At 46.7% G+C, this 58614-nt stretch overlaps 1 protein-coding gene across 3 annotated transcripts; it reads left to right on the top strand.

Annotated features, from left to right (window-relative positions):
- Nucleotides 1-4122: 4122 nt before the first annotated feature.
- On the top strand, nucleotides 4123-50119 carry LOC121271614 (BTB/POZ domain-containing protein KCTD5-like). Of its 3 annotated transcripts, none has more exons than XM_041177652.1 (6): nucleotides 4123-4336; nucleotides 18676-18784; nucleotides 25537-25628; nucleotides 27359-27454; nucleotides 28138-28263; nucleotides 32439-32683. In XM_041177652.1, the coding sequence occupies exons 1-6, from the start codon at nucleotides 4187-4189 to the stop codon at nucleotides 32481-32483; spliced, it is 618 nt and encodes a 205-aa protein (XP_041033586.1). In that variant the 5' UTR covers nucleotides 4123-4186; the 3' UTR covers nucleotides 32484-32683. The 3 variants fall into 3 exon arrangements, with proteins under 3 accessions (XP_041033586.1, XP_041033588.1, XP_041033587.1); XM_041177654.1 differs by lacking the exon at nucleotides 32439-32683 and adding an exon at nucleotides 49831-50119 and having other exon boundaries at nucleotides 4124-4336; XM_041177653.1 differs by lacking the exon at nucleotides 32439-32683 and adding an exon at nucleotides 33250-37343 and having other exon boundaries at nucleotides 4125-4336.
- Nucleotides 50120-58614: the final 8495 nt, after the last annotated feature.

The following is a 58614-nucleotide window of genomic DNA, read 5'->3' on the forward strand; positions in this document are numbered from 1 at the left end:
TCAGTCACCCTATTTAGACACATTCTTTGAGCACCAAGCTATTCGAGTGACATCAACAGTGGAACCGCTGGCAACATGACCCGTGTCTCCACAGCTATGATCCTCGGTGTCCCAGTCAAGAGTTCATTCCAATCTGTACAACAGGCTGGTTTTTTGCTGCTACATGTAGTTGATGAAGCATGCTTCTCTCCGTCCAGAGACGACCATAATCTTGCCTTCAAAGGCTTGCTCATGGAGAAACTTGATGTTGAGGTACTTGTAGGCACCCTGTCCATGGGAGCCAATGATGTGTCAACTCGACCAGCCAAACGCCTCTAGCTATTTGCTGACTCCACCACCAGTGCTTATGGATCCCATCCTTCATCTAGTCATGCAGAGTGAAACGAGCCCATGTACTTCACCTTCCCTGAAGGTCAACAACAATTTGGCAAGAGGATTTCATCGAGATGATCCTTACCTGATGATCTTGCGGACCTCCCAAGATCACCGAAGACACAGCATTGATCTGTCCTCTCTTCCTTCAGGACCAAAGTGTACCAAACCACCCAACACTTGGCCTCCGCCGCATACTTTGATGAGTATTGCTGACGAGACTCACATCGCGAAACTCTCCCTTCAACCATAAGTCCTGTCTGGCATGAACATTTTGCTCGGATGTGACCTGTCTTCACCCACAGCAACCAAGGTTCTCGGCTGTCTCAGGGCACCAAGGCACAGCCACATACCAAGCAATGCAAATGCAAGCATCATCGACTCTTTTCTGAATCTGTTCCTGTGGATCCGGATCACACCCTGCCTCAGCACATACATTCTTGGTTCCACACGCTCCTTCAGGAGTGTGATGACATCTTTGATCCAGCATTCTCAGGTTACAATTGGTAAGGCCAGTATCAACATGGGGACCTGCACAACCTCCACAATGAAATGGCCACCTCTCCCAATACGCCAGAGACAAACTTGCTGAGTTGCAATGAAAATTTGACGACCTTGAAAGCCTTGGAGTCTTTGCTCAGCCTGAAAATGTGGGGATCACTGTGGAGTACCTTAACCCATCATTTCTTGTGAAGAAGTCAAACAGGGTGTTTGGATTTGTCATAGCATTCGCCCATGTTGGGCACCACAGTAAGCTGCAAGCTTCACTCATGCCAAGTGTTGACTCAACCTTATGCAACATTGCCCATTGGAGGCACATAATTACAACTGATCTAACCAACGCCTGTTACCAGATTCCATTCGCATGATCTTCCATGAAGTATTGTGGAGGAGTCACACCTTACAAAGCTTTCGTGTATACAGTCGATCTGCCGTGGACATGCCTGGATCCGAAAATGCCCTTGAGAAATTGACATGCTGTGCCCTCGTGACTTTCTAGTTAAGGGTATAGTTGTTAAACTTGCAGATGATCTCCGCTGTGGTGATAACTGTTATGAAGAACTTCTTCACGGTTGGCAACATTTACTACATGTTCCATCCCAATGTGACCTATGCTCATTTGTCCCTAAAGCTGTAATCTTTCCCAAAGGCTGAGACTATTCTGGGATGAATTTGGTCCCAGGGCACCTCGCGAGCTAGCCCTCACCCCGGTGCCACCCTCTCTACCTGCTCTCCACCAGGGCAGGGTTCTGGCATGAGATCTTCCATTGGAGCCTACGAGACACTTTGAAGTGTCCTCCCTTGGTGTGACTCATACATTCCCCTCTTGGGGAATGGTCATCAGTCCAATGAAAGGCTTAAGTGGACAGATGATCTCCAATAAAGCTTTCAGTTGGCACAGTCTGTTCTTTCGTCCACTAAAACCATTACCCTTCCCCGCCTAGACAATCAGCTCTGGTTTGTCACAGATGGCACTGTTAAGAAACATGGCATTGTATCCACTCTGTATGTGACCCATGGCAACAGACTCCAACTTGCTGGGTTTTATCATGACCAAAATCGTGTGTGCTGGTCAAATCACCTGGTTGCCTTGCAAATTTGAAGCTCTGTCCATCACGGCTTCGATCAAACACCTCAGCCTGTAGATTGTGCAGTTCAAGTGCCATCCTTGTGTACTCACAGACAGCAAAGCTTGTGTGCAGGCCTCTGAGAAACTGTGTAGGGGAGAATTTTCTGCCAGTCCCTGTGTCACTACTTCCTTCTCTACAGTCAGTTGCTGCATTGCCCCTGTCAAATACCTAGCTGAACCTGTCGACGTCCCTTTGGATTTTGCTAGCTGCAGTGCGCCTGGCTGAGGACCCCACATGTCAAGACTGTTCCTTCATGCACCAGACATCAAATTCCACCATTCACCAGGTGACCTTTTGTCAGCCTCCGTAGCCTCCCTTTCACCAGCAGGCCAGCATGTGTGGCTACCAAGTGTGAACGCCCTCTCTTTTGTCTCACGCGTGCCCACCCGTTGCAAGGCACCTGCCCTTCAAAGACGCTTACCAACATTCACGATGTCAAACGCTACCTTTGGGTCATTACTATTGCATGAGATGGTTTGCCTGTTGTTTGGCGCGGTGTGCCCTTTGGCCCCTCCAGGGAATGCGTTATCATTCCATATGATGTTCTAGAAGTATTTGTCAGCGCTCTCCACCAACATCTTGGTCATCCATTATCAGCTCAAGTTGGTCACCCACCAATAAGTTTATGCTCTCGAGATGGATGTCTCCATTATATATGCTGCCGCCCAGACCATCCCTCATACTGTCATCCCCCAGTCTCCCAGTGACCCTGGTGCCACTTGCATCATTGCCATTGAGCAACATGAAACCTTGAGGGATATTCTCCTCCAGTTGTGCATTGGGCTTCGTCAACTGGCTGGTTCCCCAGCTGTCAGATGGACTGATACCGCCAGCGGGTTTTCTGCCCTGTAAGGAGCCAAGCTGCTTCAGGATCACTGCATTGCCATCCAGTTCGGGAGATCGAAGATCCAGGTAGCTGAGAAGGCAGTACGGAATGGGAGCATGAGCTCCTATGCCACGAACCACATCTTTGGCCCTATCCATTGCCACTGCCCCACTCAACTCATGTCTTTGCTCTCAAGGCCTTTCTGCTGGAGAATTATGGACGCAGAGAGACATCTCACCAATGTGCAAATTCCTTGTCTAATGACAGAATTATTGAGGCTCAGCAGCAATGGTCCTACCACACATGGTGAATTTTCCCTGCCCATCTGGCTTGTTCCTGCAACCCCTGACATACCGGCTGAGCTTTCTGCACTGGCCACAGCTCCAGTGATGTCAAGCGTCAGCTATTGGGTCAACCACCATTTGTTGTGATTCTAGTACATGTGCTTAGACTCTGCCTTTTGCAAGGATGTTTTTTGTTTCTCACGTTTATGATGTTGTATTCTTTAGCCGCATATGTTCACTTCTGAGTGCATTTTGATGTGAGGATGTTGTTTACACGTAGTCATCTTGTTTGTATTTTTGGGGGACATTGTACAACTTGGTTTTGTGATATACAGATGAGATAAAAGAAAGATGTCATGCCACGATAGGTTCTTGCCTTCTTGGAGCTGGGAATCCCCTTATGGGTGCGGCCATCTCGTCTCATTGTATTATCTTTATCTTTACCAGACCAGAAGGAAAAAAAACAATTCAGAATTGTGAAATCCCAGGAAAAATCGGTGATACTGGAGTTCCATTTTAAGGTATACAAGACGAGTTCAGACAGGTTTTACTGGTTTTTCTTTGTGGCTGCAATAAAGTTTGACATTTTTACCTCAACATTGTTGGTATTGTGATCCTGTGTGTGTGTGACTCTGAAAGTAAACAGGCACAGCTGGACGTACATTTTCACAACAATATAACAGAGAAGCTAGATTATTGCATGAGAGGGGAAAGGAATTGAAGGACCTGCTGATAAAGGTGAGTGTAGAGAATGGGAGGAGGCTTATGTGCAGACATGGCCTCCTTCTGCACCATGACAATTCTGTGATTCCAATGTGGCTTACTAATGTTGCTGTTGGGGCTTGGCTGGGAGGAAAGCCAAGGCCTGGTGCTAGCAGGAGACTAGCCTTCTTTAACTACAACCCCCAGCCTGCCTTTCGGGCGGACGACTACAACCCCCAGGGAGCAGCGCGGCGGGACGCCATGAGCGTGTCGAGGGAGGGGGCGGAGCCTATTGGTGCGTGCGTGATGCGGTAGGGGCCCGGTTTGCGCCTGCGCCGTTGCGGAGGTGGGGCGGCAGATGGCAACTGAAGATGGCGGAGGGGAAGGAGCCGAATAACAAGTGGGTTCGGCTCAATGTCGGGGGCACTCACTTTCTGACCACCCGCCAGACCCTGTGCCGCGATGAGAAGTCGTTCCTGTACCGCCTGTGCCAGGAGGAGGGGGAGCTGCTGTCGGACCGGGTGAGTGAGCGAGCGGGCTCAGAGGCTGGGTGTGTGGCCGCGGGGGGGAGGGTTAGGCCGGTAGGTGGGTTTGGGCTGTGTGGGGGCTTTCGGGCGTGTGTATAGGGGGTTTCGGGGTGGTTTGTGGGGGGGGTGTGGGTGTGTGAGGGGGGTTTGCGGGGGGTGTGGGTGTGTGAGGGGGGTTTGCGGGGGGTGTGGGTGTGTGAGGGGGGTGTGGGTGTGTGAGGGGGGTTTGCGGGGGGTGTGGGTGTGTGAGGGGGGTTTGCGGGGGGTGTGGGTGTGTGAGGGGGGGTTTGCGGGGGGTGTGGGTGTGTGAGGGGGGTTTGCGGGGGGTGTGGGGGTGTGAGGGGGGTTTGCGGGGGGTGTGGGTGTGTGAGGGGGGTTTGCGGGGGGTGTGGGTGTGTGAGGGGGGTTTGCGGGGGGTGTGGGTGTGTGAGGGGGGTTTGCGGGGGTGTGGGTGTGTGAGGGGGGGTGTGGGTGTGTGAGGGGGGTTTGCGGAGGGTGTGGGTGTGTGAGGGGGGTTTGCGGGGGGTGTGGGTGTGTGAGGGGGGTTTGCGGGGGGTGTGGGTGTGTGAGGGGGGTTTGCGGGGGGGTGTGGGTGTGTGAGGGGGGTTTGCGGGGGGGTGTGGGTGTGTGAGGGGGGTTTGCGGGGGCTGTGGGTGTGTGAGGGGGGTTTGCGGGGGGGTGTGGGTGTGTGAGGGGGGGTTTGCGGGGGGTGTGGGGGTGTGAGGGGGGTTTGTGGGGGGTGTGGGGGTGTGAGGGGGGTTTGCGGGGGGTGTGGGTGTGTGAGGGGGGTTTGCGGGGGGGTGTGGGTGTGTGAGGGGGGTTTGCGGGGGGTGTGGGTGTGTGAGGGGGGTTTGCGGGGGGTGTGGGTGTGTGAGGGGGGTTTGCGGGGGGTGTGGGTGTGTGAGGGGGGTTTGCGGAGGGTGTGGGTGTGTGAGGGGGGGTGTGGGTGTGTGAGGGGGGTTTGCGGGGGGTGTGGGTGTGTGAGGGGGGTTTGCGGGGGGTGTGGGTGTGTGAGGGGGGTTTGCGGGGGGTGTGGGTGTGTGAGGGGGGTTTGCGGGGGGTGTGGGTGTGTGAGGGGGGTTTGCGGGGGGTGTGGGTGTGTGAGGGGGGTTTGCGGGGGGTGTGGGTGTGTGAGGGGGGGTGTGGGTGTGTGAGGGGGGTTTGCGGGGGGTGTGGGTGTGTGAGGGGGGTTTGCGGGGGGTGTGGGTGTGTGAGGGGGGTTTGCGGGGGGGTGTGGGTGTGTGAGGGGGGTTTGCGGGGGGTGTGGGTGTGTGAGGGGGGTTTGCGGGGGGTGTGGGTGTGTGAGGGGGGTTTGCGGGGGGGTGTGGGTGTGTGAGGGGGTTTGCGGGGGGTGTGGGTGTGTGAGGGGGGTTTGCGGGGGGTGTGGGTGTGTGAAGGGGGTTTGCGGGGGGTGTGGGTGTGTGAGGGGGGTTTGCGGGGGGTGTGGGTGTGTGAAGGGGGTTTGCGGGGGGTGTGGGTGTGTGAGGGGGGTTTGCGGGGGGTGTGGGTGTGTGAGGGGGGTTTGCGGGGGGTGTGGGTGTGTGAGGGGGGTTTGCGGGGGGTGTGGGTGTGTGAGGGGGGTTTGCGGGGGGTGTGGGTGTGTGAGGGGGGTTTGCGGGGGGTGTGGGTGTGTAAGGGGGGTTTGCGGGGGGTGTGTGAGGGGTTTGCGGGGGGGGGTTGTGTGAGGGGTTTGCGGGGGGGGGGGGGTTGTGTGAGGGGTTTGCGGGGGGGGGTTGTGTAAGGGGGGTTTGCGGGGGGTGTGTGAGGGGTTTGCGGGGGGGGGTGTTGTGTGAGGGGGGTTTGCGGGGGGTGTGGGTGTGTGAGGGGGGTTTGCGGAGGGTGTGGGTGTGTGAGGGGGGGTGTGGGTGTGTGAGGGGGGTGTGGGTGTTTGCGGGGGGGTGTGGGTGTGTGAGGGGGGTTTGCGGGGGGTGTGGGTGTGTGAGGGGGGTTTGCGGGGGGTGTGGGTGTGTGAGGGGGGTTTGCGGGGGGTGTGGGTGTGTGAGGGGGGTTTGCGGGGGGTGTGGGTGTGTGAGGGGGGTTTGCGGGGGGTGTGGGTGTGTGAGGGGGGTTTGCGGGGGTGTGGGTGCGTGAGGGGGGTTTGCGGGGGGTGTGGGTGTGTGAGGGGGGTTTGCGGGGGGTGTGGGTGTGTGAGGGGGGTTTGCGGGGGGGTGTGGGTGTGTGAGGGGGGGTTTGCGGGGGGTGTGGGTGTGTGAGGGGGGTTTGCGGAGGGTGTGGGTGTGTGAGGGGGGGTGTGCGGAGGGTGTGGGTGTGTGAGGGGGGGTGTGGGTGTGTGAGGGGGGTGTGGGTGTTTGCGGGGGGGTGTGGGTGTGTGAGGGGGGTTTGCGGGGGGGGTGTGGGTGTGTGAGGGGGGTTTGCGGGGGGTGTGGGTGTGTGAGGGGGGTTTGCGGGGGTGTGGGTGTGTGAGGGGGGTTTGCGGGGGGTGTGGGTGTGTGAGGGGGGTTTGCGGGGGGTGTGGGTGTGTGAGGGGGGTTTGCGGGGGGTGTGGGTGTGTGAGGGGGGTTTGCGGGGGTGTGGGTGTGTGAGGGGGGTTTGCGGGGGGTGTGGGTGTGTGAGGGGGGTTTGCGGGGGGCGTGGGTGTGTGAGGGGGGTTTGCAGGGGGTGTGGGTGTGTGAGGGGGGTTTGCGGGGGGTGTGGGTGTGTGAGGGGGGTTTGAGGGGGTGTGGGTGTGTGGGGGGTTTGCGGGGGGTGTGGGTGTGAGAGGGGGGTTTGCGGGGGGGGTGGGTGTGTGAGGGGGGTTTGCGGGGGGTGTGGGTGTGTGAGGGGGGGTTTGTGGGGGGTGTGGGTGTGTGAGGGGGGTTTGCGGGGGGTGTGGGTGTGTGAGGGGGGTTTGCGGGGGGGTGTGAGCGGGGTTTGCGGGGGGTGTGGGTGTGTGCAGGGGGTTTGCGGGGGGTGTGGGTGTGTGAGGGGGGGTGTGGGTGTGTGAGGGGGGTTTGCGGAGGGTGTGGGTGTGTGAGGGGGGTTTGCGGGGGGTGTGGGTGTGTGAGGGGGGTTTGAGGGGGGTTTGCGGGGGGTGTGGGTGTGTGAGGGGGGTTTGCGGGGGGTGTGGGTGTGTGAAGGGGGTTTGCGGGGGGTGTGGGTGTGTGAGGGGGGTTTGCGGTGGGTGTGGGTGTGTGAGGGGTGGTGTGGGTGTGTGAGGGGGGTTTGCGGAGGGTGTGGGTGTGTGAGGGGGGGTGTGGGTGTGTGAGGGGGGTTTGCGGAGGGTGTGGGTGTGTGAGGGGGGTGTGGGTGTGTGAGGGGGGTTTGCGGGGGGTGTGGGTGTGTGAGGGGGGTTTGCGGGGGGGTGTGGGTGTGTGAGGGGGTTTGCGGGGGGTGTGGGTGTGTGAGGGGGGTTTGCGGGGGGTGTGGGTGTGTGAAGGGGGTTTGCGGGGGGTGTGGGTGTGTGAGGGGGTTTGCGGAGGGTGTGGGTGTGTGAAGGGGGTTTGCGGAGGGTGTGGGTGTGTGAGGGGGGTTTGCGGGGGGTGTGGGTGTGTGAGGGGGGTTTGCGGGGGGTGTGGGTGTGTGAGGGGGGTTTGCGGGGGGTGTGGGTGTGTGAGGGGGGTTTGCGGGGGTGTGGGTGTGTGAGGGGGGTTTGCGGGGGGTGTGGGGGTGTGAGGGGGGTTTGCGGGGGGTGTGGGTGTGTGAGGGGGGTTTGCGGGGGGTGTGTGAGGGGTTTGCGGGGGGGGGTTGTGTGAGGGGTTTGGGGGGGGGGGTGTTGTGTGTGGGGTTTGCGGGGGGGGATTGTGTAAGGGGGGTTTGCGGGGGGTGTGTGAGGGGTTTGCGGGGGGTGTGTGAGGGGTTTGCGGGGGGGGGGTGTTGTGTGAGGGGGGTTTGCGGGGGGTGTGGGTGTGTGAGGGGGGTTTGCGGAGGGTGTGGGTGTGTGAGGGGGGGTGTGGGTGTGTGAGGGGGGTGTGGGTGTTTGCGGGGGGGTGTGGGTGTGTGAGGGGGGTTTGCGGGGGGTGTGGGTGTGTGAGGGGGGTTTGCGGGGGGTGTGGGTGTGTGAGGGGGGTTTGCGGGGGGTGTGGGTGTGTGAGGGGGGTTTGCGGGGGGTGTGGGTGTGTGAGGGGGGTTTGCGGGGGGTGTGGGTGTGTGAGGGGGGTTTGCGGGGGTGTGGGTGCGTGAGGGGGGTTTGCGGGGGGTGTGGGTGTGTGAGGGGGGTTTGCGGGGGGTGTGGGTGTGTGAGGGGGGTTTGCGGGGGGGTGTGGGTGTGTGAGGGGGGGTTTGCGGGGGGTGTGGGTGTGTGAGGGGGGTTTGCGGAGGGTGTGGGTGTGTGAGGGGGGGTGTGCGGAGGGTGTGGGTGTGTGAGGGGGGGTGTGGGTGTGTGAGGGGGGTGTGGGTGTTTGCGGGGGGGGGTGTGGGTGTGTGAGGGGGGTTTGCGGGGGGTGTGGGTGTGTGAGGGGGGTTTGCGGGGGGTGTGGGTGTGTGAGGGGGGTTTGCGGGGGGTGTGGGTGTGTGAGGGGGGTTTGCGGGGGGTGTGGGTGTGTGAGGGGGGTTTGCGGGGGGTGTGGGTGTGTGAGGGGGGTTTGCGGGGGGTGTGGGTGTGTGAGGGGGGTTTGCGGGGGTGTGGGTGTGTGAGGGGGGTTTGCGGGGGGTGTGGGTGTGTGAGGGGGGTTTGCGGGGGGCGTGGGTGTGTGAGGGGGGTTTGCAGGGGGTGTGGGTGTGTGAGGGGGGTTTGCGGGGGGTGTGGGTGTGTGAGGGGGGTTTGGGGGGGTGTGGGTGTGTGGGGGGTTTGCGGGGGGTGTGGGTGTGAGAGGGGGGTTTGCGGGGGGGGTGGGTGTGTGAGGGGGGTTTGCGGGGGGTGTGGGTGTGTGAGGGGGGTTTGTGGGGGGTGTGGGTGTGTGAGGGGGGTTTGCGGGGGGTGTGGGTGTGTGAGGGGGGTTTGCGGGGGGTGTGAGCGGGGTTTGCGGGGGGTGTGGGTGTGTGCAGGGGGTTTGCGGGGGGTGTGGGTGTGTGAGGGGGGGTGTGGGTGTGTGAGGGGGGTTTGCGGAGGGTGTGGGTGTGTGAGGGGGGTTTGCGGGGGGTGTGGGTGTGTGAGGGGGGTTTGAGGGGGGTTTGCGGGGGGTGTGGGTGTGTGAGGGGGGTTTGCGGGGGGTGTGGGTGTGTGAAGGGGGTTTGCGGGGGGTGTGGGTGTGTGAGGGGGGTTTGCGGGGGGTGTGGGTGTGTGAAGGGGGTTTGCGGGGGGTGTGGGTGTGTGAGGGGGGTTTGCGGGGGGTGTGGGTGTGTGAAGGGGGTTTGCGGGGGGTGTGGGTGTGTGAGGGGGGTTTGCGGGGGGTGTGGGTGTGTGAGGGGGGTTTGCGGGGGGTGTGGGTGTGTGAGGGGGGTTTGCGGGGGGTGTGGGGGTGTGAGGGGGGTTTGCGGGGGGTGTGGGTGTGTGAGGGGGGTTTGCGGGGGGCGTGGGGGTGTGAGGGGGGTTTGCGGGGGGTGTGGGTGTGTGAGGGGGGGTTTGCGGGGGGGGGGTTGTGTGAGGGGTTTGCGGGGGGGGGGGGGGTTGTGTGAGGGGTTTGCGGGGGGGGTTGTGTAAGGGGGGTTTGCGGGGGGGTGTGTGAGGGGTTTGCGGGGGGGGTGTTGTGTGAGGGGTTTGCGGGGGGTGTGGGTGTGCGGGGGGTGTGGGTGTGTGAGGGGGGGTGTGGGTGTGTGAGGGGGGTTTGCGGAGGGTGTGGGTGTGTGAGGGGGGTGTGGGTGTTTGAGGGGGGTTTGCGGAGGGTGTGGGTGTGTGAGGGGGGTTTGCGGCGGGTGTGAAGGGGGTTTGCGGAGGGTGTGGGTGTGTGAGGGGGGTTTGCCGGGGGTGTGGGTGTGTGAGGGGGGTTTGCGGAGGGTGTGGGTGTGTGAGGGGGGTTTGCGGGGGGTGTGGGTGTGTGAGGGGGGTTTGCGGGGGGTGTGGGTGTGTGAGGGGGGTTTGCGGGGGGTGTGGGTGTGTGAGGCGGGTTTGCGGGGGGTGTGGGTGTGTGAGGGGGGTTTGCGGGGGGTGTGGGTGTGTGAGGGGTGTTTGCGGGGGGTGTGAGGGGGGTTTGCGGGGGGGTGTGAGGGGGGTTTGCGGGGGTGTGTGAGGGGGGTTTGCGGGGGGGGGGTGTGTGAGGGGGGTTTGCGGGGGGTGTGAGTGTGTGAGGGGGGTTTGCGGGGGGTGTGAGGGGGGTTTGCGGGGGGTGTGGGTGTGTGAGGGAGGGTGTGGGTGTGTGAGGGGGGTTTGCGGGGGGTGTGGGTGTGTGAGGGGGGTTTGCGGGGGGTGTGGGTGTGTGAGGGGGGTTTGCGGGGGGTGTGGGTGTGTGAGGGGGGTTTGCGGGGGGTGTGGGTGTGTGAGGGGGGTTTGCGGGGGGTGTGGGTGTGTGAGGGGGATTTGCGGGGGGTGTGGGTGTGTGAGGGGGGTTTGCGGGGGGTGTGGGTGTGTGAGGGGGGTTTGCGGGGGGTGTGGGTGTGTGAGGGGGGTTTGCGGGGGGTGTTGGGGGTTTGCGGGGGGTGTGGGTGTGTGAGGGGGGTTTGCGGGGGGTGTGGGGGGTTTGCGGGGGGTGTGGGTGTGTGGGGGGTTTGCGGGGGGTGTGGGTGTGTGAGGGGGGTTTGCGGGGGGTGTGGGTGTGTGAGGGGGGTTTGCGGGGTGTGTGGGTGTGTGAGGGGGGTTTGCGGGGGGTGTGGGGGGTTTGCGGGGGGTGTGGGTGTGTGAGGGGGGTTTGCGGGGGGTGTGGGTGTGTGAGGGGGGTTTGCGGGGGGTGTGGGTGTGTGAGGGGGGTTTGCGGGGGGTGTGGGGGGTTTGCGGGGGGTGTGGGTGTGTGAGGGGGGTTTGCAGGGGGTGTGGGTGTGTGAGGGGGGTTTGCGGGGGGTGTGGGTGTGTGGGGGGTTTGCGGGGGGTGTGGGTGTGTGAGGGGGGTTTGCGGTGGGTGTGGGTTTGTGAGGGGGGTTTGCGGGGGGTGTGGGTGTGTGAGGGGGGTTTGCGGGGGGTGTGGGTGTGTGGGGGGTTTGCAGGGGGTGTGGGTGTGTGAGGGGGGTTTGCGGGGGGTGTGGGTGTGTGAGGGGGGTTTGCGGGGGGTGTGGGTGTGTGAGGGGGGTTTGCGGGGGGTGTGGGTGTGTGAGGGGGGTTTGCGGGGGGTGTGGGTGTGTGAGGGGGGTTTGCGGGGGGTGTGGGTGTGTGAGGGGGGTTTGCGGGGGGGTGTGGGTGTGTGAGGGGGGTTTGCGGGGGGTGTGGGTGTGTGAGGGGGGTTTGCGGGGGGTGTGGGTGTGTGAGGGGGGTTTGCGGGGGGTGTGGGTGTGTGAGGGGGGTTTGCGGGGGGTGTGGGTGTGTGGGGGGTTTGCGGGGGGTGTGGGTGTGTGAGGGGGGTTTGCGGGGGGTGTGGGTGTGTGGGGGGTTTGCGGGGGGTGTGGGTGTGTGAGGGGGGTTTGCGGGGGGTGTGGGTGTGTGAGGGGGGTTTGCGGGGGGTGTGGGTGTGTGAGGGGGGTTTGCGGGGGGTGTGGGTGTGTGGGGGGTTTTGCGGGGGGTGTGGGTGTGTGAGGGGGGTTTGCGGGGGGTGTGGGTGTGTGAGGGGGGTTTGCGGGGGGTGTGGGTGTGTGAGGGGGGTTTGCGGGGGGTGTGGGTGTGTGAGGGGTGTTTGCGGGGGCGTGTGGGGGTGTGAGGGGGGTTTGGGGTGGGGGGGGGTGGTAGGGGGTAGGGGCGTGGTGGGTTGGGCTTGGGGAGCCTAAGGAGTAGGGGAAGCCCTCACAGACTCTGGGCCTGGAAACTATCGGTTACCGTTATCAACCACGGGAGAAATCCTGACACCGGTTCACCATTGAAACAGGGAGATTGGTGTGTTAAAAAAAACTTGCATTTATATAGCACCTATCTTGATCAAAAGAGATCCCAAAGCGTTTCATACTCAGTGAAATACTTGCTGGAACTTTAGTCACCCTCATAACGTAGGCAACGCAGTCGTCAATTTGTGCATGACAAACTCCCACGAACAGGAATGAGGTAACGAACAGATGATCTGTTTTTGTGTTGTTGGTTGTTGGCCAGGACACCGGGGAGAGTTCCTCCGCTCTTCTATATAGTGCCAGGGGATATTTTATGTCACCTGCGAAGGCATCAGGGGTCCCAGTATAAAGTCTTATCCAACAGATTACAACTCCAAGCGTCAGTGCAGCATTTCCTCCATGTAGAGGGTCAACTTTGAGATTTGTGCTCAAGTCTAGGAGTGGTACTTGAACCCACAACTTTCTGATGCCGATCCGAGAGCTTAATTTAATACTGTTGGTGTAGAGAATGTTAGGAGAAGTGCGAACACAAAATACTGTGGATGCCGGATTCTGAAAATAAAACACTCAGCAGGCTAGGCAGCACTTTTGGCGACAGCATCAGATTTAAAGACTCAGGTTGATATCTTCCAATTCTGACAAAAGTTGCTAGATATTTAATCATTCTTAAGCACAAATAGAGATGGGGGGGAAAGGGGCGGAAAGAGGACAATGGTCTGTGATGGAATGGAAGGCAGGAGAGATTAAGTGACAAAAGAGAGGATAGCACCAGGTGAAATAGATGGTAATGGGACAAATAAAGAAACAACAGTCGGGTCCAGAGGAAGTGTGACTGGTTACAGCAGAATTTTGGGATGGTGGGGGAAAGGGGTTGCATGGGGAACAATGGAAAATCAGGTGAAGAGGAAAAGACCCTCATTCCTGGGAGCGTGGTGGTGAAAGGTGGGGACACCCCAGGGTATGAGCTGTTGGTACAGTCAGTGCAAGAAGAATTGCTCACGCTCAGGAGGGGTACCCCCAGGGCAGCAGTGAGTGTGTCGCAGATCGGGTATAACAACGAAGGAACTTTGGAGAGGTTGACTGCTTCAATAACTTTGACTCTAGTAGCAATGAACAAAAGAGTCTGTATGAAATGTGGATCAGTTCTCATCTAGGCTGTTCGGAGAGGCTGTACAAAGAGTGACTGTCAGTAAGCAGTGTGATTCTGAAACCTTGGGAGGCTGCAGTTAGGTACAGTAGAAGTTAGTAATCAGATCCAGTCAGTGTAAACTGAAAATGAAAACAAACTGCTGAAAATATACAGCAGGTGTGTCAGCATTTTTAAAGAGAAAAAAGCATTTTTAATGTGCACCCTTCATCAGAACCGATGTAGGACTGAAGTTTAAAGGCCCATTTGGACACCTTAGCATGGGCATTGCAATATTCCTTAAAACGGCCACCAAGATTATGGTCTCAAACTTTGGTATGAATCTTGAACGTCCAACTTTAGTCTTAATAGGAACCTTAATCTAGCCCAGTTTAGACTAGGCAACTAGTGGAGATAATCACTAGTGCCAGCTTGATGGCCCGGGCTACTTTTCTGAACCATTCTGCAATTTGTTATTTGGCTGATTTGAAGGTGTCCAGCAATCTCAGAATTTTGTTACAGTGCAGAAGAGGCCATTCAGCCCATCATGTCTGCACCAACTCTCTGAATGACCGAATTATTAGTGCCATTCTCTCACCGTTTCCCGTAACTCTGAGTGTTCTTCCTTTTTGGATAACGGTCCAATTCTGTTTTGAATGCTTTGATTGAACCTGCCTCCATCTTTGGCAATGAGTGCATCCCAGACCTTAACCTTTTGCTGTGTGAAGAAGTATTTTTCTCATGTCGCTTTTGCTTCTGTAGCCTATCACTTCAAATCTGTGCTGTCTCGTTCTTGATCGTTTCATGAGTGGGAACAGTTTCTCCCTATCTCTTCTGTCCAAACCCCTCATGATTTTGAATAACTCTCCCTCATATAATTTAAGAGAACCAGGAGTTGGCTGCATTGGCTTTTGTGGGCAATGAAAAGTAGTGCACTAATATAAAAGCAAAATACTGCAGATGCTGGAAATCAAAATGGAAAATGCTGGAAATTCTCAGCAGATCTGGCAGCACCTGAGGAGTGAGAAACAGAATTAACTTTTCCGGTCTGTGTCCTTCCAGAAGCCAGATGATTATTTCTGCTTTGGCATGGGACGATAACTGTGATTTGTACAGTTCCTGTGAAGCTGAGGATTTGGGTTTATGTGGCACACTTGAAGATGGGGACAGGTTGGAATCCAGTTCTATGCATGCCTAATAGCGGTTATTCTAGATTGTGAATGTTAGTAGGCTGTTAAAGAATCACATAATAGCCCCCCAGATTGAAAATTTCTAACTAAATTTGACTGATTGCTCTTGGGCAAGGTTGTGGAGTGTTATGGAACCTAATCAATGGAGTAAAATACAGATCAGATATGATCTAAATGAATAGTGGAATAGACTTGAGGGGCTGAATGGTCTCCTCTTTTGTTTACTTGGCACCTACACGTACTCTGGCACAAATCACTAGAGAGTAACTATGCACAGGAACTCGGGAGTCATTTTCTTCATCTCTTCCATCCTACCTTGAGGATACGGAGCCTCTAGCACAGCCTAGGCAAGTTGAATAATTGCTTTCCTGTAAAGGAACTGTAATTCTAAGAATCTAGTATTACCTACTATTGACCTATCGCTAAAGATCAACTTAATCTTGAATCTGTCTATTTTTTGTATTTGTTTTCTTACCTGAGTCAATGTAATTTTGAAAAGTTTAGCTTTCTTCACTACTGCCACTCTTTCTTGCTGCTTTTTGTGACTCGGTGACTGAAAAATGCCTTCTTGCCAATGTGAGAAAAAGTGTCAGTAGTCCAAGCTGCATTTGGGTTTGGAACAAGGACAACTTACTTGGGAAGCCAGTGTGGTGATCACTGCCTCAGCCCATCAGTGGCTGAATCTCTCGTCCACGCCTTTGCTATCTTCAGACACAGCAACTCCTGGCTGGCCTCTTGCCTTTCAGTTAATCTGGAACTCTGCTGCCTGCATCAAGCCTCGTTCAGCTTTTATCCCTTTGCTGCCCGAGCAACAAAGGCTCCCATTCCAGTAGTGTCTTGATTTTATAATTCTACTCTTGTATCTGAATCTCTCCATGGCCTTGCCCTTCCCAGTCTTTCTAACCTTCTTTAGCTTTTGCACCATCATAAGCAGCTGTGCCTTCAGCTTCCTAGACTCCGAGCTCTGGAGTCCCCTCCCTCAACCTCTTTTTCCCCTTTAAGGTTCTTAAAACCATCTCTTTTGACCAAGATTTTGGCCACCTGCCCCTAATATTTCCTTACATGGCTCAGTATCACCTTTTGTCTAATTACTCTCCTGTGAGGTGCTTATGGTGTTAACAGTGCTAAATAAGTGCAGGTTGTTGTTGTGGAAATCGGTGCCACAGTATGCACTGTGGGAGTTAACAAGCATCTGAAAATTTGAAGCTCTTCATTGAAATTCTCAGGCATACTGCCAAAAATAACTCAAGAATCCAAACATCTGGGGTGTTGACATTCCATGTGTGGTGTTTTTAATGATGTGAATTTAACATTACTGTGCATCAAACCAGCACAACTCCATGATGACTTCTGGGATCCTGAGTCTAGAAAATTCATAGTACTTTTTCTTGCTATCCAAAAAAAAAGTCCTCAATTCTTGAATTCACTGACCTTTGCTGGGATTTAGTTCCACTGGACTCGGAGTTGTCGGGATCCGGAAAGCTCAACCTGAAGGGCTGGTGGAGGCTGATTCCATAGATGATTTTTAAAGTATCTGAGGTTGAGGAACTTGCAGGGTTATGGATACAAAAGAAAGGTGTGGGCCTATTCACAACTGCTCTTTCAAAGACCCAGCACAGACATGATGGGCTGAATAGCTGCCTTCTGTGCTGTGAGATTCTGTGGCTTGATGGATTGGGCAACCATGCAGTCTTTCACTCTCTTCATTTGTGCACATGGGCACTGAGTGTGGATGGGTATTTGGCCACAGAAGGCACCACAGCATTACCTGAACTGTTTCTTCCAGCAACAGTCATTGGATGGCAATGGAAAGTGAGGACCCAGGTCCTCTTTTCCTCTTGCTCGGAGACAGGCATTGAGGCTAATTGTGGTTCCCAACTCCTGCCCCACCTGAGACCTGTCAACTCGGCATTGATCAGAAATCGACCTTGGGAATGGCTGATCCTTAAACATCACTTCCCCCACCCCCCCACCTCTCCCCAACTCCGCACAGTTGAAGAATGTGAAACTCTTCATTTTTATTGCTCTTAAAATATTTTTAGGAAGAAACGGTCTTTCATTTGTGTGGCTTCCTTCACATCCTGGGGAATAGTAGCTTTGTCACTAAGTCTAGAATCGGTAAATACAGCAGCCAATTTATGTATAGCAAGCTCCCATAATGACAAATGAGGTGAATGACTGGTTAATTTTTTTTTGGTGGTGGTTTAAGTGAGAGTTGGCCAGCATACCTGGAAAATTTCCTGATACCCTTTGCAAAGCACCTGTGGGATCTTATATCTGCACGGTTAGATGTCCCAGTTTAACATTTTGTCTGACAATACAGCACTTTAGTCACTGAAGTGACGGCCTAAGTTATGTGCTCAAGTCTTGGAGTGAGGCTTGAATCCAAGGTTTAGTTGGCTTGGGAGACAGCGGCCCTGAGCCGAGCTGATCCCTTTTAAAACTAACAGCCTACCCAGGTGGTTGGCAGCCTTTCTCTTACCTGAAGAGCCTTTTGAAAAAAAATTTGCCTAAGCTAACTATGTTTGGGAGCCACAGGTTGGAAATTTAGCATTTTTAAACTAAATACTGTCAAGTACCTCTGGTAGAAAGCATAATTTGCATATGTGACAAAATACATGTATTGAATTTATGTATCAATAGAAAAACAAATGATTAAAATAGGCCTAACTGAATTATTTGACTTTTTAACCATAATTTTGTCATCTTTAGAATAAGCTTAAGAATTATTTCAGCTATTCATTCTCATAATTTAAAAAATAGCTTCTAATAGCACGTTCAGAATAATTTATCATCTCACCAGAATTAGAAACAATAATGTTCAAAACAATAAAACCTGTTCTTAGAATCAAAGGCATTATCTGTAACTATAGTGTAGCTATACCACAAGAGCAGTTTTATTTAAAGCATGTTTTCATTTAAAAAATTATTTGAAACTGTAAAGTGCTGCATAACGATTACCCCCACAATAAACACATGGCTCTTACTTTTCTTGATTTAATTATTTTTTGGGGCATTTTTCACGTTAATGCAGATCAACTGGAAAAGGTTGGAAGCTGCAAGTCAGATGTTAAACCGCATGTGACTCCAGAGCTGCAGATTGCGGGCCCCTGGCCTACCCTTTCTCTGTCTCCCTTCCCAACAGACTCCCAATATTAAGTGTTGTGTGGAACATGGCTGGACTGAGTTTAAGTAAAATCCTAGTAATAACAATGCCGGTGTAAAATTTCTGGTTTTGTTCATCTCCGCTGCGTAACATCCAGCAACATATCTATGGGTTTCACCTGGGGGAATCTGAGTTAATTTTTGACGTGGTGATTGTTTGGGCATGGTGGGGGGCGTGGAGTTTGTAGTGATAAATCAAGAGCATTGGAGAAAGCACATTCTGCAAAATTATAGCAGGGAAAGAGCAGGGAAGTGAGATTAATTGGATAACTTTACCATAGAGCCAGTCTTGGCATAATGGGCTGAAAGGCCATCTCCTGTACTGTGTGATTCTAAGCTGAAGGCCTGGCTCTTAACAATGGCCGGAAGAATTGAATTCATTCAAACACAAAATGCATTTGGCAAAATCCTGGCTGGAAGTTTTGTTACATTTCAGAATTCAAAAAATGAGCTGATTAATAATTATTTTTGCTTGTGTGATGATTTGCCAATAAGGGTCTTGAGAAATTAATTCGCTGGAGGGTCTTCACAGATTGACTTTACATTTAAATGCTGCTATATCCCTGTGTAAAATTGGGCCATGGGCTGAGCCAGTAAAGTCTGGCTAATTGTATAGTTCTGTTCAGATAGAACGTTTACGTGCAGACAGAGGCCTTTTGGCCCATTGTGTCTGTGCTGGCACTTTGTTTACAAGAGCTATCCAATTTGCACTTCCTCCTACTTTTTCCGGATGGTGTAATTCTGTGCCTGTTTATAAAGCAAATGGATGTATGCCTTGAAACTCAGTGTGTGTGTTTACCAGAAATCAGCTGTATAATGGCATTTCCGAGGTATGGGTGAGTCTCTGGTGTATTACTTCTCTTTGCCGCATCTGTTCCATGTGAGGCCTAGTGCACAACAGTGTTGTGTGCTGCTGTAATTACTTTTTGTCTAGATATTGGTGTCAGCATTGGGTTCCCTGTTGGGGAGCCTCTGTTACACCTTCCATGTCTGTACATCCAAGATAACTTCAGTGGTAGGGAATTGTGCAAGATTGTGCTCTTACTACATGCCAGGGCAGGTTTATGTGTCACCCTCCCGCCTTTGAGTAGTTTGTGTCTTCAAAAAAAAAGTAAACCAGTGATTTTGTCCCTCAGGATGAGACGGGAGCGTACCTAATTGACCGGGATCCAACGTACTTTGGGCCAATACTGAACTATCTCCGACATGGCAAACTTGTCATCAACAAGGAACTAGCTGAAGAAGGTAAGGGGGTTAGTTAGCCTTGTACACTTGGGAACTGTGGGAACAGAAATCGGCCCCTCGAGCCAGTGTTCATTATGATCATAGCATTATTCTAACTCCAGAAACGCACTTTGGCTCCATTTCCTTTAAATCCTTGGCTAGCAAAAGTCTGTTGATCTCAGATTAAAATCATTAATTGAGATTTCTTTTTGTGGGAGTTTGTTCCATACTCTTGCCACCCTTCGTAGAAAGAAGTGTTCCAAAACTTTTCTCCTGAGAGTGATCTGGCTATGATTTTAAGGTTATATCCACTTGTCCTAACCTCCCCCACTAGTGGGAAAAGTTTCCTTCTATCTATCGTTTTGATTCTTTTCCAAAATCTAAAATCTTAGATCTCCTCTTCACCTTCCATATTTCATAGAAGAAAAGACTATGTAATCTCCTCTTAATGTAGCCATTGGAGTCCTGGTAATTTTCTGATGAATCTATGGTGTACTCCTTACAAGGCCGGCATGTCCTTTCTAAGGCGCAGTGCCCAATTAGTTACCTGTACAAAAGTCCATCTGTTTCGGTACTTTTTTTTGGGTCATAGAGCAAATAACCTTGAAGATTTGCTTGGTTGCATTCCCTGATTCTTCTTCACAAACTCAGGACTAATTTAACAGCACCCTTAAGGTGGGTCAGTTACAAGAAATAAAGCAGTTTTCATTCTTTTAAGCACGATGAAATAACGTTCATTTAGTAAAGAGTGACTATCCTATAAATGTTAAATTATTGGTGAGCAGGCAGGTTGGGTTTTGAGAAACTTTATCCTGACTTTTCCACATATCTCTTGGTAAAATGTGGATCTTTAGCAAAGGACTAATACTCAGCAGCAGAAGGATTTCACTTAAATGATTTGTCACAACCGCCTCAGTTGGAAAAAGGTAAAGCACTTGAGTGTAGAATTTTCACCCAAAGAATAATATTTTGAGGAGTGCATTCCCAGAGTAGGTCATTGCTTCAGAATTGAAGAGACAATTACTTGGGAGAGTGTGGATTTGACAGAGACGGGGAGATGGTGGTGTAGTGGCAGTGTTACTGAACTAGTAATCCAGAGGCTCAGGCTAATGTTGTGGGGACATGGGCCTGAATCCCATTGAAACTGGAGGAATTTAAATTCAACTAATGAAATCTGGAATTGAAAGCTTGTCTCAGTAATGGTGACCATGACAACTATCGTTTGATTGGCATAAAAACCTATCTGGTTCACTAATGCCCTTCAGGGAAGGAAATCTGCCGTCCTTACCTGATCTGGCCTACGTGTGACTATGGACTCACATTAAATGTGGTTGATAACTGTTCTCTGGAATGGCCTCGCAAACCACTCTGCAATTAGGGATGGGCAACAGATGCCGGCCCTGCCTGTGCCGCCCACATCCCGTGAAAAAATAAATAAAAAAAAACAAGAAATGGATGGGTTGGTTCAATCTAAAGGTTTGTTGGGCTAAGCCTCTTTCCAGGCCCAAATATCTTGTGTCTATTTGTAAAATATTTTTTGCTGCTTGTAATTCATTTTCACCTTTTAACAGCATTTCTACCAAGTGAAAACTTTTGATGGTGTAAAAAAACAGTAAAAACTGTGAAAGGGAGCATTAACATTTATTGTCTTAGATTAAAATTATTAATTGTGATTGCTCAAGTAATTTCATAATTACTGAGAGGCAATAGAAGGCTTCAGTTTAACCTAGCTCACTGATGTCTCATGGGCCCTTTCCATTTTGCTAGTGGTATTGAAAGAGTAACTTAGTACTTCAGAAATTGCTGCATTTTTAGTTTGCTTTCTGGGTAAAATTGAGATCATTCAAAACTCTGCTGCCTGTGTCCTAACTCGTAACAGGTCTTGTTCACTCTTCTTTGATGCGCCCACTGACTGACATTGGCTTCCTTGACCAGCAATACCTTGGTTTTAAAATCCTTATCTCCATTTTCAAATCCTTCAGTGACCTTGTTCTACCTATCTCTGTAATGCCCTCCAGGACCTCTTTACTCCTCCTATTCTGGCATCTTGTACACCCCCAACTTTCACCACTAGCAGCTGTGCCTTTAGCTGCCTCAGCCCTAAGCTCCAGAATTCCCTTCCTAAACCTCTCCACTTATCCTCTTCTTTTAAAAAATCTCCTTAAAACATATCTCCCTGATCAAGCTTTTGGTCTAATTTTTGGAGAAAATACCTCATTTTGTGGCTCAGTGTCAAATTTTGTTTGATAAAGTTCTTGTGAAGCACCTTGGGATATTTATAGATATTTAGGAATAAAATTCTGCAGTTTGTTTTTTTGGGCTTTCTCCAAATTCGCATTTAACAAGGATCATTTATAAAGATTTCCTTTGGAGAGATTTTTTGGAGCGTGGAATGGTTTGCCACTGGAAGTGTTTGAGTAAGAGATTGTTGAATCTTTTAAGGATGAATTTAATATAAATAAAGAGAGTTGCCCTTTTTTTTCTAATTCATTTGTGGGGTGTGAGCATCGCCAACATTTATTATTAACCCCTAACTGCCCTTGAAAAAGTGGTGAGCTGCTTTCTAGAATTGCGGTAGTCCATGTGGTGTAGGTATACCCATGGAGCTATTAAGGAGGGAGTTCCAGGATTTTGACCCAGCAACAGTGAAAGGAGTGCCACTATAGTTCCAAGTGAGGATGGTGTTTGAGTTGAAGGGGAACTTGCAGGTGGTGCTGTTCCCATGTTTCTGCTGCCCTTGTCCTTCTAGCTGGTAGAAGTTGTGGGTTTGGAAGGTGCTGTCGAATGAGCCTTGGTGAGTTGCTGCAGGGCACCTTATGGGTGGTATACACTGCTGCCACTCTGCCTTGGTGGTGGAGAGAGTGAATGTTTAAGGTGGTAGATGGAGTGCCTCTCGAATGGGCAGTTTTGTCCTGGATGATGTTGAGCTTCTTGAACATTGTTGGAGCTGCACTTATCCAGGCAAATGGAGAGTATTCCATCACCCTCCTTAACTTGTGTCTTGTGGACAGACTTTGGGGAGTCTGGAGGTGAGTTGCTCACCGCAGAACTCCCAGCCCCTGACCTGCTCTTGTATCCACAATATTTATATGCCTGGACAAGTTAAGTTTCTGGCCAGTGGGAACCCCCCCCCAGGATGTAGATAATACCTCACTTTGTGGCTCAACGTCAAATTTTATTTGAAGTTCTTGTGAAGCACCTTGGGATATTTGGGAATAAAATTCAGCAATTTGTTTTTTCATGCTTTCTCGAAATTCCCGTTTAACAAGGATCCCACAGTCAAGTATTTTTGGGTCATTTATAAAGAATTCTGGGTATTGAGGGTTTAAGTTGTGAAGGAAGGCTAATGAGGTTGGATTTGTTGAACCATAAACTATTACAGCATAGAAGGTAGCTGTTGGCTCATCATGTCTCTGGCATCCCCTTGTTGAAACAATCCAATGCTCTATTCTCTCCCAATTGCTTGTATCTTCTCTTTTGCAAAAATTTATTAAATTCACCCTCAAAAGATGCATCATTCCCTGATTTGAATACTTCTTGTGGCAAACCATTCCATGCTCCCAACAACTCTGTAAGGAAATCTCTCCCAAATGCTTTCCTCAGTGTTAAAGTATTGATCTTTTGTGTGTCATTCTCATTCCAAAGGTAATAGTCTTTCCTTATTTATTGCAATAAAACTCTCCACAATATTAAAAAGTATAATTAAATCTCTTCTCAATTTTCTCCATTTCAGTATTAATAGTCCAGTATCTCTCATCTACCCTCCCATTATTGACTAATTCATGTTGGTGATTGTACTCCATGCCATTAATGTCCTTTCTTTGGAAGGAGCAGATTTAGACAAGCTAGCTGAAGTTTTCAAGATTGAAGGCTACTGATTGCAACACATTGTTAATGATGAGGAAGGATTTAATTACCAAAATACAAACTTAAATCTAAAATAGAGAAGTTGCCCAATAGCATTACTGAATAAAAAGCGAATATGCTGGAAATATTCAACAGATCAGGCTACATGTGTAGAACGAGAACCTGAGTGGCAGAAAGGTCATCAAGCTGAAACATTAACTGTTTCCTTCTTCACAGACCTTTCCAGCATTTTTTTCTTTTATTTCAGATTTCCAGCACCTGAAGTATTTTGCTTCTGTCCCAGGAAAAGCCATTGAAATGGGTGGCATAACTGTGTTCAGGAGACAATTGGATGTGTTTGTGGAGGGAGGAAGAGAGGAGATGCAATGTTGGGTTATCACAAGAAGCTCAGTGAGTGTAGTTGATCAGTTGCAGGGGCAAATTGTCTGTTCCTGCTTCTAAAAAAGTTTAGTGCATTTTCAATTGTTCTAATGAAAGGGCTAGCTTGTTTGTGCAAGATTCATTTTCTGATCTTTTTTAAGCAATCTGTGCTTTATCTTTTCTCTCACTATTCCTCCTGCTTGTGCACCCCCCGCCAACCCCACCTCCCTAGCAATGTTTTTGTCTTATCAACTCGAGTTGCATTGGAGATCTAGTAGAGCACTAAATGCAGTCTTTATTTGCATTTATACAAAGTATTCACATGACGAACGGAATCTCTCAAATATTGATATTTGTTGTTAATGATGTGTCTGCTCAGCTTTCTGATGAGTTCCCTGATGCTTTACTGTTTCTGTCCTGCCTTGTTTTGAAAGAACAGCATTTGAGAGGAACCATTTTGCACCTGCTAAGAGGATCCTACCTATTTGGAAACCATCTGGTAGCTAGCTAAGACTAGAGATGAAGGAAATTGGTTGGTAGTCATTTGAGCTGGGGTGCCAATGTTTGATTTGTATTAATAAAAAGTCTGTATAATTCTAATAAGGAGTTAAGGAGAAACCCAGAGTGGTTGGATGTGGATTGCTACCACGTAGAATAGTTGAGATGAATAGCATAGATGCATTTCAGGAGCAGCTGGAATAGTTTGGGAAGAAGGAATAAAGTGATGTGCTAATAGAATTTCTTTAAATTTATTGTTTTATGAAATGTGGGCATCACTGGCGAGGCCAGCATTTGTTGCCCATCCTGAATTGCCCTTAAGGTGTTTCAGAGGGCAGTTAAGAGTCAACCACATTGCTGTGGGTCTGGAGTCATATGTAGGCCAGACCAGGTAAAGATAGCAGATTTCCTTCCCTATATTAGTGTGAACCAGATGTGTTTTTATAACAGTCGATGATAGTTTCATGGTCACCATTACTGAGACCACCTTTATATTCCAAATTTATTAATTTAATTTAATTTGAATTCTAATCAACTGCTGTGGTAAAATTTGAACTTATCACTCCCAGAGCATTAGTCTGGACCTCTGAATTACTAGTCCACTGACATTACCACTATGCCACCATCTCCCCAAGATGAAGTAGGGTGGGAGGAAGCTCGTGTAGTGCATAGATACTAGCATAGACTAGTTGGGCTGAATGGCCTTTTTCTGTGCATTTGTGAATTTTATGTAATTTGATCTTTTCCCTATTTCTTTATCCTCCTTTAGCCTAGCTGCAGAACTGGATGAATAACCTTTTAGACTTTCAGTTGTATTCTTTCCCTTTCTTTGGCATTTGATACCTTGGCCAAGTGGCTATCCATCATTTGAAGGCCTGGCCTGCAGGCCTTTTATCTGTTGAACTCAGACTTCCTTACTTGATGTACAAGCCTACACTTTCTAGCAGGGCTTAATGTATTGTGGTCAGGAGCAGAAATCCTGGTTAATAATATCTCTTCACTGACTTAAGGCAGTGTCTTAAATTACTGCTCCAGTTGAGATTAGTTAGATCAGCACAGTCTAGGAATTCTGTATGACTCATTAGTGAACAAGATGGGTTTTTACGACAACAGATAGTTCACGGTCACCATACTGAGACTAGCTTTCAATTCCAGATTTATTAATTGAATTTTAAATCCCACCAGCGGCCATGGTGGGATATGAACCCATGTCCACACTGGGTGGTCCCTGCATCAACTAATAATAGTCATCCCATATTAAAGAATATTATTTTTTCCTGGTTAAAAGCAAAATCTACTTGGTTTCATATATAAACCAATGCAGGTCTATAGTCCCTGTTTTTGAGAAGGCAGGTCACCACCCTGGAGTGACCCCCCCGTCTCATTAGAACATCTGTGTCATTCGAATGGGACTTTCCCTTTTTCTTTCTGAGGAGATCTCAACACTTTGTGCTTCAAAAGCTGTAGTTAAGAAATTCATCAGCTGTAATGCAGTCTGTACTTCATTAATGTATGGCCCAACAGTCAAGTCTTCCCCTATACTGTACTGCTCTTATGCTAACACTGAAAGCTCCCCCTACCCTACATTGGCCTCAGTTCTGATGTAAGGTCACTGAGCTGAACCATTATTATTTCTCACTCTCTCTCTCAACAACTGCTGCCAGACCTGAGTATTTCCAGAATTTCCTGTTTTGATTCATAATATCTCCTCATGTGGTTGGTGTGAAATTTTGTTTGATATCCCAAAGCACTTGACAAGGGTGTTTCATAACATTAAAGGCACTATATAAATACATGTTGGTATTGGGTACAGGTAGCTACAGTTATATAAAAGTAGAGCAAAGTGTCCTCTTGGTTGGTAGCAGCAGAATGAATGAGGAAGTCAGGGTTGTAAACTATAGGAAAATACTTAAATTAAGTATGATAAGGTTTTGAAAAGGATAGATTTAGATTTTCTTATGCGTCCTGTATAACTCTGATGGGGTGGCAGTGAATCATGCTGACACTTAGGTGGAATGTTCAGCGTTTGTAATGTTTCTCTGTTGCAGGGGTTCTAGAAGAAGCCGAGTTTTACAACGTAGCACCTCTCATTAAATTAGTGAAAGAGAAGATCAAAGAGCGAGACTGTAAACCTACACAGGTAAGGAAAGTGCACAGTAGAATGGGGAAACTAGACACACCAACATTTAAAAAAACAAGCTACGTTGAGAGTCAGCAGGGTTTGCATGCTTAATTTGCTGGTATTAAAATCCCCTCTCTGCTATTTTAAAGGAGGATTGGTAGTTTGAATTAAAATATAAACACAACAATGCTGCTCATCTAGTGCATGTAATGTTTGGCTGCTGATGTGGCCTATACAAGCCCACAGCTGAAGAGCTCTCCAAATAAACACATTTGTAAAGGTTGCATTTCAGAGGGCAGTCATTAGCTGTTCGACTACACTTAAATTTGCAATGGCCGACTCTTTAGTTGATTGTTTTTCCACTTATAACAACTGACATCTGAATTGTGATAGATCGAGATGTAACATCCGGAGTGTGATGCACAGATATGTACACACACTAGATAGATGGAAAATTTTAATTAAAGATGAAGTGGGCTGATGATTTTGTTAGAATAATGAGAAATTTCTGGTTAGCTTAAGTGTTCATACACTCCTGTCCAACAGTTTAACTCGAATCCTGGGATGTAGTATCCCAGTGGTGTAGAAATGTCACTGGACTGGTAATTCAGAGGCTCAAGCTAATGTCCTGGGACCAAGGGTTCAAATATCACCATGGCAGCTGGTGGAATTTAACTTCAATTAACAATCTGGAATTGAAAAGCTAGTCTCGGTTATGGTTATCATGAAACCATTGTGAATTGTTGTAAAAACCCACCTGGTTTGCTAACGTCCTTCAGGTAAGGAAATCTGTCCTAGTCTGCCCTACATCTGACTCCAGACCTACAGCAATGTTGTTGACTCTTAGTTACTTCTGAAATGGCCTAGCAAGCCACTCAGTTCAAGGGCAGTTAGAGATGGTTGACAAATGCTGGCCTTGCCAGTGATGCTCACATCCCATGAAAGAATAAAAAGGTAGGAAGAATTAAGTTCCTTAATTGTTGTGAAAACCTGTTTGTGGAGTCAGGGCAGTATATGTAGCAGTAGTACAGCTAATCTCTGATGAAATACAAAGTGTGATTGCCAAAAGCTGGATCAAGATTTTGTTGAACTGATTTAACCTACTCCCCCCCCATCTTATATTCAATGTGATCATCAACAATTTGAGAAATTAAATCATTTTAATAAAAAAAAAATCAGAGGTTGCTTTTCCTTTGAAAAGCCTCCGTGTAAAATTGGACTGTAGGTTAACCATAGTGGGTGCACAATGCAAAATTATCTGGCTACGTATTCAGGCTGTATATTTCTGTAGCAATTTACAAGGGAAACTGGTTTAGTGCCTTGAAATTCAGTGATTGTATTTATCAGAAATCTGTGGTATAAAGAAATTACTGAAGTATCGGTGAATCCCTGATGTGATACATATTCAGCGAAGAGAGTGCTTTATTCAATTAAGACAGTGTTCTGTTCTGTTAATAGCTAATCTCCCTGAAAGTGGAGTCTTACAAGAATAATTTCCCATTTATACAAGAGGGAAACTGCTCCTTTAGAACCCACACAGAGGAGGTTAGGCGCTTGATCAAGAAATTCATTACACTCTCTATAAAACAGATTTAGGTTGGCAACCAAAACAGTCTTGTTGTAATGAGGTTTTATTATAATTATAATTTTAAGATGACTGCATTAGTGTGGACCCAATAAAGCGAATTGCTACGTGTGGGGTTTAAATGGAAGCGACTAACTACAGTCAGTATTCATCATTTCTACAGATTCCCACCAAACATGTTTACCGAGTTCTTCAGTGTCAAGAGGAAGAGCTGACCCAGATGGTTTCCACCATGTCTGACGGTTGGAAGTTTGAACAGGTGAGGTTGGCAAGTCTTACCATAGTTTTGTCAAGAATTTGTGATAGCAGGGCATAATAACATAAACATATTCCTTTCCCTTGCCCAAAGCAGAGCAAATCCTTGTGAGATTTAGCACAGGATAAGTTAGCTGGGAGACTGGTGGAATTCAGTTCTATGGTTAATGGCAGGAAGCGTCAACATTAAAAATCAGATTGGAGTGGATGAGAGAAAAGGGATTGAAGAGATTTGGTGGCAGGTTGGGTAAATGGAATTAAATCTGTTTGCTCGAGTACAGGGTATGCATTGATACAACCTGGTTGAGTCCAGTAACCTTCTGCCATATTGCACCTTTTCTATATTTCCATGTGAAACCCTCTTCATCTGCATTCTTTGACTATGACCCCATGTGCACCCCCCCCGCCTTTTGCATATTGGCAATTGCCTGGGTCCCTCTCTCTGGAGACTTTTTCCCTAAATGTTGCCCACCTCCCTCAGTACCTTTCCCTAAACCTGTCAGTCCATCCACCTCCTTGCTCTTTTATGACCTTCCTTAAAATTCAGCTCTTTGACCAAAGCCTTTAGTTACTCCTCTTAATGTCCTCTTTCGCTTAAAATGTGTCTGTTTTAGGGGAGCCCCTCAAGAATGCTATAGGATTTCTTCTACGCCAAAGGTTCTGTCCAAATATACATTGTTTTTACAGTTGGTCAGCATTGGATCTTCCTACAACTATGGGAATGAAGACCAGGCAGAGTTTCTGTGTGTTGTTTCCAAGGAGCTGCATAACACCACCAATGGGATAAGCTGTGAACCAAGCCGGAAAGCTAAGGTGAGGCAAAAGTATAACGAGAGATTCAGGCTGGCAGAGAGAGGCAATGCAGGGCGATCTGCAACCATTTAAATTGGCTTGTGGGCAATTAATTTGTCGTAGATAAAATGCAGCAGTAGTCTAATTTAATGAAGGTTTGGGTAATCTTTTATATATGGTGATGAATTGTGACCTGATTTTCAAGTTGCTCAGTGGCTTTCTTAGGGCAGTTTGGTGGTACTAGGTGGAGACTCGCTGCATTAATCTTAAAATGAAAGATGTTGCGAGGCATTTCTGTCTGCCTGTCAGTCAGTGACCCTCTGAGTTATGCAGACTGATAATTGATATGTCCCGGATACCAGGTACTGCCAGCTCACTCTGACTTTGATGCTCTACCCCGAGGTGTCACTGTTGAGCTGTGAACTGTGATACTGCAAAGTAAAAGAAAAATCTAATGTGATACCTTAGCAGTAAGTATTCTAGCTCAAACAGTGTTTTAAAGCAATACAAGCCTTATCCTGAAATGAAAGATGGGGATAGGGTGGAAAAGTGGAGTTGATGTAGAAACTCTGCCATGATCTTACTGAATAGCAGAGCAGGCTTGAGGGGTTGTGTGGCCTACTCCTGCTCCTATTTCTCATATTCCTTCTGTTAGTGAGTGAAAAGTATATTTCCGTTTTATTTAAAGTCTGTTATTGACTGGTCCCAATAACTGGGGCTGCCCTTCCCCAAACCATTTCCAAGGCTGCATATTAAGTCATGGCAGCTCTGCTTTGAGAGTTGGCCTCCCAGTTCCCCATTCACTGAATTCGACAGAGTGCCTGTGAACTGCTGAGCTACTTGATAAATTGTGCACGTTCTGAAGTAAAACTGCAAAACGTTTTAAGTGTAAAAGTTATTGTTTCGTAATCTTTAGCCACTCTTCTGTTTAACATTTGACCCCTTGTGCATGCTGCATGCTGGATAAAGGGCGAGGACGAGGAAGCTGATTGTGGTATGAATGACGGGGAATAAAATGTAACTCACATATACGGTGGTGAGAACTGGTAGTGATTTATAATGAGTTGGTGGTGGTATCGTTTCAGCATTCGTGTGTTGTGAATTATGAAAATAAGCCATCTTTAAACGAAGACCTGGTCTAGCTCAGGGTGAACGAGATTGTCTGCATTTATGTCACTTAGCGTGTGCATAAGTTTCAGCACCTGTGTGCATTCACCTGTACCTTTTGCCTGTATGCTTTGTGTGTAAATGAATGCATGCAGGTGCAACCCTTTCATATATGTGAGCGAGACTCATTGTTTTCAACGTTTGCCACAATCAGATCTCCTCCAAAGCTTTTTCTTCATTGTCCAGCTCAATGGGATTGTCCACGCTTAGTTTTACTCTTATCTATATGACTGCAGCCCAGATATCTCAGGCAGCAGCCTTTCTGCCTCCCTGTGCACCATTACCTCCAGAATGATTATAGATTTGCCCTTGGTCACCTCTATATGCTGCACTTTGATATTTTCTGCTTCTATGTGGACACTAGGCTATGTAACTATTTCTCCATCAATTCTTTTGACCCTGCTACTTCATCTGTGCTGTCCTTCAGTTAAACGTTGGGAAGACTGCAGTTATCATCTTCAGCCCCTGCCACCAATTCCATCCCCTTCCAGTCATTGTTTCATCTTGGACTAGACTGTTCACAATCTATTACCAGGCTGAGCTTCCAATCTAACATGTTTCCATCACAAAGACCATTTACTTTCACCTCCTTATCCCTCCCTCGGTCCACTTGTGGCTGAAACCCTTGTACATTGTGCTCACCTGCAAACTTGACCATTCTGTTGCTTTCCAGATTAACCTGCCATCCTTTATCAGCTTCAGCTCTTCCAGAACTCTGCTGTTTGCATTCAGTCCTGTTGTCCTTCTTCCTTATCCACAGTGCCTCCAATTTAAAATTTCTCATCCTTGTATTTAAATCTCTTTCTGGCCTCACCCCTTCCCAAATCTGTAACCTTGTCCAGCTCCTCATGTTTGCATGTTCTCTTGTCTGTGTGTCTGGATGAGCAAAACATATGTACCCCTGTCACATACCTGCTTTTTCCCTCATTGGCGCACATGGATATACATAGCCCCTGTGTGCGTCATGTGTGTGCCGAAAACACTTCTGTTTGTGTGCACATCCTTTTACTTGTTTGTGTGCCCCTGTCTTGGGTACTTGTGCAAATGCCTCTCCTGTGTATACGCAACCATTTGTATATGCAAGCACATTCACGTCTTTCTGAATATGGGTACTCTCCTGCATGTGTGCTTATGTCCCTTGTGTTTGCAGCTGCCCCTCTTGTGTTTGGGTGTCAGTGTGCGCTCGTTGATTTGACTGCTTTTGGTATGAGTTTGATTTTTGTGTGTTATGTCTGCCCTGTCGCAGTTTTGTTTTTTATTTTCTGTCATTCTCTTTACCCTTCTTTCACTCCTTTCTATGCATAGCTCTTGTTTTCCATCTCTCTATAGTTGTCTGTTGGCATACTTACAATGTGGTATGAATGAACGGTTGGTAAGCTTGTGTATGTTTGGGCTAGCCAGGCAGTGCAGCTAGGATGGGTGCTCTGCGAGTGACTGGTACTTTTAGTGCATGCTTTAAATATTTTTCCAGAAAATTGTGTGTGTATTTGCCTACCTTGAAAATGGTTTAACTTCAAAGTTTTGTTTTCTACAAATAAGTGGGTGAGAAACATGATTTGGTTACAGTCTTGTACGCTTGCCACTTCGAAGTGCCTATAACAGGACAATACATGCAGCTCGTCAGGCAGATGAGGGTGAAAGGGGAATGGGCTGAATCAGTTTGGGATTCTTTGGCCATTTTTTTATGGGGAATATTTGAGCACAAGCTGTTGGGATGCTCCTTTAAACTGTAACTTGCCTGAGAACATTGACTTCTCAACCTGTGCTGGGCTCTGGATCCACAGTGCCAATGGGAAGTTAGTTAAAAGCAGAGAAACAGAAAAAAAACTGGCACAAAAGGAGGCTATTCAACCCATTGTGCCTGTGCCAGCAGAAAGAGAACTAACCAGCCTAATCCCACTTTACTAGCTCTTGGCCAATAGCACTTCAGCTGCATGTCCAAGTATATTTCAATGTTATGAGGGTTTTTGCCTCTGCCACCCTTTCGATGAGTTTCTGACCCCGGCCACCCTCAGGATAGAAACATTTCTGCTCACCTCGTCTCTCGTCCTTCTGCCAATTATTTTAAATCTTTGTGCTTGGTTATAGATCTCTCTGCTGAGGGGTCCCTCCTATCCAATATAGGCCCTCACCTTATACACCTCAATTAGATTTCCCTCAGCCTCCTCTGTTCAGAAGAAAATAACCCCATCCAGCCCATCTCTACCCTTCTGCCATAGCCAGAATTATCCATTCCTGGCAATATCTGTTTGAGTCTTCTCTGTATTCTCTTTAGTGCGATGACCTTTATCTTGTGATGCAAGCGTTTGACCTTTTGTCAGACCCCTCATAAAAAGTCATCGGCCAGAAACATTGGGCTGGATTCCCTGGGGGTGGTGAGGACTGGACTGTCCCCCCCCCCCCCCCCACACACACACACACACACACACACACACACACACACACACACACACACACACACACACACGCCCCAACCCCTCCCCGGGGCCCAGAAGGAAAGTTGGTCCTGAATGGGACAACGTATAAAAAGCCTGTCTCGCTGCAATAACATGCTACTGGCGGCCTAAACAGGCTGACGGTTCAAGAGCTGAGTGGGGAGAGGGCAGTGGGTGTTACAGGGCAGGCAGGAGGAACAAAAGTGGGGGGGGTGGGTATTGTGGCATCTTGGTGAGGGGGGAGGTGGCCACAAGACATTCCCCCAAATAATGAACCCCCCACTTTCCTGCTGCTTTTTCAAGAAGTTATTTCAAGAATGGCCTTTGCACTCTGGCCCTGTCTGCCACTGGCCAGCACTTCATCGCAGTGAATGTGGATTGAGGTCCTTAATTGCCATGTAATTGGGGAGTTTAGGGCCTCAAAAGGCCTGGCAGTGTAGTGGGTGTTCTTTGCACCCCTCCCCCCTGCTTCTCCCTTTCTAGGGAACAGGCCAGGGTGGGTGGGAGGAAGCTGGGCTAGGCACCTGGCGTATTTTACATGCCCGACAGGGTGCGGTAAGATCCAGCCCATTAATTCTGTTTCTCTCTCCACAGATACTGTCTGACCTATTTCCAACAGTTCCTGTTTTCAACACCTAACGTAATATGGAGAAATATTATATAGTGCAGCATAAAACTAAACCACGAAAGTTTCATGTGTGGATTGTTTCAGCTCTCCACAGGACTAATGAAAACTGAATATGCCTCTGATGTGACACTGCTGGATTTAAAGCCCTGTGTTCACCTGTATTGCCCAGTCCTTGTTTTTAAGTTCCCTCCCTATATTACAAAGTATTAATTGTACAGAAAGGGATCATTCAGCCCAACAAATCCATGCTGAAATTATTTATATACGTTTTATTTTTTTTTAAACAAGTTTTGGCTGGGAGGCACTACTGTCATTATATAAGTATTTGACTGTTTTTATTGGTTTAAGTTTGCCTGAGATGATCTTGATGAAACTTTGTCCTTTCTGAGAATTCCTCAGTCCTGTTTTGTGCAGCAAGGTCAAGGTGCTTCCCCATAACAGTCAGACAATTGGCGGAGGCATTAATTTTGTTCTTTATTTAGTGCAGGTGGGTATGGAGCAGCTCTCCCAGAAACTAGTGAGCATGTTAGTGTAAAAGGGTGACTTATTTGCCTGCTGTCACCTTTCCCTAGCACTGGAAGTGATCTCTGAATCTAAAAAGGGGAGTGAAAAAGATTGGAGGGAAGTCACTGAGACATTAGACCCATCATCTTCTCTTGGTCTCTTTACTAATCACCTGATTAAGCAAAGGCTGTGAACCAAACTGTTTCTTTTTAAAAGAAGCTTTTTATTGGTGCCTGCAATTACAAACTTTTTTTTCTAACTTCCTTCCCACAGCTTTTACAAGCAAAAGGCTCAACAATGTGAGAGGATGCGTTCAATCCACCTTTTCTTCCCTTTTTATATAAATGATGTGTATCCCACTCTACGGACAATGTGGAATTCTACAGCATATCACAACACCAAAAGCCATAGCAGGACACACACAACTGTTTCTGCAATTTTATTTCTTCTTAAATTCTCCTTTTGTTGTTAAATGCAGATTTTCTTTCCTCTTTGGGTTTAAGAGGACAGGTGCGGGTTCACTCCTCGCAATCTCAGTACATGCAGCCTTTCTTGGGGAATACCGTTTATTTCTGTGTTGTTGATTGCAGAAGGCTGGAGATTCCTTACACAAAGGACATTGTGGTACTTTTGTACCAAAGGCATTTCTGATGCTGGCAGGATAACGGCAGCTAATTTATTTTTTTAAAGTGGAACAATTAGTGGTGGTAACACTATTGGACTTCGCCGCACTGGGCAAAACTTTGGACAGCTCAGCCGCCATTTTGAGGTCTGCAATGCATGTTATCAATGTAGACATCGTAGAGCAAGTGAATATTAACAAGATGCCATCGTGTTCTCCCCGGTTTTGTGTTTTTTGTTTACAGATGGTCGGGGCCAAAGCTTTGAGTAGTTGAGATGCTGGGACTGGGGAGTGTACTTGAAAATGTTAACTTTTTAAATGAGAATTTTTTGGTACATTTTAGCTTTAGCTATAAGTAAAAGGTAAGACTAATCTATAGTGAACACTTTTTAAAAATAAAATAGTTTTGAGGTGGCTGGCTGAGGGTTTAGATTGAACTGCCAGCTATTTAGTTTTGGTGATAGCATTGATAATACAACAGTAACGTGGATAAATATTGTGTGGAAATACATTTTTACTCATTGGTCCTGTATTTTTTTTAATGGAATTTCTGATTTTGTTTTTAATGAAATGGGGTTGTTGAAGCGAGTATGCCTCTCTCACATTGGAGAGTTTTAAAAATCCCCAACTCAGAGCCTTTGTGCACTCCATCAGGTTTTAAAATGGGGCTGAACAAGCTCACTTCCAGTCTTCGCGTGTAACAAAGCTGAGTGGTTTGGAATACTTCGACTGGCAAGATATCACGACTCATATTCTAAGTGTTATGACCACAGCCGATGTTAATTGCTGCGCAAAGCTTACCCTTTTTATTTTGTACTCTGAAAACGAGAAGGTAAGGTATTGATCTCTTCAGCAGGAACACTTTTGGGATTTTAAAAATTAAAAGTAAAAGGTTTATTAACAAGAATAAAAGAAAACTTAAGCACACAAGATTATACTTAGTATTAGTCTCACAGCACATTCCCCCTAAAAGACTTTCTACTTGATCAGACCCACAAGTAAACACCTTTCAGCTAACACTCCCTTATTGATGTTTAACTATAAAAATGCAGTAATATTACCCAAAGCAAACTGCTGTAGCTTTATTAAAGGCACACCACACGACCCTTTAAACTCTTTTCCACTCTGCTATGGACATCCAAGGTTTCAGAACAAAACTGCTTGTTGCAGCTCAAGACTTTTCTGGCTTGACAGTATGGCTGATTCAAACTGCATCTTCTCCCTGCCCAGAGCTACCAGCTCAGCTCCAGCTACAGCAACTCTAAAATATCATTTGTCTCCTTTCTTCTCAGGTTCCATTGTTCTCGCACCTCTTTAAAGCTCAAATCCTTCCAAATATAAAACCTTTCATGTCTCTGTTTTGTCTTTGCTTTCAAGCCAATAAAATACATCCCCTCTTCTGTTTACCTGTGAAATTCCTGCAAGATGCAAACGTTTCTTGTTCCCTCTGACTTCCCTTTAATATTCAAACTATCAACTTATTTAAAAATGCAAATGCTAGATCTAACCTATTGTACCTCAAACCTAACACTTCTATCCTTTCTCATGTTTTAAACACCTCAGATAACCTTTCTCCTATAAGCCTCTACCCAGCTTAATTAAATTATACACGCACACAGCCTTCTTTACAGAATAATTTAATATTCCCCCAAAATATTTTTAAAAGCCTCCATTTCTCTCACAAGTAAAGGTGGAATAACTGGATATATCCATAATGGAAAAAGAAAATGCTGGAAATGTGTAGGCTGCTCAGCACGTAGAATAACAGGTTAGTAATGTCCTGGGTGTTAGGGTTGCCAGCTTTAGTTGGGCGTATTTCTGGAGATTCCATCACATAACCACCCATATCACCCAGCATAAACAACCTTTTCCTCCCAACTCCAATATTTTTTTGTGACTAATGAACAGAAGTGTTCAGTGAAAAATGGGGAAAAAACCCAATATTAATGCCTCCTTTAAGCTTCTCCTGGGTGCTTTTTGGTGCCTTGGAGATGAAACCTTAATCTTGGAGGGTTTGCACCTTCTTCAGGTAGAAACCTACAACAAAACAGAGCGTGCATTCCCAACCCCCAGAAATACTGAGCTCTTTTAACTCGGCAAGTAGGATTGTTTGCTCTATGAAGAAGTGAAAAGGGTGCATGAACAGGAATGTTATTGTCCATAAGAAATTCACTTCAATATAATTTGGGAAAAGCCAGCCTGCTTCTGTGCAAATGAAAGCCACAAGAAGCATTGCCTATTTGAGCTGGTGTTTGTAACCGAGTTGGAAATCGTACAATGGATGTGATAGCACCTGGAAAAAGGCATGGCTGCTAAAGCATAGCAGGACATTAAAATCTTTCAGCACTGTAGTAGCAAGGGGGCTATTGGAGAAGCGGCTGGAACATTTGAACTCCAAATGAGCTGGAAGCCAATGAGCACATCAGGCAACATTATAATGACTTCCTCAAAGTGTTCCCAAGGCAGGACATGAACAAAGTACTCCCCCTACCCCCACACCCAACCCTCTGAAAGGGAACTGAAGTATAATTCAAATACTTTAGTATAACTGAGATGGGCAATGCTTCTTAGAAAAGCTGGGACCGTCATATCAGATGCATTCTATGGGGCAAATGGTAGTTATTCTAGAGTGCTGAGAGAGATGAGGGAAGAGTTTTATGAGGGACTGACTATTACGAAGGGGGTCGGTGGAATCTGACTCCGGGAAGTGCTAATATCTTAAAAACAGGCAAATGGGGCGCCCAAGTTCAAAGAGCGTGGCAAAACAGATTCCAACAATGCAGGATCCCGTTGGGTAATGAGAACTGACTGAAGAATGTGATTTTCCAATAATAGAATTAAATGTATTATAACGAGATAAATTAGTTTAGCTTCAATTTAAAATGGAATTAATTATTGGAAGTAAAGTTGAGGATTAGCTCTATAACAGCCTGATAAACAGCAGTCAACAAAACTTCACAAAGGCTGTGATCCTGCCTTCAACCTCAGTTGAACTATTCTTGATTTCTTTAAGGAAATGACGCAAGATACTGGTAAACCCATGGCATTGAGAATTTGTAATTTGAAAAGACACAAAAGAGGACTACTTAAGCTCAAAACTATGGTATTCAGGGAGTTAGTCTGGAAAGATGATATTTCAGAGGGGATCTGATGGTGGTATGTTACGGTTCGGAGGTATATTAATGATATGGCGAGGCTAATGTAGAATAATACTGTGGAAGTAGGACAGGCTCAAACTGTTAAAAGGTGCTGACTTTAGGAGTTCTTCACACAAACAATGATCAACACTTGGAATGGACTTGTCAGTAGAGTGGTGGAGGAGAATACTCTGATATTATGCTTGAGTTATAATGGATTGGATGGCTTTTCTCCGTAAGTATCTTGTGATCATTCTCTTTCAGCAGGTGCCATGTAGTTCCAGCCTTTTTTAAAATCCTGAAGGTCAAGTCAAAACTTAAAAGTGGTTGTCAGCACTAAAAGTATAGCTGGCTCTGATTTTCCAAAGGTGAACAGTTGTCTGTGCACACCAAGACTCTGCTTGGAGATATTTCCTGAAGACAATTGTTGGTACCATCCAAATCTTCCAGGGGTGACTTGCATGTGTCCTCTGTAGATGGGAATCATTTGTTGGGGAGTTGTTTGACCAAACTGGTTGTCGTCCACATTGCTGAGGAAACATGCGTTCCTTTATGCTACTGTTTTGTTTATTCATGACTTCGGTTGAATAAAGCTCCTGGTATCTCAAGCTGTTGCCCTGATCAACTTTATTCCTCAGGCCCATGCCACCAAAACCAATTAGTTGGTCATCTGTGTCCTCCCTGGTTGTTGGACCTTGTAATGTGCAATTTGGCTGCTGCTTCCCTAAATAACAACAATCACACTGCTTTAGAAGTAATTTATTGGTTGCGAAGTGCGTCAATAAATCCATGAGCATGCAAGGTGCTTCCTAAATGCAATTACTTCCTTGCTTTGGAGGTAAAGGCCAATATTCCATTGGCCTAATTGGGTTTGTTTTGTGCTTGTGCATCAGTTTTTGTGATTGTGGAAATGGGCACCCTAATCTCTCTGCTCCTTCACTGTTACTAGCTCCCTGCCAGCAAGAAGATATTCCAATTTGTTATTCTCTGAACGAAAGTGGGTAATCTCACACTTCTCTACATTAAATTCCAACTGACATTTTTTTTTCACTCCTTTTAGTCCGTCTGTACCCACCTCCTCCTATCTGTCCAACTTGCTGTCCCTCCCAATTTAGTTCCTTCCTCAAATTTGGATGTAGAACTTTCTTCGTCCAAATTATGAAAAAGCTGTAAGTCCAGTACAGGTCCCTTGGGCAGCACCATTTTGTCACATGCTGTCAATCAGAGAACATTCCTTTTCTTGTTACTGTCTACCTCTTGCCTTCCAACCAATTACCAATCCATTTTGCTTCCAATTCCATGCAGTTTCAAAGCTGCTAAGGACTTCTGTGGAAATTGGTGTATGGAACTCATATTTTGGGAGTTGTCCACTCTGCCCATATGACCTCATGGTCTTTTTCACTCACTTTTTGTCTGTGTGTCAGTTTCTCCCTTTCACTCTGTTGACTAGATTAAATTTTTCCACAGATCCCTGTTCGTGCTTCCTCCAAGGACGCTGGTTCCTCTCAGTTTAAGTGAGGGCTATCCTTCCAGCCATGTGTTAACTTTACGCCTTATGTGTTACTAAAGAATTGAAGTTCTGAATTTATTCAGCTATATGGTAGCATAACGTTTAAGCTACTAGACTAATAATCCAGTGGCCTGAACTAATGATCCAAAAACATGAGTGCCTCCAGGACAGCTGGGGAATTTGAAGTTCTTTCCATTAAATAAATCTGGAATAAAGAGCTAGTGTCAGTAATGATGACCATGAAACAACTGAATTGTTGTAAAAGCCCATCAAGTTCATTCGTGTGCCTTAGGGATAGTCCTTATCTGGTCTGTATGATGCTTTGGGTGCGATACAACATGATTCTTTACTGCCCTTTGAAATGGCCTAATAAGCATTTCAGTTGCATAGGGATGAGCAATAAATGCTGGGGCATGTGGGCATTGCTGGCATTTGTTGTCCATCCCTAATTACCCTTGAAGATGGTGGTGTATATAAAAAAAATTATTTGCTGCAAATTTTGTCTGCACTAGATAAGTATCTTGGTTTCAGTGTCACTGATCATTTTCATAAGTGGACTCCATCCACCTTATGATCTGGGATTTGCCTTACTGCCTAATGCCTGGACAATGATAGTGTGACTCAAGGATCCTAATTTTAAAGCTCATATCTACATGTTCAAATTGCTTCTCTCTCTCCATCTATCACCTCCTGCAGCCCCACATCCCTGCTCATCTCCAATTCTGGCCTTTTGTGTAGCCCTGACCCTCTTCACTCCCCCATTGGTGGCTCCGCCATCAATTGGCTGGCCCCAAGCTTGGGAATTCCCTCCCTGAACATCTGTGTGCCTCTACTCTTTTCTCCCTTGCTGTCCTGTCCCTTCCACACTTCTCCTTTTCCTTCTTGCTTTCCTGAGGCTCACATGTATTTTGTGGATCTCACTGGATAATGATCAGGAAGCCTAGGTGATATCCTTCCCCATTCCCTCCAGCACACAGACTGATTCCTGTTGTAGAGTCCCAGTACTGCTGTGGCTGAAGTCACATAATTCAACCCAGATCTACAGGCATTCTGTGTGTGTATGTAGGGTTGCCATCCCTGGTTGGATATATTCCGGAAGTTTTGATCCTGTACTCCATTGGTCTCCCTACAATGTCCATCCTTGCAATACTCAACCTTACCACACCATGTGAAGTGAAAAGACTCTTATTCTATTGGCCAACACTCCCATCTCTAATATTTTTACAACTAATAAATGAGCGTTTCAAGAAAATGAGAACAGCGCACAATATTTTTTAATGCCACCTATAATTTTTGTCCTAGATGTTGCTTGTAGCAACCTGTATTTCCTCAACTCCAGGCCAGTCCTGGAGAGTTGGCAACCCCATGTGCATAACTCAGCATCTGGCTCATTAAGTGTTTATCTGTGGGAATGTCAAGAGTGGTGGTTACATTCTCCTCAACTGTAGTTTGCTTTAATACATCAGCCTTTGATGTGCTAGTCCTATTTATATAACCTTCTGGGCGCGAATGTTGAACAAGCACAGTAAATGTTTAACCAGAGTGGTCTCGGCTTGAACGTTGTGACCAAGAACAGAACTGAAATTAGTCCCTGATGATAGTTGCCTCATGGAGTGAGGGTTTAACTTTTGCCGAAGTGTAACTCCCCACTGCAAGTTCCACACACTGTGCTGCACTGGCTTTACCCCACTGAGCCCCATGCTGTGCCCTCATGCTTGGGAGAGTTAATTGTAGCAGAATTTCAAAGGTCAACCCATTCCCATAAGCATTGGAGGAGCTGTTGCCAAAAAGCAGGAGTACTGTGGTTGTTGTGGGGTGGGGTGGGGGGGTGGGGGGGGCGGTGATGGTGTGGATATGATCTGGAAATTAGACTGGCAGCCTTTTTTCCCAAAAAAAAGTCACTTTTGGCTGAAGAGGCCAGGGAAGTAGGAAAGTGGGAGCACTTTTGTTACATTGTCAGTGAGTTGCATTGGTCAGCGTTTTGCCCCACATTTCAAGAATGTTTTCTGCTGTGGCATCTGGCACTTTCCACAGTGACAACAGCTTGCATTTATATTGCACCTTTAACATAGCAAAATGTCTCAGGCTGCTTCACAGAGTATAATCTGACACTGAACCACATCGAGATGTTAGAATAGGTGGCTGAAAACTTACTCGCAGGTAGGTTTTAAGGAATGGCTTGCAGGAGCATAGATGGAGAGGTTTAGGAGGGAATGCAGAGCTTTAAAGGTTAGGCAGTCAAAGGCACGGCCGCCAATGGTAGACTGAAGGAAAATCAGTGATGCACAAGAGACCAGAATTGGAGGAACAGAAAGAACTTAGGAAGGCTGGAGGAGCTTACAGAGATGGAGGGGGGCAAAGCCAGAAAGGGGTTTGAGCACAAGGGTGAGAATTTTGATCTAGAGGTATAGCCAGGCAGAGATCAGCAAGCAAAGGATACAAGCAGCAGAGTTTTGGATGAGCTGAAGTTTACGAAGCCCAATGGGTCTCTGGCAGGTTCTCAGTGCCTTGCACTCCTCACAACCCATCTACCCAGGCTGGGGACTGGCACCGAAGCACACTGGTTTACCACCAGTGGCTGAGCCCAGGGCCTTCTGGCTCAGGCAGGAGATCTACCCACTGAGCCACTCCAGCTCCTTACAAGCTAAGGTGGACAAACTTAACTTGAAGTTTTAGTATGGGAAAAGAGAAACAGTGGTGCCCCTCTGAGCTTAACGAGGAACCCTTGATCCTACCTTTCCCTGGACTGTCTTCACAACCTATCTGATTGTCTCCAGAGTCCCAAGCCCAGACTGATGGTCGGATTCCCACTGCCACCCATTGGTCAAATGGTGGATTAAGCCAGGTTCTGGGGAGTCAGAGAATGGTTATTCAAGCAAGTCACAGCTGTTGTATGAGCTGGTCCTCCATGTCTCTGGACGCTGCTCTTGAGATTTGTTCCTGCTTCAGGGCTTATGCTTCCCTTACCCACTTCCCCCACCCTGATTAAAATCAGGGGAAATTAAAATATGTTTGCAAGATCTTTCCACTGCTTCAATCCGCAATCTTGAATCATATAATGCACGGAACAACCCCCCAGCACACACTTCACATCATAATCCCTGTCAGAATAAAAATATGGACACCGTTATTTTATAATTCATTTTATAAAAAATATACAGCAGCATCACTAAACAGCAGTTTCAGAATCACATCAATATTGAATGTCAGCTCTGGAAGAGTCTCAAGCGTTTTAAACTGTTCGCCAAAATTGGATCATTTTGCTGTTTCTAAGGGTCGAGGGACTGTCTAGAAATCTACTGGGTTTCTCTCTCATGCCATTCCAAGGCGAGAGGCATCAGATCTGGGGAAAGGACTGCTCATCAGCAACGTCAGACACCCCCAGGTCAGATATAGCACAACTTATATTCAGAGCAGAGTTCCCTCTTACCCTCCTTCAACACCATGCTTGAACTTCAATCTCAGAAGAGCATGCTCCACTGCAACTGTTCCTATGTTTCCACTTGCTGTCAGGGCAGCTTGGTGGTTTAGTGCCAAATGACATTTTGGAACCCAAACCTGCTGGGAACTGGATGCCAGATAACGGCAAACCTTAAAGTACTTAAAACTTGGGGCAGAGTTTCTCTGGGGTGAGTTCTCCTGTCACAACTTTGATGGAAGATAGGTGCAAGTTCTGGGGAATGCACTAAAAACTACGGTTGGAAATTAGGAGAGTCCACACGAAATTTCTACCCTCCTGTCTGTTAATGCCCTAAAATCTGATGTTTTCGGAGTGAGGCAACTTTTGCTGTTTAGGCAAGCAGCTACAGAGAGAGGCAAGACTTACATCCATCTGTCTAGGATAGATATAAACCCAGGTCTTGGTGATGCTCACACTCCACTAACCAGACCAATAAAATCATCTTTGGAAAAAAGGGACTGTGGTTTCATCTTTCTAGTCCCATGACAGGTGACAGTGGGAACCTGAGAGGATTGTAAAAAGAGTTCTTGCACTGAGCTGGGTCAGTGGTTCTGTGACACTTTCTTTTGTGTTACACTCACTAAGTGAACTTTGGAACAAAATAAAAATACCTGGAAAAACTCAGCAGGTCTGGCAGCATCTGCGGAGAGGAACACAGTTAACGTTTCGAGTCTGTATGACTCTTCAACAGAACTAAAGAAAAATAGAAAATTTCTATTCTTTTCTATTTTTCCTTAGTTCTGTTAAAGAGTCATACGGTCGCGAAACGTTAGCTGTGTTCCTCTCCGCAGATTCTGCCAGACCTGCTGAGTTTTTCCAGGTATTTTTATTTTTGTTTTGGATTTCCAGCATCTGCAGTTTTGCTTTTATCTAAGTGAACTTTGGAACTGGTCCATTTAATTGATTAACTTCCTCATTGTTCAGAAGACAGCTAAAAATTAAATTATTTAATAAATTGAAGGAAGCGACTTTGAATTAAGAGTAAGTTGTAGATCAAGGAAGATCCTTGGTTAGCAGACCTCAACTGAATTATCTCAGCAGCTTTCACTATCCTCTGCAAAGCGTAGAAGGTTCGCTCGACTCATTCCTGGGATGAAGGGCTTATGAAGAAAGATTGAGCACATTGGGTGTGTACCCATTGGAGTTCAGAAGAGTGAGAGGTGATCTTATTGAAACATAAGACCCTGAGGGGACTTGACAAGGTGGATACCGGGAGGATATTTCCTTTTGTGGGGGAGAATTGAACGAGGGGACAAGATTTAAAAATAAGGTTTTTTAAGATGGAGATGAGAATTTTTTTTTTCTGAGGCTAGTTAATCTGGAATTCTTTTCCCTAGAAAGCAGTGGAAGCTGGGCCCATTGAACTAATCCAAGGCTGAGTTGGGTCGATCTTTGATAAACAAGGCAGTCAACAGGAAAGTGGAATTGTGATCTCAATCAGATCAGCCATGACCTTATCGAATGGTGGAGCGGGCTTGAAGGGCCGAGTGGCTTACTTCTGCTCCTAAGTCATTTAAATTTTGCATTGTGCTGTTTCAAGCTGGGCCTTCTGCCCCTGGTTTGAAGTTACAGTAGTGCAAAATAATTGTTTCATAAGCATTCCTTGCTAAGCACCAATAGGCAAGAACATTACATAATTTAAATTAAGTCCCTCCAGTTCAAATAGACACAAAACTTGGACTGCGCCAAATATCTTATAAAACACAAAATCATTTGAGATGATCCCATATATTTTTTATTCTTTTAAAAAAAAGGCACCTGGGATGAGGAGATTCCAGTTAATGTGGAGAGACTGGCGAAACTGTGGTTCTTATAGAGAAGTTAAGGAGCGATTTAATAGTTTCAAAATTGTGAAAGTTTTTGTGGAATAAGAAGAAACTGTTTCCAGTAGTTGGAGGATGGTAGTCTGAAGTTGAAGATTTAAAGTGATTTGTAGAGGGGAGATGAAGAGATTTGTTTTTTTTTTAAAACAGTGCCTTATTATCTGTAACACTGCCTAAAAAGGTGGTGGAAGCAGATTCAATAGTAACTTCCAAAAGCAAGTTGGATAAAGACTTAAATTAGAAAAAAAAAATGTAGGGCAACGGGCAGAAGGCTAGGGAGTAAGATTAATTGGATAGCTCCTTCAAAGAGGCATGATGGGCTGAATGGCCTCCTGTATCATTCTACAATTCTGGATGGCAACTGGAATTGAAATAAAAGGGGTCATAGTAGCAGAACCCCCTGGAGCATCAATGTATGGTATCAGAAGTTCAATAATCCATATTATGGAGACAAAATAATCAAAAACTGAGTGGGAACAGGCAAAAAAAATTGCATTTATATAGAGACATTCATGACCTGGGACTTCTCAAAGCACTTTACAGCCAATTAACAATTGCTGTTGTCATTTAGGGAACACAGTAGTCAATCTGCCACAAACAGTATTGTGATGTTGACCGGGTTAATCAGATTTTAGTTGCTTGAGGGATAAATATTGGCCAGAACAGCAGGGAGAACTCCCCTGCTCTTCTATGAATAATGCCATGTGTCCACCTGAGAGAGTAAACCAGGTCTCAGGCTTAACATCTCAACCAAAAGATAGCACCTCTGAGAGTGCAGTATTCCTTCAGTACTACACTGAAGTGTCAGCCTGACTTTCGTGTTCAAGCCTCTGGAATGGGACTTTAACCAACCATCTTGTGACTGAGATGTGCGAGCGCTACCCACTGAGCAACAGCGATATGTTCACCTTTTGCCTTGCCCTTGGGCACTTCTAGCTTCTAGGTCTCAGCAACACCGATTGGGGCTAGTATCTGGGCTAGCCCATCCTCTCAGTCACCGAAGCAATGTAGCCTGCATAGACTGGGGCAGTGGGTGCTGGATGAAACAGTTGAATATCAAGCTGACATGCATTATTTGATGAAAATAATTACTGTTGTACCAACTGCTGTGTGCTCGAAGTGTTTGTATTATTGTTTCTCTACCCTTGTGAGCCGGGATGTTGTCTCTTCCTAACTCAATCTGAAGTGAGTTGTGAGGGACCCAGAACAAAAAGCTTCCTTGAATTTCAGACCAAATGCATCATTCAAGAGACCACAGATCTGCAAAGATGAAGAGGTCATCATAGATGATTAAAGGAGTTGATAGGATAGACAGAGAAAAGCTATTTCCTCTGGTGAGCAGTGGAGGTGGGGCGGGGGGGGAGTTCAGAACAAGGGGACATAAACTTAGAGCTGGGCTGTTCAGGGATGATGCCAAGAATCATCACACACAGGTATTAGAAATCTAACACACTCTCCTCCAAACCCCCCCACCCCCCAAAAAAAACTCGAGGCTGGGGGTCAATCAAAAATCTCAAAACTGAGCTTGATAAATCTTTGCTCAGTAAGGGTATTAAGGGTTACAGGACTGAGGTGGGTAGATGGAGTGAAGATACAGACTGCGTATGATCTTTTTCCTGTACTCCTGACTGCCTTGGAACCTACATCTCCCCTCCCTTGCCAGACCATCTATGCACTTACCTCGGATACGGTGGGTGGCCTGAATGCCTCCCAATGTTCCCAATGGCTGCTCGGATGCTTCAGCCCAAGTTTAGGCTGGTGGGAAAAAAACTAGGCCTGGCCATTACAATTGGCTGAGGTTTCTCTCTGCAAGTCCGCTTTTCTGATCAGCTGTTAAAATTCTCACATTGGCTGTCTGATATAGAAATTGTTTCTAAGGTTCTTTGACCTGAATAGCACAAACCTTCCAAACATTCAGTAACAATAGCATCGCTAAATTCCCCACCCTCCTCCAACCTTTTTAAATGGCCACCCAGTCACCTTGATCAGCTCATTGGCTGCATTATTTACAGAGGAGACCACATTGACAACTCAGTGGTTGACCACTAGGCTGACACCATCAAAAGTTGCCAATGACCCAGGTTACGAGTGATAGTTCTGTGGGAGCAGGTTCACTACCTCTGGCAGTCTTACACATCCAAACCTCTTGGCTCTGGCGGATGTGGGGATTCCCTTTGGTTACGAAACATTGGCGTGAATCCAATCAATGAACCTGGTTACTCGTGTGTAGACTCCGTAATATTCTGGCCGGCCGCAGCCGTAACCATAGCTCACGATTCCGGCTAGAAACCACCGCCCACTGGGCTCTTTGCAGACGAGTGGCCCTCCCGAGTCACCCTGTAGGTAAAGAGGGAATTCACAAATTGGAAATATTACTGCATTCATGTTTTAAATAGAAGTATATGTTGATAGGTTTAGATCAAGTATTGTGGGAGAAGACGCGTGTGGAGCATAAACACCAGCATGGACACGTTGGGCCAAATGGCCTGATTTTGTATTGTATGTTCTACGCATTTTATTGCTTTTATTCTTTTCTTTCTCCATGGTGTTTCATCTGAGTCCCTTCATGGATGAGATACAAGGGCACCCAAATCTCTTACCCTGTACCTCATCACTGTTGAGTCTGATTCTGCCTTATCGATAGCCTCGTTTTCCATTGTGATTCTTTGAAAGAACTAAATTAGTCCCACTCCCCTGCTCTTTCCCCCAGCCCTGAGAATGGTCCGGAATCCCGATTTACCCAATTCCCTTTTGGCAGTTACAATGAATCTGCTATCACTTTTTCAGGCAGTGCATTCCAGGTCACAACTCGCTGGGTTTATGAAAAAAATCTCTTCATTATCCCTCTTGTTCTTTTGCCAATTGTCCTTCAGTTACTGACTCTCCTGCCAATGGAAACAATTTTACCCTCTCCATCATAAATTTGAAACACCTTTATTAATTTTCCCTCTAATTTGCTCTAAGGAGAACAATGCCTGCTTCTCTAATCTTTCCACAAGTGAAGTCCCTCATCTCTGCTATCATTCTAGTAAATCTATATCCTCTACAAGGCCTTAACATCCTTCTCGTAATGTGGTTAGAATACTCCAACTGAAGGTTAACCAGTGCCTTGTATAAAGGCTTATTATTCAGCCTAGACTCTATAGGCTGTAAGAGTCCTATGCGTAGCAGGAAATCTCAAACCAGTGTGGCATGAACACAGAGCTTAAATCATCCCTTAGTTCAGTACAAATTAGCAATCTGACAAAGGGGTCATAGGACAGCTTGTGTGGGCAATGTCACATTGATGGCGTATGAACTATACTGAGGTTAGGGCACATTGTTGCGAGAGAGTAAAGGGGTTTTGCATTGCACTTAATTTTCTTGTATCTGACCTGTTGTTGAGATAGACTGCCTGAAATGGAAAGGGTTCCACAAAAATCTCTCAGCTTGGTGAGCATAAAATCCACAAAAGAATCAAAATTAAACACACAGAAAGAGAGGGGGGAGGTTGGAAAGAAGTGTCAGACCAGGCTACATACTATACCAGATCAAGAGGAATAATCAAAAACCTCAGCTTAAAAACAGTCATGCAAAGATGAGGAATATTAAATATTTGACAGGAGTACAATTGTACAGTTTGAGAATCTTTGCCTCTCTAAATGAGAGTAAATTTTCCCAGACATGAGCTATTGGGCAGTATGCAGTTACTAGTTGCACTTTATCACATGGCTACTCACTTAACCTTGGGAGCACTGATGACCTTTATAACACTGCGCTTCGCCCCACACAGTTTGGAAAGAATTCTTGCATTATTGATATTTAACAAGTGTGGATAAGTAATTCTGAGCTTTTCCTTCTTCCCTCCTATCCTGACTGATTCTGGGAAACTGTATCTCTCAATTCCCACCAAGCCCCATTTACCCATAACCCCTGTGCTTGCCAACTTACATTGGCCCCTATTCTGGCAACACCTCAGTTTTAAAAATCTCTGCCTTGTGTTCACATCCCTCTGTGGTCTTGCCTGTCCCTACCTCTGTAATCTACTCCTGTCCTAGAATGTTCCCTGATCTCTCTGCTTTAATTCTGGCTTCTTGCTCATTGCCTATTTTCATCACTTCATTGTGGCTGTGCCTTCAGCTGCCTGGACCCTAAGCTCTGGAATTCCCTTGCTAAACCTCTCCCTTTCTTCTCTTCTTTCAACATGCTCATTAAATCCTACCTCTGTGATTGGTCTTTGGTCACTTGACCTAATATATCTCCCTACATGCCTCAGTGTCAAATTTTATTTCATAATGTTCCTGTGAAGTGACTGGGGATGGTTTGTCGCATTAAAGGCGATATATAAATGTACATTGTTGGTGGTGATGAAGCCCTCCAATCCTTGCCCTAATGGTCATTGTTCATTTGAGTCCCTGGACATTGAATGACAGAAGACTATTTGTGCCCACATCTCAAAAGCACTGCATTGGCTGTCAACCACTTTGGGACGTCCTGAGAGTGTATGAGGTGTGATATATTATAAAATAAGTTCTTTTATTTGACCAAAGAGAAATCATGGCTGAGCTGAAACTTGTTACTCAACATCCACAAAAAAAATGCCTACACCAGGAAAGAGTGCTTGGGAGAGGCAGCAGGAGCTGATTTTTTTTTTATCCCTCCATTGCGGCTGAGATCAGCTCACTCAGTATGGACTGGAAATAGTTCCTGGGGACCATCTGCTGTTCTGTGGTCTACTGGAACACTTTATCATATATTCATTCAACCACCCATATTGAAAACGAGGAGGGCTGAGAGAGGATCGAGTAGCTGAAGTACTTTAATAAAATTAACACAGGAAAAGGTTTTATGTTCCTTTCCCTCTGAAGGACATCAAGCCCAGTGGGCAGATCGGTTCCTTGAGCACCAAAGTGGTCACCCTTCCTGTTCAAGCAGACGGTGAATGTCAGTTGGATATTTACCAGGCTGCCCATTGCTGGTCTCACCTAATGTCCATACTTCCCAGCAGAGATTAGTGAATGGTAATCGGCAACAAGAAATGTGGCTGGTTCACAGGATATGGGCTTTGCTGGCTGGGCCAGCATTTATTTCCTAACCATTGAGATTGAGACCTAATGTAGTGCTGCAGTGACCACTAAATTTGGTGATCTTAAATTAATAAAGCACCGAAGGATGCCACTTGGCCTACTGTGAAAGAGCTATCCAATTAGTATTGCTGAAAAAAGAGACATGTCTAAGCTAGTGGTTAACAGGGTGCTGCTGTCAAGCCAAAAAGGCATTCTGCTTATCACACAAATGAGTAATGTGGTATATGAATTTCAGTGCCAATGTGATGCTAGATATGTAGGCTGTACATCCCAAAGACTGGCGGACCATATCAAACAGCATGTCCCAGCCGCTGTTCACAATGTGGTTGCAAAACTCAGAACAGTGTCCAACATTAGATGTGATTCCGTGATTGGACAACATTAGCTAAATAATCCTCAGTGTGCTAAGAATTACGCTGACAACCTATTTAAGATTGTCAGACTTGCAGTGTGGCACGTTAAATGTACTGGAAGCTACAAATATAAATACACGGCCCTATTCTTTGCAGACTGAAAGAACATGTACACACCTTACGCCTGTTTCAGCTAAACAAAATAAGTGACAGCCATTCACTGACTCATTCCTCAGGGCAATGCCTTGACCAATCAGGGTCAAGCTGCCTGGTTTAAATTTCAAACAATACTTGGCAGTTAACTGTCAGTCACCATCACTGATGCATTCTCCATGGCAATACCACTTTCCAACCAATCAACATTCTCTTCACATACAGTACAAATTGTTGTTTTCCCTTTATTGGTATTCTTGTGAAGTGTCCTGACGGGTGCAAGACAAAAAGCTTTGACATGTTTCTTTTTTCAGCAATTCTCAAGTTCCGTACTACCAAACGACCATATCCAATTAGTCCTACTCACTTACTCTTTTTCCATAGCCCTGCAAATTGTTCTTTTTTATGCATGCAAATAATTCCATTTTGGAAGTTACAACTGAATGTACTTTCACTGTTCTTTCAGGCAACACATTCCTGATCACAACAACTCACTGCGTAAGCAAATTCATTCTCATCTCCCCCTGTTTTTAAATCCGTGTCCTCTGGTTACCAACTCTTACTGACTCTCCTGCCACTGGAAACAGGTGCCCCCCCATTTTCTGCTACCTCCCCCGCCCCACAGCCAACTCCACGGGGCTAGGAAAATTCAACCCAATGACTTGAACAACTCAGTCTTATTGAAGACAGAAAGCTGCCATGTCAATATTTTTCTTTTGTTGAAACACAGAAATAACGCACAATACCTGACAGGAATCCTTCTTTCCCTCATCGTAACCAGCACAGATCATCCTGGGAGTGATGGTGTAAGAATAAGCTTTATTGCAAGTAGACTGATCGACCAGTTTGACGTCTACTTTCTGGAGAACATTTGCAACGGAACCTAAAAGAAATGGAGAAATAGTCACCGTTGATTCCTTCTGCACTTATTGTTCAGTGCAGATCCCTGTCTTCCCTGTATTTATCATTGCATTGCAGCCAATGCTATTATAATAAAAGAAATAGTTTTGAAGATGGAATCTGCGATCAGGAGGAGAATATTTAACCCATTGAGCTTGTGCCACCATTCAATGAGATAATGTCTGATGTATATTTAACTTCATCTATCTGCCTTGTTTTTTTAAAAATTCCTTTGTGGGAGGCTGGTATCACTGGCTAGGCCAGCATTTGTTGCCCATACTTAATTGCCCTTGAGAAGATAGCGGTGAGCTGCCTTCTTGAACTGCAGTAGTCCCTGTGGTGTAGGTGTATCCATGGTGCTGTTAGGTTAAGGAAGGAGTTCCAGGATTTTGACCCAGCAATAGTGAAGGAATGACAATATAGTTCCAAGTCAGGATAGTGTATGACTTGGAGGGGAGCTTGCAGGTGGTAGTGTTCCATGCATCTGCTGCCCTTGCCCTTCTAGGTAGAGTCACAGGTTAAGAAGGTGCTGTGGAAGGAGCCTTGGTGAGTTGTTGCTGTGCATCTTGTAGATGGTACACACTGCTATCACTCTGCATTGGTGGTGGAGGGAGTGGAATGTTACAGGGTGGTGGATGGGGTGCCAATCAAATGAGCTGCTTTGTCCTGGATGGTGTTGAGCTCCTTGAGTTTTTTTAAAAATTCATTCACAGGATATGGGCTTTGCTGGCTGGGCCAGCATTTATTGTCCATCCCTCGTTGCCGTTGAGAAGGTGGTGGTGAGCTGCCTTCTTCAAGCACTCAAACCATGTGGTGTAGGTACATCCCCAGTGCTGTTAGGAAGGGAGTTCCAGGATTTTGATCCAGTGACAGTGAAGGAATGACGAGAAATTTCCAGGTCAGGATAGTGAGTGACTTGGAGGGAAGTTGATGGTATTCCCATCTACTTGCTGCTCTTGTCCTTCTAGATGGTAGTGGTCATGGGTTTGGAAGGCGCTGTTGAAGGAGTCTCGGTGAATCCCTGCAGTGCATCTTGTAGACGGTACACACTGTTGCTTGGTGGAGGGAGTGAGTGTTTGCTGATGTGGTGCCAATCGAGTCGGCTGCTTTGTCCTGGACGGTGTCAAGTTTCTTGAGTGTTGTAGGAGCTGCACTCATCCAGGCAAGTGGGGAGTGTTCCATCACACTCCTGCCTTGTAGATGGTAGACAGACTTTGGGGGAGTCTGGAGGTGAGTTACTCGTTGCACGATTCCGAGCCTCTGATCTGCTCTTGTAGCCGGAGTATTTATATGGCTAGAACAAAAATAAAAATACCTGGAAAAACTCAGCAGGTCTGACAGCATCTGTGGAGAGGAACACAGTTAACGTTTCGAGTCCGTATGGCTCTTCAACAAAACTAAGGAAAAATAGAAAAGGGGTGAAATATAAGCTGGTTTAAGGGGTGGTGGGGGGGGGCGGTGGGACAAGTAGAGCTGGATAGAGGGCCAGTGATAGGTGGAGATAACCAAAAGATGTCACAGACAAAAGGACAAAGAGGTGTTGAAGGTGGTGATATAATCTAAGGAATGTGCTAATAGGTGACATTAAGGGTAGAAAGCAGGACGAGCAAGGTACAGATAGTCCTAGTGGGGGGTAGGGTGGGGGGAAGGGATCAAAATACGCTAAAAGGTAGAGATAAAACAATGGATGGAAATACATTTAAAAAATAATGGAAATAGGTGGGAAAAGAAAAACCTATATAAATTATTGGAAAAAAAAGGGGGGATTGGAAAGGGGGTGGGGATGGAGGAGAGAGTTCATGATCTTTTAGCTATATCCACCTATCACTGGCCCTCTATCCAGCTCTACTTGTCCCACCCTCCTCAAACCAGCTCATATTTCACCTCTTTTCTATTTTTCCTTAGTTCTGTTGAAGAGCCATACGGACTCAAAACGTTAACTGTGTTCCTCTCCGCAGATGCTGTCAGACCTGCTGAGTTTTTCCAGTTATGAAAGGAAGGTTGTTGATGAAGCAGCTGAAGATGGTTGGGCCTAGGACACTACCCTGAGGAACTCCTGCTGCAATGTCCTAGGACTGAGATGATTGACCTCCAACAACCATAACTGTATCCTTTGTGCTAGGTACGACTCCAACCAGCAGAGAGTTTTCCCCCTGATTCTCATTGACACCAGTTTTGCTAGGGCTCGGGAGTTCAGCCTTTTTGTCCATATTTGAACTAAGGCTGAAATGAGGTCAGGAGCTGAGTGGCCCTGGTGGAACCCAAATTTGGCATCAGCGAGCATGTCATTGCTAAGCAAGTGCCGCTTGATAGCACTGTTAATGATCGAGAGTAGACTGATGGGGGCAGTAATTGGCCGAGTTGGATTGGTTCTGCTTTTTGTGTACAGGACAGACCTGAGCAATTTTCCACATTGCCGGGTAGATGTCAGTATTGTAGCTGTACTAGGGACGTGGCAAGTTCTGGAGCACAATCTTCAGTACTATTGCCGGAATCTTACCAGGTCCCATAGCCTTTGCAGTATCCAGTGCCTTCAGTCAATATCACATGGAATGAATCGAATTGGCCAAAGACTGGCATCTGTGATGGCTGGGGCACTCCAGAGGAGGCCTAGATGGATCATCCACTTGGCACTTCCATCTGAAGATTGTAGCAAGTGCTTCAGCCTTTTGCACTGCTGTGCTGGTCTCCTCCATCATTGAGGATGGGGATATTTGTGGAGCCTCCTCCCTGCAGTAAGTTGTTTAATTATCCTCCACCATTTACAACTAGATGTGGCAGGACTGCAGAGCTCAGATCTGATCTGTTGTTTATTGGATCGCTTAGCTCTGTCTTGCTGCTTATGCTGTATAGCAAGTAGTCCTGTGTTGTCGCTTCACCAGATTGACACCTTTTTAAGTGTGCCTGGTGCTGCTCCTGGCATGCCCTCCTGCACTCTTCATTGAACCAGGGTTGATCCTCTGGCTTGATGGTAATGGTAGAGTGGGGGATATGCCGGGCCATGAGGTTAGAAATTATGTTCGAGTACAATTCTGCTGCTGCTGATGGCCCACAGCGCCTCATGGATGCCCAGCCTTGAGTTGCTAGACTTGTTCGAAATCTATCTCATTTAGCACGGTGGTAATGCCACCCAACACGATGGAGGATATCCTTAATGTGAGGGCGGGACTTCACCTCCACAGTGACTGTGCGGTGGTCACTCCTACCGATACTGTCATGGACAGATGCATCTGTGGCAGGCAGGTTGAGGTCACCTGCCGCATACCCAGTCTAGCAGCTTTGTCATTTAGGACTCAGCCAGCTTGGTCATTAGTGGTGCTACCAAGCCACTCACGAGGATGGACATTGAAGTTCCCCACCCAGAGTACATCCTGTGCCCTTGCCACCCTCAGTGCATCCTCCAAGTGGTGTTCAACATGGAGGAGCACTGATTCATCAGCTGAGGGAAGGTGGTACGTGGTAATCAGCAGGTGGTTTCCTTGGCCATGTTTGACCTGATGCCATGAGACTTCATGTGGTCTGGAGCCGATGTTGAGGACTCCCAGGACAACTGCCTCCTGACTGCATACCACTGTACTGCCACCAGGGACAGTGATGGTGGTGTTTGGGACATTATCTGTAAGATATGATTCCATGAGGATGACTGTGTCAGGCTGTTGCTTGACTAGTCTGTCCAGAATGAAGGTGCATAACCTAAAAATTAAAGCCAAACTATTTGGGGGTGATGTCAGGAAGCATTTCTTCACCCAAAAGCTGGTGGAAATCTGGAACTCTCTCTCCCCAACCCAGCAACATAAATACTGACAGCTAGACTGTAAAAGAGAGTATACAGTTATACCAACAGATGTACAACTCCTGCGTTTTCAGTGGGGCAGGAAAACCCACACAAAGTGAAGGCTGTAGAGAAGGTCCAGCCTCTAGGGCCACTTACCATCTTCTTCAGTTGTTCCCCAGCCTGTGGCCCAACATGTTTTGTCCGTTTCGAACACGTGTGTCTTGGCGGGTAGGCAGATGGGATACGTGAATGGCACTATGGGCACAGCTTGGTCCAACTGGAGCAGAGCAATGTCATAGTCATAGGTGTCTTCATCGTAATACTGGTGAGAGATGAGTTTTCGCACCTTGAAGGTGAGCTCATGGTAGCCAATGAAATTAAGCTTGAACTTGCCGAGGATGACCGTCCATCGTTCTGGTGGGGTATATCTGCAAGGAAATATAGAAAGGAATTTTAAATTATGACAGGACCTGAAGATTCATGGGCCTTTGGACCCAACCTGAATTCTAGGACCCTACTAAAGAATACATTGGTGAGGCAGAAACTGCCTCATGTCCACAAACTGGGGACGACACGAGTTGTATAAACAATCTATACAGCAGTTTGATTTTATTTTTTGTTTCTACCTGCTAGTGAAGCAATGAGCTGCAGAAAGCACCCAATTTTCGTTGATGAGAATGCCGCCACAAAGATGCCGACCACCAACTTGTAGACTGGCCTGCCATGGCCACTCGCCCTCGGTGGAATTGGTTCCCCCGACAATTCTGCTTATGGAGGTCTGTAAGCCACAATCTGAGGAAGGAAAGGTGACTCATTAAGATCATAAGACATAGGAGCAGAAATTAGGCCATTCGGCCCATCGAGTCTACTCCGCCATTCAATCATGGCTGATAAATTTTTCAACCCTATTCTCTCGCCTTCTCCCCGTAACCTTTGATCCCCTTACCAATCAAGAACCTAGCTATCTCGGTCTTAAATACACTCAATGACCTGGCCTCCACAGCCTTCTGTGGCAATGAATTCCATAGATTCACCATTCTCTGGCTAAAGAAGTTTCTCCTCATCTCTGTTCTAAAAGGTCTTCCCTTTACTCTGAGGCTGTGCCCTCGGGTCCTAGTCTCTCCTACTAATGGAAACATCTTCCCCACGTCCACTCTATCCAGGCCTTTCAGTATTCTGTAAGTTTTTTTTTAATCCGAAGAGCGTCTTACTCACAGTGAATGAGAAACTAGAATAGGTCAAACCTCCTCACTTGTTGGTCAGAGGTTTAAGCTAGCCGAGATGGAGGGGTTACGCATTGCCCGTTTTAGTTCTGATAGGCAGAAGGATCTAGAACAAAGTGAATTCGGGAGCTGCCTTGATCCCGGTCCTTGGGCATGAATTAACCTACAACACCCTGCCCAAATTTTGGCACAAACTGGCAGTCTCACTTAGAGATGCCTCGTGATGACTGTGTGTAAGAGATAAAATATCACCTTTGGGGAGCTTGAGTTTGTTGGGTTAAGACTTGAGTAGAGGGAGCAATGTTTGGCTGAGGGTGTTTGATGTCGACGGGGTTGCCCACAGTGGATAACCTTTAATTACCTATCAGTGATGCCATCTTAGATGGAGACGAAATTCTCTTTTCCAAAATAAGTTGTTCCTTATTTATTAACACTAGAGCGTAACACAAACCTGCTGACCCTAAAAAACGCACAACATTGTCCGATGAACTCAAAGAACAAAGAAAAGTACAGCACAGGAACAGGCCCTTCGGCCCTCCAAGCCTGCGCCAATCATATTGCCCGTCAGCTCCTGCCACAACAAAGATGGAAGACCTGGGAAATAGGTTTGGGGCCCAGATACACGACTGTTTGAAATTTCTGGGATGAGGGGTTGGAGACAGGGATCTTGTCTAAGTAGAATCTCTTTCTGTCCCAAACCATTCACTGCTTCAGTGGGGTGGGGCTAGGGTTAAAGGACTCCTTTATTGTGGGAATTCTTACTTCCCTGGTCTCCACGGGACCCAGCATGAGATTGGATGAAGGCCAGTATTCCCAGTGAGGTGAGGTGAGGTCTGAGGAGAAGCAGCCTGCACCATTTAAGAAAGAATTTTTTTTCTTTTACTTAAAAATTCATTAACTTTTTTTTAAAAAGGGGGTGGAGGTGGGAGTGGGGGGCTGTGTAAAAGCCAACACTTAGTTTTCTGGAGGATTGTCAATCTCCAGCAACACCCTTCTCCCACACCAACCCCTCCCCTTTCAGTTCCACCATGCCACCCCCAACCAGATGTCCGAAAGGAACTGGAGTTTCTAGCTAAGAGGCACATGCAGTGCGTGAGTGCCCATCTCACAGTGACTCAAGGACATGGTGTGCCCTCCCATTGACTCTGGGTACTTCAGTAAAGTTGGTGTTGAATGTTAACAGTGGGGGCGATCCTGATTCAATTGCCAGAATCAAGTCCTTATAGAAACTTGGGACCTCCAAACCCCATTTTATATCAGGTCAGAATTTCAGATTAGCCTCAATCCAGTTTGTGTAAATCACTGTGGACTCAAGTACTGTCACCTTGACTTTGGCAGTGGCTTAGTGGATATACCTGTGGTAGGTTGGGGTAGAATCATACTACCACCCTGGTCCCAGGTTTAACCCTTTCCTGATGCTCAGTTAGCTGTTCTTAGATGTGTTGGCAGTGACTTTGACAGCATCTCCCAAACATGCGAGCTTCAAGAGCTAGAAGGACAAAGATAGAAGATTCATGGGAACACCACCACCTGCAGGTTCCCTGCCAAGGCATACACCACCCTGGCTTGGAAATATATCGCCGTTCCTTCACTGTTGCTGGGTCAAAATCCTGGAACTCTCTCCCTAACAGCACTGTGGGTGTACCTACACCACATGGACTGCAGCGGTTCAAGAAGGCAGCTCACCACCAACTTCTCAAGGGCAGTTAGGGATGGGCAACAAATGCTGGCCTTGCTTATGATGCTTACATCCTCAATGCATGAAAAAAGTGCTCTACGGAGGGGGAAAATTAATCAGAAGTGGGAATCCTTGCTGTGAGGTAGAGATCACCACTAGATTGTGTAAATATGCGTGTGAGTATTGGATTTGGGTGGGATCAAGTTCAGCTATGATGGTTCTCACTCTCTGAATGCACAAGCTGGATGGCCGGCAGGGCTGCAGCTGAACCAGTAGATGTTACAGGGCAAAAAACAAGCCATTTGAGTCATCACACCTGGGCTAGTGCTTCCATATAAACCAACTAGTCTGATCCAACCAATCAGCTTATTTCCCAAGCCCCTTTATTACAGCTGTTCTGCAGGCAACTACCTGATTATACTCTCTGCTTCAAGTACCATTTATTGCCAGCAGATTCCGTATTCTACCAGCCCTCTGTGTCTAGGCATATTTCATATGGTTCTCTTATACCTGTATCCCCTTGTTAACCTCTTGTGAACCAGTGGAACAAATCTATCACCAGTTGTTCTGTCATAGCCGTTCACGATCCCAAAGCCCTCTGCCAATTGGTTGATCAATATTCTCTCTAATGGAAAATGTCCTAGACTTCTCCAGCTTCTCTTATTAAATGTAATCTGCCGTCTCTAGAACATCCTGGTGAATCCAAGATGTCTCTTTCCCAATGTGTTTACCTCCTTCCTATAGCCAGTTGCCCCCAAACTGTATACAATACTCCAGCTGTGATCTAATTAACATCTTGAGTGTTGAACTTTAGCCTCGTGCTTTTGCATTCTGTGCCTCTGGATGTGAAACCGAGAAATAATTTTTTGCCATTTTTATGGCCTTATTTACAATGTCCTGTTTATGTACTTGCCTAAATCCCTCTGCAGTCCTTAACATTTTGAGAGGATTGATATAGAGAAGAGGCATTCACATGTAGGGGAGACCAAAACCTGGGGCCATAAATATGAGATGGTCACAAATATATCCAACAGGGAATTGAGGAGAAACTTTACTCCACGAGTGGTTAGAATATGGAACTCATTACTGGAGCGATTGAGGTGAATAATGTGGATGTATTTAAGGAAAATCTAGATTAACACACAAGGGAGAAAGGAATAGAAGGATGTACTGATAAACTTAGATGAAGAAAGGTGAAAGGAGGTTGGAGTGGAGCCACTTGGACCAGTTGAGCCAAATGGCCTGTTTCTGTACTGTACATTCTATGTAATCAATGATTGCCTCAAACAGTGGACTCATATGTTAAAGTAGAGCTCTAGTGGTGCCAGAGTCTAGCAGTATCTCATGAGCGACCTGGACAGCCATCATCAGCTGAAGAAGAGCCATATTGACTCAAGAAGTTAACTCTCCACAGATGCTGCCAGAGCTGCGGAGTTTTTCCAGCATTTTCTGGTTTTGTTTTAGCAGCTGAGTTGATGTGGGGAGCATCAAAGCTGAGACGTTCCCCCTCTCAATGCATCCATGATTACATGGTGCCCATGGTAGCATTCATGAACTGCAACCTTGGTTGAATTGCCCCCACCAAATCCCTTGCAGTGACCATACTGGCATATTGACAGTGATCAGTTCTTTTTACAAAGGCTGTGGTAGTCTCTAGTAGTTATGTTACTGGGACTAGTGATCTAGAGAATATAAATTCATAATCCTCACCAAGGCAGTTTGAGAATCAGAATTAAAAAGCTGGGATTATAGATCTTGAATTGTTGTAAAAATCTACTAGTTCAATAATGTCCCTTTTGGAAGAAAGTTGACCTTCCTTATATGTGACTCCAGACTCATTAGCATTGTTGACTCTTAACTGCCTCTGAAGTAGCCTAGTGGCCCTTTGGTTGTATTCAAAATAACTACAGAGTTCAAGAGGAAGGTCCCACTGCATCT

The sequence above is a fragment of the Carcharodon carcharias genome, chromosome 31 (assembly GCF_017639515.1).
Source record: "Carcharodon carcharias isolate sCarCar2 chromosome 31, sCarCar2.pri, whole genome shotgun sequence".
In the NCBI taxonomy this organism is placed as follows: Eukaryota; Metazoa; Chordata; class Chondrichthyes; order Lamniformes; family Lamnidae; genus Carcharodon; species Carcharodon carcharias.

What these genes read in the sequence shown, in the direction of transcription:
- LOC121271614 (XM_041177652.1), top strand. Translation starts at nt 4,187, where the DNA reads ATGGCGGAGGGGAAGGAGCCGAATAACAAGTGGGTTCGGCTCAATGTC. An exon ending in GGGAGCTGCTGTCGGACCGG is followed by an intron (nt 4,337 to 18,675) that starts GTGAGTGAGCGA and finishes TTTGTCCCTCAG; the next exon opens with GATGAGACGGGAGCGTACCT. An exon ending in ACGGTTGGAAGTTTGAACAG is followed by an intron (nt 27,455 to 28,137) that starts GTGAGGTTGGCA and finishes TTGTTTTTACAG; the next exon opens with TTGGTCAGCATTGGATCTTC.